Below are 72089 nucleotides of genomic sequence, written 5' to 3' on the forward strand. Positions count from 1 at the left end.
CCTGGAGTGTGAGGACGGCCTCTTTCGACACAGGGTGGCTGCAGTGACCCTTTATACAGGATGTAGCCTCTCAGTGGCAGGATCTCCCTCTCATACCTTTCACCACCCTGGTTCTCTCTGCTGCAGTCCCCGTCCTGAGAGATCCTGCTTCCTGACTCAGGTGTGACACTGGCCAGTGAATGGCTGGGGGAGGGAGGGAGATCCTGCCACCAGGCAGATACAGTCGATGCTGTCAGCTTGGTGGGGTTACCCCAAAACATATCCCCCCCCCCCCCCCCCCCCCCCCGATACTTCTGCTCAGGAAGTCGCAATGTCTCTGTGACTCCATCTCAAGGATCTCTTTATAGTATTGTCCCAACTAGTCAGCATGGACCAAGCTCTGAAAAGGAACTTTGAACTCCAACAGGTTCTGGTTGCTTTACATCTTGCTTCAGATGGAACACTGTGAGGTCACTGTGAAGTCACAGCAGCACACCTGCCTGTCAGGTATATGAGTCTCACACCCAGCATAACGAAAAGCAGACTGGAGACTTTAGTTATCAGCATTGCAGGAGCCAGCTCTGATTAGCAGGCTGTTTATTTTCATCTGCTCTGTTTTGTAGTTAGAAAAACCCTTAATCCCTTCCTGTTTTATAGTTATAGAGTCCCTCAGCATAAAACTGCAGGACAGAAAAAGGTGATACATGATTTTGTTGTGGTCTTGTTACCCATGACTGGTTACTTAAAGTGATGAACTTCCTAATCATTGAGCACTGTGGCCAATAAACCAACATCCTTTTAATTTAAAATGTATGATTCTCTTGTGCTTCTGATAAGGCCACGGAAGCCAGTCCCAGGAAGAATGCTATGCTGCTGGGTTGCAGGCAGCCGGGAGAGGTGAACTGAGCATGACCAAAAAGCACAGGCACAATCCCACAATGCACTGCAGCTGTTGGACACATTAATTTGTCTGAGAGATGTGATTTATTTTTCTGCACAAGAACCCTTGACCTTGATATGGTTACGTGGGATAGACACGAAGACTAGGAACATTTTTCTTCAACTTGAATCATATTTACATAAATTTGTCACACCTAATGCATTGCCATAATTTGAGAGTCTGTAAAAAAATCAGCCCTTTTAAAAGTTTTTTTTACTTAGCGAGAAAATCGTATCTGTCACGCATATTAATGAGACAGGTTAATGGAAATCCTTCACATGGAGAATGTTTAACAAGTTGAACAAGTATGTGTAATTTATGTATGAATTATTCCTAAATATTCAAGAACAATTGCTTGGCTTGCTTACACCAAGAAATATTTACAGTGAGTACAAAGATTAAGTTTTAAAGCTTTATGATTTATGAAGAATATCTGCACTCTGTTATTGATGCCAGAGTAAGTCCAGGGATCCTGTACTTCAGTGAATTTCCAAAAGAGCTATTACAGTTGGAATAAATTAATTGCCTTCGCAGCTAATTACCTGTAAAGATCATGGCTGAGTCTGTCCCGGCTGCAGCAGGGCCTCTGGCCTCACGGGCCAGGCGTCAGGGAAGGACAGCAAAGACGTGCATCGATCCGCCTGTGCCGCAGAAATGATTGTCTGCATCTGGGAGTGATCCAGGAGCTCCAGCCAGATTAAGCAAGTTGTGGGTTGTTATAGATTTCCATCTGATGGGATCACTTCTTTTGTGCCTCTTGTCACCTTCCTGGTGCATGAAGTCAAGCCAGGCGTAGATCCTTTAATTCCCGATCTGGGCTTCCATCACATGCCTGAGCTGCAGCGAGCAGCACACGGCCAGCAGGGCTCACAAACTGCTCTCACTGCAGTGAGACTCGCAGGAAGTTTCCGATGCGCGGTCTCCGCTCGCGTGTGTCCAGGTGCACTTAAACACATCGCGTTTCCTCTTACAGACAGCTGTGGATGCAGTGTGGTTGAAAGGTGGTCACTCCGCATGCATCTGACTGCGTAGCACTCGGGGTCCAGGAAATGAGGACAATACGTTTGGCAGCAATATGTGCGCTTATGTAATCGATGAAGGGGGAAGTCTGCTCGTAAAATGGAAGGCATACATCCAGGCTTCCACCAATAGAGCTGACTTTTGGCGTGAGTGTTTATCTTGTCCACCCAGAGGGATGAAGAGGGACAGCTTTCCTTCGTTATTTAATTCATGCTGGGATTTTTTTATGGCTGCTAGTGACAAGTAAAGGAAAACTGGAGAACATCGGAAATGAGAGCTAACAAACTATCGCACGTTACAGGTAGTTCAGTGGATATGAATTTCGACACCCTCGTCTGCATCCCACAATTCAGTGCAACCAATTTAAAGACCTGGAAGTCCTGAGGGCTGGCCTTCCCCAGGCAGGCACTGAGCGAGGTCAGAGAAAGAGCAGGCCCAAACCAACGGAGCTAGCGAAGCATCCATGGACCATATCCCTGAGATATGAGGGAATACAGCTATGTAATATGGCCCCATTATGCTGAGAGTCAAACAGAAACTAGAAGAAGCAAAGAAGTAATGACAACCTAACAGCCTGGTGGTTGTATGACACCCTGAGCTATTCAGAGAGAGAGAATGTATCTCCCTCTGTCAATAACTCCCTGTCACAGACTGAAAGCAGAGGCACACAGACAGTGTTTGCTCAGCATTAATCCAAAAGAATCCAGCTTTCAAGAAGCTGACTGTCTATATGAGCAATGAGAGACTATCTGTCATTAATGGAGTTAAGCCGGGATCACTTGGCCCAGCGTCTGTTCTTGTCTCTCTTACACCATGCCACTGAGAGGGGGGTGAGGAGGGGGTGTGCTCTGAAAGGCCAGCGCCCGAGACATTACCCATGAGTCTCTGCTCTGTTGCTTAAAGAGAGGCTGCAGTCAGGGCATGAAGAGGTGTCTGACAGCACAGTTTTTAATTAATATGGCTGGGAAGGTATCATGACAGGTATAACCTATAAGGTAGGCAGGTATAACCCGTAACCTTTAGAGCTCTCCGTCCTGCACATGGTGAAACCTGCGAATGTCACTTCATAAATGTACTAATATCACCAAGGTGACAGGGCTATAACAGCAGCACCTCCCCTGGGATTCAAGGCCCAGCATCCAAATTTCTGACCACAAACCAATCAGCTGCCCTGATCCTCACCTCATATAATTCCCCTTCTCAGCCGCACACTGGCAAACGTGCCATACTTCCACCATGCTCTGTGTGCAGGCTAAACCTCCCACTGTAAAGGCTTGTGTTGCTGTATTGTGAGACGTTGTGTCTTGAAGCCAAAATAAAAAAAAAACATGGTATTAACAATATGAGATGTTTTGTCACAATTGTTTATTTTCCCTATCCTCCTATGATGGGGATTTACTATGTTGACCTCACCGCAGGCAACCTTTCTCAGTGAAACTGAAACCGCTAATGAGGAGGACAATTTCTGCACCAAAAAATGCCTTCGTATTTTAATAAGAGAATCTGCTCTCACGTTCCTCTGCTCATACTGGGCTGACTTAATCAAACTGTTTATCCCTGCAGATCCCCCTGACAGGCTGAGAGAGCCGGGATATCAGGTAGCACCACTCAGAAGGCTGAGAGACAGAGATTATGCGATATTTGATATCAGACCTTAAAAGTGTTTGATGTGAGTTAAAAGGAAAGAACAGGAGATTAAACAGGGAGAAAAATCTGTCAAAGGCACTGTCTCCTGGAGGTTTTATTTTCTTCACACTGTCTGTTTTTTTGGGGAGGAAGGATGCTGAATCTCAGACAAGTAGAAGGGACATGGATGCCCTATTTAAGGAGAGGGGAGAGGGGAGCCCCATTTTAGGAGAGGGGAGACGCCTGCTCTATGCATGGGGAGGTGATATGCCCCCCCCCTTCTTAAGGAGGAGGGGTAGGGGCCCCATTTGAGGAGAGGGGAGAGGGGTGTGGGCTAGGGAGGTGGTTGCCCCAGGACAGTTCATGTATTCAGGTGGAAGAAAGGTGGTGCAGGGTAACCCAGCAGACTGTCTGTCTGTATTTCTCTGTACCTCCAGTCAAATTCCACTTCCACTTGGTCAAATGTGGTTTGAATTTACTAGGAAGAGAGTGCAAGCAGCATATCACTGTGTTTCCCAATGCCTGTCTAGCTGTTATTAATTTCCTATTATTTGCATATGGGTGTTTGAAAGAAAGCGACGCCGTTTGATCGTTGGCTAATGACACATTAATGTCCTTTCCTCATTGCATGAGTAATTAACGTGACAGTGGAAGATGAAGAGGACGGCAGATCTCTCCAGGAAGTACCAGTGTCTGACAGTAAAGCGTTTCATTTGCGTAACATGACAGCCCACAATATTGTGTCCAATAAACAGGCGCAAGGAATGTTCTTCTTAAAATAAGCAGCAGCTTCCAACAGTGATGAGGAACTGGGTTTGAAACACGAATGTTCTGATCTGGCCTATGCAGCATGGCTACTCACTTCCTGTGTATATTCGAAAGTTGTATTTTATTAAATCCAATCATTCTGGCAATTCTATTCACATGCAAATAGTTGGTTTGACAATGATGTTTTGCAGGAAAATGTGAGCCTGGAGATTCGGTGAGACTATGAGCCTCACAGTTGATCTCCGCCATCCCAGCTTATGGTTGATAATACCCCATCAACACCGTCCTCCAGCTCCATCAACACCTTTCTGCCCTCATCATATGATTGTATGCTAGAGTGATGTACTGTGAGGTGTAGATTTAACACTGCAGCAGTGTAACAGAGAGAAACGGGCACTCCTCCGCGTTTGCTGTGTGTAGGGACCTCTGTAGAGCCTGGGGTGCACCGCGGAGTGGCTGAGCTGATGGAGGATGTGTGACACAGCCAAACCTACACCACACATCACTCCTCCGCTAATTACCCCTCCGCCTGGCAGCTTCATTGCTGTGACCCGAAACCAACTGAAAGAAGATGCTCGGCTCAGGCTCTCTGTCTCTGTCGGCCTCCTGGCTCCGCGTCAGAGTTATGGGGCGAAGACTCCCTCACTCTTTCAGCTCTCTGTGAAATTCACATTGTTCAGGATCATTCCCTGGAGCGACGGACATTCCTCTGTAATGAGAACAGAGTGAGCAAACCGGGATTTTGGATATTAGTGCCACAGTTAAGTGATTTTACTGTGGCCTTCAGTACACTGGCTGATACGCTGGTATGGGCGTTGCTCTGTGGCACATGACTGTCCGGAACAGAGACCAGATGAAGGAGAGCATTCCGGCTCTCTCACGTCCTACTCAGTGAGAGACTCCTGAAGGATCTATGCTTCACAATCGATGGTGATTTATGCCATGTCTGCTGTTATCTCAGAGGTGGAGACATTAACCCTGACCCCAGTCTCCATTCTCACCGCTGAGAGAGACCACTGTGATCATGAGCTATAAAAGCCAACAGAAGCATAATTTTTATCATACTGTGGCTGTCAGTCCATCAAAAAGTAAACAAATTAGCATAAAGCTACTCATCTTGCAATTTTAATAAAGATCTTCATTGTAATGTGCATTGTTTTATTTCTGAGTGGTAACTTAGCTGTTAATATTCATATTCTACATTGATTTTTGTCATCAGTTTTGCCATTTGCACTGTTCCTTGAATGTACCTAGCCAATTATCTAACATTATTAATTTACAAATAGCTTAAACAAAAGTGTCACCTCAGATCCAGTGCTATGTTTTCTTTGGCATCAGAACACAACTAAAAAAAGAAAAGTCCATGGGAGGGTACCTCTGTTTCCTGAATAACCCCACACTGTACAGGCCATTGTAGGCCAACATGCGCCCTGTATTTCTTCCCCTAAAACTGAGGAGGCGGTGACCGGGACAAACCCCCTGCCCCCGGGAAAGAGGTGCTGTTTTTCAGGACCAGGTTCAGAGGAGGTCGGGGCAGTAGAGTGAACAAGGCGTAATAAATTGCACCCATTAAACGCCTCTATCTGTTTTATTTCGACAGTGTTGACATTGTGCAATCCCAGCTGTGTTCACGAGGACACATAAATTACATCATCTGAGTGGACACGTGGTGTTTTGTGTGGCTCTTGTGTCCGCTGCGCTGGGACAGTGGGTGTTGTTTCTGTTATCCACCTTCCTGTGGCTGCCGTGCTTTCAGCCTGACCACTGATCTCACTTTACCGTCTTGGTTTTACAGATGAGACCTCAGCAGTGCACTCACATTGTGTATGATGACAAAGAGAATGTGCCTCACAAGTTTAAACTTATTTCTGCAGCATACTGCATTGCTGTGTCATTTCTCAGGCAACAGTTCTATTCCTCTTAGTTTTATAACAAAAAAGAATACTGTGAGGCTGCTTGTTATATAGTGATATGCTGAATGTTGCTTGAATATTCTAGTTTGCCATCAAATAAGCAGCGGTAATACAGAGCCACAGGTAGGCTTTGTCAAAGTCTGGTATCAAAATCGGCAACATGTTAGGAGTTTAAAGCAGGTGCGATTGTAAATGGGAGACGTTTGGTTTTACAGGCAGGTGACAGCAGAGGGCACTTGGTCACCCGGTGGAAAGCTCGGGTTGCCATGGCGTCCCGGGACGCCATACTGTCATTAATGTGTTAGCACCTGAGCACCTCTGATCAAAGCGGGGCTCTCTGAGGGGCGGGGCTCTCTGAGGAGCAGGGCTCTCTGAGGGGTGGGGGCGGCTCTCCCCGCCGCGTCTCCGCTGGCCCAGTCAGCTGGCCGCACGGCAGATCATTAGGAGGATTTTTCACCAGAGCCAAGGGGCAACTACAAAGGAGGCAGATGTCTCTGTTCCACGAGAGGGACGCAAGCAGGAGGGAGCTCAGTGAACGCGAGAGAGAGACGCAAGCAGGAGGGAGCTCAGTGAACGCGAGAGAGAGACGTAAGCAGGAGGGAGCTCAGTGAACGCGAGAGAGAGACAAGCAAGAGGGAGCTCAGTGAAAGCACAGGGACTAAAGACACTGGGTCTGGATAAGTAACGGGGGTCCACTTGCTTTCCACAGCTAGAGAGACAGGACAGTAAGAAAAAAGAGAATCCAACAGATATCTTTATTGTTATTTATTATTTTATTTTGCAGTTTTTATGTTGTGCCTCAGTCAGCGTGTGGTGCTAGCTATTGGTCATTGAAATACATGCTCTGCAGGGTGATTTATGCGTATATATATATATATATACACTTGTTTGATGAATGCTGATGGGGAGCTGCATGTGCCCGTGGATAAACATTAGCAGGAGGCCCATTAAAGGAGTAAGCAAGTGCTCAGCTCACATCTCTATTCTATGTATGTAAAACTTTTCTAACTTTTGCAATGCACTTGCACCAGCTAACAAACAAAGTCCCTCCCAACGCATCACGCCCTTGACAATTTGCCTTGATTACAGGTACAGATTACTTTATGTGAATGGCTGTTGTGTTTAGATGGTGATTTATTTTTTGTTACCTGAGAGGCTGCTTTGCTTTGCGCTCCCTTCATGGGATTGGCGGGCTACCTTGATGCCCAAACAGATCCCCTGTAGAGTGCTGGCTGCCTCCACAGAAGGCCCTCCACCTTCAGGCCGAGCCAGAGAGGATGCTGCTTTAAAGTCCTTGCTGATGTGGAGAAACTACAGGAACCTCCTCTGTCTGAGGGCAGGCAAAGACACACATGGCAGCAGGGCCTCCTCACTCTCTCTTCAGCCTGATTTCCCCCGGGGGGAGGAGCCGACTGTATTTTAGGAAAAACTCAGCAGAATCTGTGAAACAGACACTCCAAGCTCACCACAGGCAATCAAATGTGTTTCAGAGCCGAGGAGCTCTCCAGACACACTAATAACAAGGTGTTTTTTAAAATTCACTGAGCTGAGCGCGGAGACTCTGATGGGGGCCTATGAAGAGCAAATGTTGTGTTTTCCAGACCTTATCTTGCGTTTGCGAGAGGAGGAGGGAAGGCGGGAAACGGATGACTTGTCAGGACTGTATTTACCCAGCAGCAAGAGCTCCGCTCGGCCCCAATCAGTCCCAAATATGCAGAGATTGCCCCTGTTTCTGACAGAAAAGCTGGATTTATTTCATTGCCTGTGTTGGTGTAGGAGGCAATGAGCAGTACGTTACATGTCACTTGACTTCCACTGAGTTATGGCAGACCCTGAAGGAGAGAACCGGGCCCCGAGGAGACCCGTCTGGTCCAGCTCTCATTATGGCATTTCACTGCATGTGCACAGAATGTATTTAGCAGATCTCTGGAACTGATTTTAGTCAGCTCTGTGTGGGTGAGAGCATCTTTCATCCTAAATTATAATGAGAGAGGCCCCTGTAAGTATAAGTTCTTCACCCCTCATCTGGGGGCTAACAACAACCATCAATCACTATCAAACCATCATTTTACAGTCATGCTAATAGTGTGCATTTTACATGTTACAGCCATGCTCATACTGTGTATTTTACACATTACAATAATGCAGTAGTGTGTATTTTAAAAGTGATTGTGTTGAACTGTGGCTCGGCAGAATGCAGTTGTCTTCATGATTGGAAACTAGCATAAAAATACCACAGATGAATTAATTATCATGGAAAAATATCTAAATGATATGCTTTACAACGTCCCACAACACGGGGACAGAGAAAGTATGTAATCATAATGCTGTGTTGCATGGGTTCCTGAAGGCGTTTCCTGCACCATCCCTTGGAGTGATGCAATGCATCCATTACATTCACACAGAGGAGTCAGAGAGAAAAGACCTTCCCCAGCCAGATGCAAGCCCCCAAACCAGCAGCGCTAAGGTGAGCATGACGGTGTAGCACAGTGGTAAAGAGCAAGGATGCCGGTTCGATTCCACACTGGGGCACTGCCAGTGTACACTTGGGCAAGGCACTTAACCCATTTCCTGAATAACCCAAAGAGCCTAAATATCCAGTTGTATAAATGGATAACATGTACAAGCTGGCTCTGGATAAGCGCGTCTGCAACATGACAATGATGTAATGTAATGACACTGAGATTACTGCTGTAGGACACTACCACCCCTGCCCTCTGTGAAGGCTGGTAATACAGCTGCCTCTCTCAGCTTTGACACGCCCACTCTGAGGGCGTTCCAGGCCTGTTTCAGCCTCCTGCTGTAGTGGAACAGATTCTGATGTGATGATCCAGGATCAAAGCCGGGCTGGCAGCTGGCTCTCCTCCCACCCCCCACCCCCTCCAGAGGGGCGGGGCTGGGTGTGGCTGTCAGTTGGAGCACCGCGTGGGAGAGGCAGAGAGGGGAGTGGGAAGGGGGGCAGGGAGAGACACCAGCCATAGTGACCCCTCCCACATCCCCTCTCCTGTCCAATCACATCCTCCCACACACCCCACCATCCAGTGTGGAAGCCAGGCCAATGGAGCTAAACCACCCCCACCCCCCAGTGTCATTACTAACATTCATTACATTCATCTCATATTCAGACAGGCAGGTTCCGGCCAACACATGGGGCCTCGCAATGCAGCGGTGTTACAAGGTGGCCACAATGAGAAAAATATGTTTCATGCCTGAAAGCTGAGGTCGATTATATTTCATTGATGTGCTGAAATTTTTGACACCATTATTATATGTTTTATGCTTTTAATTTCTTATTTTGCCATGTGTTTATACCAATAACATTATGAGACCACCGTGTTTGCAGGGTTTCTCCTCAGTGGATCACTAACTTCAGAGAAGATACGTTGTCGGTATTAGTGCATTCTTACTGAGTTATCATTCATTTGGAAAGGAGTTTTTCTGTTGTTGTTATGAGTGAAATATTGAAGCTGCTGTTGCATAAATATGCCCAGGGAGAGTGGGAATCCAGACCTGCCTTCATCTCTCAGTCCTGGCTGGGGGATATCCATATATCCTGTGGCCTTTATCTGAAAATGTTGCAGCAAAGACAACTTCAGAAAAACACAGTCAGAGCTGACACAATTAGAGCTCTTAATAACAGAAAATAACAGTTCGATAATAACGTACGACGTGTGTGGGTGTGTGTTTGTAGCAGGAACAGTCAGCCCTTCCTAGGTCTGTGGTGAACGTTCACACAATGTACCAGAGACACACGACAGACATGGCCAGCCCTGACTCACCTGTTAGTCACTGGAAGCATGACCTCAGGTGGGGATGTGTGAGGTGGTGTTTATGCTCCTCATAGACGTCTGTGGATCTGAAGTGGTACAGTTTGCTAGAAACAGAGTCTATCTGTAAAAAGATACAACATCCACCCATACTCCATGTAGTAAATATTGTTTTATCAAGCTTTTGAGTGTGTATGAGGAATGCCAGTTCAGAGGGGAAGAGTAAAGAATATATTTCTTCATACAATAACTTATCTCATTACCTTGTAATGATGTAGGTGATACATATTACAGGGAATAGGAGAATATTACACGTCAAGTATTATTTTTTCACAAATGTAATACACAGTGTAAGTATAATCTTGTGATGTTTCTCTTACACATTTAGCTGTATTATTAAGAAAGGTCCATGAAGAGCTAAGAGTTTGAAATCATGTTTATGACCAGATAATATGTTGCATACTGAAAAGCAGGGTGTGCACAGAAATTTAGAGTAGCTCTAAAAATGCACACCGTCCTTCTCCCTGTGACATCCATGTTATGTGGAGTTGTGGAACATGTTGTGGCATGTCCAGACATGTGTCATGATGTGTCTGTTCCTGTGCCGGTCGTTGGCTGTATGCCTAGTTCTGCCCAGCTCTATGAATAGCGATTTTATCAGGGCTGTGAGTGTTCAGAGTCAGGCTCACCTTCAACACTGCACTGCCACCTAGTGGAGCTGAGAGGTATTGGCCCAAGGTGAGGACTGCTGGAAGGCCTCCTTAGTCTTGGTCGATATCAGCACCAGCTGTTGCACGGTCAGTTTCACAGACAGGCTGGTAGAATCGGTAGTCCCACAGTTTACCACCCGGACTCCCAAAACAATGCAATAAAAATGACAGGTGACAGGTTTTAGTGACAACTGACAGTGATAATACAATGATAAATCCCCCCCACACACACAGACATGCATCCCAACACAGCTTATGTAAATAGTTTAATCTGTATATAAAAAATTACAATATTATCTTATCCAGAGCGAGTTACACAGGTTACAGTGTTTACATGTGACAGGGGTAAAGCAGTGCTGCTCCCTACGGAGAACTGAACCAGCAGCCTTTTGGTTATGAGCCCTGTTCCCTAATGCTATGCTACACCGCCTTAATTCTCATAAAGACAGGTCGCTCTATTGTTTGCAAGCACCCTTCATCTCTTAGCTGGCTTGCAGTACACCAAAGCACTTCCTGTCCCCATGATTAATCTCACATAGATGCGGTTTTTCCCACATAGCTGATCTGAGACCTGCTTTATGGTGTCCTCACTGATGCACTGGAATCCAGGCGAGGCAGTGTGAGCTGACAGATACACTGCATCAGTGTTTCCGACAGGCCTCAGACAGGGACAGCTAATAAGGCTGTTTCCAGAGGAAACCCAGTGCTGGATTTATAACCACTGCTCTGTTATTGGAGGTCCATAGTGTTGGAGTGAAGGAATAAGTCAAGGCTGGCTCCGAGAAGGATGACCGCTGATCACTCCTGAGCAGCTCCGCCCGGCTGGACCGGCTGACCCGTAGCTCTTTGTTCTGTCCAATCTGTTTGCCGCTCCTGACAGGCCTCCAAAGGCCCGGTCCCTGGCAAGGGAGCACAATCGATGGTGACACCCTCTTTAGGAAGGCCCGGGACAATCCATCACAGAGTTCAAAGGGCAACAGCCGGGTCTGCATGGACCACTGCAGCAATTTCAGCCAGTAGATTAAATAATGTTACCTGCAGGTTTCCAAAAAACAGCTCAATTTAATGTTATGGATCCAAATACAGAGGGGTGCTACTAACATGAATGTGGCTAAACTCCAGGTGGGCTTTTTAACAGAATAGTCCCAAGACATTAAAGCACTGAAAGGCTTTCATGTATGTCTGTCAGCGACACTGTTTTAATAAATATGTTCATGCTGGAAGAATAATCCTTTGTTTCATTTCCATAACAAAATGTTTTGGTAGTTTTTTCTTTAATGATCTTTTGTGAACACGACAAAAGACAATTGAATAATTAAAAATTCATTTTTTCCAATTCAGCTACAGTAAGTCAGTGGTACTTAGCCTTAACAGTTGAGGAACTTCTGAAAAACCTTCAGGATTTATGCACTGCAGGAAGTCATATAACCAATAGAATAGCGTTTTCATTTAATCTTGGGAAATTTGTAGTATAATATTATATATTATTAGGTGGTGAGGGATGACAACATTTTAATTTACAACATTTTTAAATCAAACGATTAAATGAGAAAAGAGACATGAACCGTCTGCTGGAAGTTCTCCCCGATGGAGCAGTACTCCATTTTGACTGCAGGTGGCAGTATTGTTGAGTGTAAAACCATTTGTAATTTATGGGAGACCTCAATTCCTGCCATATGGCAAATAGCAGCAGGTTATAATATACACCATGTATCACACCACTGATAGTATCATTCTACAAAACATAAAAAATGATTGACAGCCACCGTTCACAGATTTGACATTCAGTCTGTTTTATTACGCTGTATTGAAGCTGCAATAATTATAAACTCTATTGATTGAGTAATGATCCAATAATGCCTCCATCAGCAGACAGTCTGTCACGCAAAAGCCAGCTCTGAGTTATTGCATATGAATATGCCTACGCACATTCTCACTACTTTAGGTATTTTTACAGAGCTCTAGTGCTCTGTTGTGGAGTTGTTTTTGTTTTGCTTCTGAGTCTTTTCAGATTAACACAGTTTCATAGCTCACTCTGTGAAAATGTGTATCTTTTTAATCCTTTAATGCCATGGGTAAGCAGCTTGCCACGCAATCCGATGTCACAACTTATTATATTTTTATATGCATGGTAAGCGATATGATTCGGCCCTCGATATATTGACCCTGCAAAGCATACTGAAAATTCACCTGTCCTTGTAACAGACTGCAGGAAACAGTTTCATAGGGCCTTTAGTTAAGATGGGCATCCCCAACCCAAGGCCCTGCATACACAGCTAGATGAGTTACAAGTTGCCCTGGGAGAATAAAATACCCGCAGAACTGAATCCAAAGCACAAACTCCAGAATTGGAGTTTGCAGCGAAGTTGCAGCGACGTTGCGAAGTTGCAGCAGTGTGGCGTAGCAGTAATGAGCAGGACTTGTAGCCCAAAGGTTGCCGGTTCAATTACCCGTTGGGGCACTGCTGTTGTACCCTTGGGCAAGGTGCTTAACCCAAAATTGCCTCAGCAAATGTGCAGTTATATATGGATAACGGATAACACGTGAAATTGTAATCTATGTAAGTCACTCCAGATAAGAGCATTTCCTAAATGAAAACAGTGCAATGGAATTGCTGTCATAATTGCAATACTCAAATTAAAAACATGAAAATCCAAGTTTTGTTTCATTTCATTTTCTCCCAGAAACTTGTCACTGTTGCTGTTACTCCCGCCAGACGAGGTCGGCGTTTGTCCTGCCATCTGTGCGAGACAAACGCCCCTATTAAAAACAGAGCTCCGCTTCAGCTTCTGATGAAGGCTAAAACAATTACGCTAATCAATGTAATTTTCCTGTGCAGCATGAGGCCTGTTCTGCAGCAGCAGCTGTGGAGCCTGTGAGAGAGTGCATGGATGTTATGGTCATTACTGCTGAGAGGAGCAGGCAGCTAATGTTCCCAGTAATTAAAGAGGAGGAGAGAGAATCCTAACATTATAACTAGCTAAGCAGTGTCTTAAGACATGTACAAGGCGTGCACACACACATACCCATCTGCAGGGACACACATACACACACACACACACACATATGCAAGCACACATACAAGCACATACATTCATGTATACACATGTGCACAATGTTAATGTCATAAACAGATATTCCGACGGGATTTTTAAAAATGCTTGAGAACCATGCCATGGTAAATATGTTCCCATTCACACAGTCTCGGAGGCCAGGCTGACTCACGCTCACTGAAGGCCTACCAGCAGGAAACGGTGCTTTGCTGTGCAGTTTTAACACTGCAGCATAAGGCAAACTCTGTGTGGCTGCGCAGTGCACTGTTAGCACCGCACCTTCAGTCTGCTTCAGGCTAAAAAAGAGCTGGTTGTGATAGTAGAGAGAAATATCTACATCAGACCTGAAACCTGAACTAGCTCTCCATTCCCCTGGAGGGTACCCAGATTTCAATTATCACATACAGTAGAACATTGTCCTGAGTTGATTGGTTTTTGATTACTACTTCATTTATTTTATTACAACTTTAATTGCCTATATTTCCAAGAAGCAGGTCATTATTTATTTTATACTAGTGACATCACAAAGACCAATCGTCTGAGGCAGACAGGAGGCGCATATACTTACATGTATCTTTATCTGGTAAATACCTTGCACCAATGTTTTAAGGTTTTAACTGTTAGCATAGGAAACATATCAAATTAAACATTATGATACTGTGATGTTAAAGCATTAGACACACTGGTATATTAAACTGGTGAGCTGGTCAGCCCCTGGCACGCAGACACCCTGCTGTGGGGTTGCACAGAGTTCTCTGTTCTGATAATGTAGATAGTAATATCCCTTTTACGTCAGTGTGTGCTGGTGTAGGTCTGTAAGATGCTGGTAGATCTGGTGAGTTTTTAGCCAATGAGTTTCTCTGTCTGAGGAGAGGAATGGGGAGAGTAAAAGGAAAGAACAGCTGTGCACTGTCTCTCTTCAGAAACAATATCATACAGCTTTAATTATAAATTACTCATTTGCATTTGCATTGAAAGGAAATGCTCGTGATGTTGCGAAGCAGCGGCATTTTACAAAGAGCTTCCTTTCCACCATTCCATGGTGTTTCATTTGAATCTGACGTGAGCACGTGGTCTGATTTGACTCTCAGAATTGTAATTGACCAATTCCCACGTGAATGTTGCTGCAACACTTCATTCACACAAACATTCTACTCAGGTTTTTTTACTATTCCATAGATGCCCTGGACATAATGTCTGCCAAAAAGGGGATATTCTCCACCCCTGAAAAAGACAGCAGTCACCTGACGACCATCACCCTCAGAAAAAGACTCCCTGGGCCACTGATTCTCAATCCTGCTCCTGCCCCCCCCCCCCCCCGCTCCACACGTTTCACATCTCCACATCTTTCCCTGCTCTACCTACCTGACCGAACTAATCAGTGACACTTTTGATTAGCCGAACACACCTGATTTAATAAAGAGCATCTTAATTATTTCAATCAGGTGTGTTTGGAGTAAGGATAGACTGAAGATATGCAGGACAGGGGGGCTCCAGGAGTAGGACTGAGAAACACTGCTCTGGGCAAATGGCACGCATACTGTTTCGTTGAACTGCTTCCTTCAGTAAGACCTGAATGCCAGGCTCGTTGCTGCGTTCATCAGCTCTCGAATAGCATATTGCACCAATGACAGGAACAGCACGTTAGATGTACAGTAACATGTATACGGGGTGATGACGTGGGGGCGAATGTTCAAGGCTGGCAGTGAAAGCAGCGCGTCTCGAAGTTCCGTCCGCAGAGCAGCGACCACCTCGCCACGCTTTCGGATCCTCGTAACTCGACGCAGGGAACGCTGCCAATAACGGCTCTTGACCGACAAGGGGCGCTCAAGGGGCGGTCAGTTTCCCGTCAGCGGAACGACAAGTCGGTGGGTCTATGAAAATCGCTTCCACCGAGATAAACACATACTAATGGCGTCCGTCCTGCGGCTCTCTCCAAACTGCTGATTTTCCTCAGTGCGTGTGGCACTGCATGGGTCAAACTTTTTAAAGGCAGACGCACCGTTTCCGGAGGCAAACGCAAGCGCTTTGGCGCAACATCGTGTGTGAAAAGCTGCAATGGTCGTGGAGCTGTAACACAAGACGTCACCTACTTGTGGAGACCGGAGGCTCATGTGATTGCCTCGGCAAAGTGGCAAGTATATTCAAAGGTAAGGTTGCGCGATGTTGTTTGGTGTCTTGCAGAGTGCTTTCGTTGTATTTCTGCTCTGTGTTCTACTGTCTGAATATCGCATTCTCGTCCGAATTTTTTCTTAATTTTACATACTTAAGGCCTGATTCATAGCTGGGTATGATGGATATGTTCTTTTAGCTGAATATCATGCCAGGTACCACGCTGCGCGATACTTCTGTGTGCGGTGTCTGAGTACTGCTCGTATCATCGGAAGTGAAGACTTGATTAATCCGCTTAAGAAGGTAATTTTGGGAACACTCGCCCGATTCATCAGCCACCCCTGTTTGAGATACAAACACAATATTGAATACAAACGCAACGCACACCTAGCTGGGTAACCACGGCGTGTGGCTGGCTGTTATGTTTACATTGGTGTACCTGCTGTAGTATGATGTTGACCTATAGTTGCCTGTTGCCGCCTGTCTGCGTTAAATTTAAACCAAGGAACCAGGTAATAGTTTACATATTTCCGCAGGGACTCATAAAATGCCTGTTTTTCCTCGCTCCGATTGTCTTCTATTGTCTCCGTTGGTAGTTTGCTTGTGGGGGGGCTTCAGTGTGTACATTAGGCACGGCGCGGGACAAAAACCCTTAAATCTCCGTGCGGGCGCATCTGGAAAATGTTTACCCCCTGAGCATACAGGGCAAATGATGACACACGGGAATAATAACGCGTTATGGCGACTAAGACTGTCCATTCCGTGGCGTGCGTTTTTATCAACTTAAAACAATTTCAGTCAATAATTTAGGAACACTTCTAGGATTAAAGCGACTCATTCCCTTAAGTGCTGGTTCAAACACCTAATCACACCCGTTATATCTGTCTGATTATCGAACGAAAGTTATAGTTGGCTGTAGGACTTAATTTCCTCGAAAGTGTCACGTTAGAGTCTTGGTGGTTTCCGGTTAATTGCAGCGCTTCTTAATGGTGAGTCTGTACCACATTCGTATTAAGAATCTAAGAAATCATTACTGTTTCGGTGTCGTTTTCTCTGTGTTGGAGCCGAATCACTTTTTCAGAACAAAAAACGATATGAGAGAGACATGCGTTTGAAAATGATCCTCTCAGTCACAACATGAACTTTGACCGTCAGCATATCGTGAAAGGACTTCCGCCAGGTAGTGTTTCATGCCGAGCGTGTAACAGCTGACCTCCCTCAAAAATTAACCATTCTAAAAACACGTCTGGATTTCAGTCGCAACTGGATTGTATTTAGGTTCGAGTGTGAGCTTCATCTGTAATGGTAATTTGATTGCGTAGTCACGTGCCAAGACACGGAGCGTCTATCTAGATTGAAACCCAGTAAATGTAAACCTTACATGCTCAATTGTCGTTAATAGTCTTGTGAAAGCCAGTCTTCACCAGTGTCCACAGCAGAGAATCAAACAGCCTTTGGGTAAGGAACCCTTACCACTGCTCCTTAGGTTTGTCCAAGGTTTCGGTGTCGGAAGTCTAACGGTGTGAGGCTGCACCTCTGTGTCTGTCACTGTCCTCAGTCTCCTGTGCTAACGCTGAGGCAACACTGTGGAGTATCCCTGCATAGCCATATCACACCCATACCACACGGGAAACGTTAATGCTGCTGGTTCTCTTCCGCTTCATCACCCTCTAGCTTACACATCAGGAACTCTTTTACCGCTGAGAGAACATCGCTTTGGTTCTTGCAGTTGCGGCAGCTGTGTAAATGAGATGTTCTCCACAGCAGAGCAGGGCTGTGAGCCCAGCACCATCAGCCTTCCCGCAGCCGCATGAATCATTGCAGCACGAACGGCGTCAGAGGCAGAGCAGTGTGTGGAACCAGTGCTCTGCCGAGTGGCTCAGACTTCGATATTTTCCGTGGAGTAAAGTTGTGTGTCGTTTTGCCTCCTTTCTAGTTCTAAGTTGGCACGTTGCATGGTTTGCATGTTTCCTGCGGGTTTGTTTGGTTTTTCCCCCAATGACTGTTCCCTGTGGCATATGGCACCCAAAGTCAAGCACTGGGGCGCGTGTCTACTTCTGTGTCCCGTGTCAGCTGCAGAAGTGGAAATTTCAGTTTCCTAAGGATTCAGAACGAATCTAGAAAAAAAACAAACTAATATGTTAAGCTGAATCTGAAATGAGTCCTAATGTGGTGTAATCTGAACCCAAAGGTGCCCAGGCGGTGTGATGAGCTTCTATTGCTCAGGCACTGTACTTTAGTGAATGTCATTGTACGGGCCTTGCTACAGCAAACTTTTACGAATGTTTTTTTTTTTTGGCCCTCCATCAATGTTTCTGCCAGTCTAGCTCATTAGAGTAGGAAGGTATCCGGGGAATCCAACTGGATGGCGGTCAGAAAACATGGATAGCAACAAGACAGGAAAACTGTGCCAGTGGGGGGGGGGTGAGAAAGACAGGGGCAGCAGGACCATGACCCCCCCCCGCTGGCCTCTTCCTGCCCTGCTGGCTGCTGGTGGGACTGTAGACTAACATGCCATTTGAAATGTCCCTCTTACCCCACATCCCTACTCCAAAAATAACCATTAGCTCACTGTTAAAAGCATGCCCCCCGGGGGGTAGGTAGGGGTTGAGTGTGGAGTTCAGCTGTGAAGGGAGGATTTGTGTACGGGACAGTGGTAGCAGGATGGCAGTGGCTTTTATAAACCTTTCACTCAGCACGGCATTACTCAAATCTACCATCTATTGTGTGCAACTGCAGTATAAATATTGCAGTGCTGCCGTTGAGTCCGTCTCTGTATCACGCTTGAGTCATTGAAATACATTACATTATTCATCCGCTTTGCTGACTGCCTTATTCTGTCTCCCTTTGCAATCTTTCAAGATCTATAACTCCTTTTCTGCGGCAGGGAAATGTATACCAGCTGCTGGGGAAAAGGACCTTGCCAGAGGTATGAGGGGTCAGTCTCAACAGCGGCTGGAACCCACAACCCACAAGTCCAGTGTCCTAATCACTCATCTGCTGTCATCCCTGTACGTGTAGTTATTCCCTGAGTTTCCAAAGCTGCACTGCTGTGGATGAGAATCTTACCCTTTATACAGATTGATGATTGGGAAAAGCACATGATAATCCCTCAGATGCTGACGCTGTCCAGATAAACTGTGTGTTGCAGCTATTTTAGGGAAAGTCCTCAGCACAATGATGTCATTCTGCTGTTTTCTGCTGTTTTTCATGAATCTTTGAGCCCTTGAGTTTTTTCCCTCTTCCCTTACATTACTTTACTCGTTTCCGTTGCAGATAGCCTGACAGAGAGACTTGCAGTACTGCTGTCTGATTTGTGTCTCAGTTTTACGCGGTTGAGTCCATTGCAGAGAAACGCCTTGTTCAAGGGTTTGCCAGACAGCAGTTATTCAGACCTGCAGCCTTAACTGTTAGGAGGCCACTCCCCCAACACCCCCTTGGTTAGGAGGCCACTCCCCTAACCCTGTCCCCTCTGTTAGGAGGCCACTCCCCCAACCCCCCCTCAGGTAGGAGGTCAGTCCCCCAACCCCCCATCTGTTAGGAGACCACTCCCCTACCCCCCCATGCTAAGAGGCCACTCCCCTAACTCTGCCCCTATGCTAAGAGGCCTCTCCCCTAACACCGCCACCTCTGTGCCTCCACAGTCAGTGCAGACATGACACACACAATTGCTAAAACATGGCCATATTGTCAGGACACTGAGTCCCAGGGCATGTCTTGTGCCTGTAAAACTGTAGCACGGTGCTATTATCCTGTGTAAAAGTGAATGTTCACATTTGCACACATCCTGAATGGCTGTGCAGACAGCGTAGTATGTAGTATGACAGCCACTGCGGCATCACCTCCTGAACCATAACTCGATTAGTATTCAGACAAAAGTCTCCCCTATAAAACCTGGTCACCTGGCTCTCACAGAGGAGACCCCCCTCTAGTAGTTGTGTTTCTATGCCCGGTACACAGTGTCCTGTCTGGAGTGTCGACTTTCCCTGTGCAGGTAAATGAATAACCCAGCAGCTGGGTGAGTGGGTTCAATCCTGTCTGCCTCTTGAGTTAAGGCACATGTACAGCTGGTCCCCCCCAAAATGGCACATTCAGCTTTTCAGTAGGAAGATTGTTTATGTTGTTGTCATGACTACATGTGGAAAAACATGTTTTGAGTATGTTTTCGTTAAGGGGTTGGGTTATCTTTCTCTCCTTTTGTTAAAATAGAATAAATAGAACAGTGCACCCGCATTGTGAGACAAGTAGTGATTTTTGGAGTTGATCTTTGGAGGTATTTTGGTTGGAGAATACATCAGTAATCTAGTGTGGCTGAGGTATTTTACGATGAGGTACTTGATGAAGTACTCGTTAATCATTGCTAATGATTTTGTTTTTTGATGCCTTTGTTTGTCCATGTGTGAATGTGTCTGTCGTTTTGAATGAGAATGGAGCCTTGTTCTGGACCTGGCCCACTGAGAGGGAAGCTACTGGAATGTAGCACTTATGATTTCTGCTGGTAAATGTAACCACCATAGTCAGGAGTCTGAACTGTGTAGGCTGTGCACTGCAAATCTACATCATCTCTTTTACAGAAGTGCTTGGCTTTGTAATTACTATCCATTTGCCTTCCTCTTCATTTTACCTAGTAAACCGAGTTCATTTCCTACGGAGAATCACAGTAACTGCACCAGAAGGAAGATCGTGGCCATCTTTTTGGACTGTGTGTTTTCAGATGATCGTGATGAGTGGCAGACAGTCCCTCGTTGCTGGGTGCGCTGTACTGCCTGAATGATGAGCATCACTCCCGTTGCCTGGGACTGTCCCACACAAAGCTCTGTGCATTAGAGGCCTGTGTTTACGCTGAGGGTGGAAGCTGTCAGCGACACACGCCCTCTCCTCGGGGTTTGAGCTTCCTCTAGGGGAGGGGAGGAGTGGGGTGTGTAAGGAGTGGGGTGTGTAGGAAAGCAGTTTCCTGCGCTGTACGCGTTCTCTCGGTACGGCGGGATATCCCGTCCCATTGTCTGCCACGGTTTCACCACGAGGGCACACCCCTGTCCCCCGGCCCCTCTGACACGCAAGCTTTCAGCTCACTGCCTCTTTAGGGCCTCTTGAAAACAGGGTACTCTCAGCAAATGGGATCACAAATTATCAAAAAATCCACTGCTCCTCACTGCCGATCTCATTTGCTGGGTGATCAGGAACGGTCTGATACTTGACAGGCTCATGGCAGTCTGACACTTATTTTTTCTTCCAGTTAAGCAAATCATTCAAATGAAAATGATTCCTTTCATCGCCCCGGGAACAATGTCCGAGTCCTGAAATGCCTGACGATGTTATGAAAGCCATCAGTCATCTTTCCCTGGCAGGCGGTGTCCTTTTCCGTGCTTCCTGTGGGCGGAGCTTCACAGCTGTGCTGGTGCAGCAGCTTTAGGCAGTAGGTCTTTTCCAGATGCACCACAGCACCCAGCCTTCTCCCTTACATCTTAAACAAAGTGACTCTCTACCTCCTGCCTTAGCATGTGGACATACACCTACATTACAGTATGAGCAAAAGCAATACAGTTTCTCCAGGGAAAAGGGTACAGGGCTGATAGGATGAACAGGTCTTTCAAACTCTACAAAAAACGCTGAATGGGTCATTAGGAAGCAAATGTATGTTTTTATGTGGAGGTAGACATTACACAGTGTATCATAAACTTCTGTTTTACAGTTAGGTTGGGGATTTATAAAAATTCTAGTCCAAATACACTAATACAGTAATGAGTGAAGTCTTTGTGTTGATGCTGTGTAAGCTGTTATCACTCATCAGATGTTATGGGATAATTATTACTGCCTGCTCTGAATGACAGGTGGTGACAGACAGTTGCACCTTCCGTTAAAGTGATTCTGATCATTCCCCTGCAATTTGCATGAAGTTTTGAATTGCAGATGAGCAACCGGTCAGACCCACATGCATATGCAAATTTAAAAGCACACCTCTTTGCATAGATGAGGGGGAAAATAGAGCCCTTTCTGGTGAAGAGGAGGTCAGCAGCTACACACCTGGCATTAAGTTTTGTTTTACTGAAAGCATTGCAGTGATGTAGGCTCAGGGGGCTTTGGTGCTCTTACGCAAGCCTTTCCCTCCTCAGTGCTGGTACACGTTATTCCATTGCATTGGTTCCCTAGCACACGCTCCTGTTCAGAGTGACTTACACAGGTTACATTTCTTACATGGTACCCACTTATACTGCTGTTTCCTGAGGCAGTTGGGGTTAAGTACCTTGCTGAAGGGTACAGCAGCAGTTTCCTCCCTCGTACTGCGATTCTGGAAAATCGTAAAGGACTGAATCTGGCACATGAGCAGGGTGCTGCAGAATGGGGAACCGGGCCTGACACATCACACACCCTTCTCTGGGAATGGCACTGCGTCACCACCTCAGGACCTGGCTCTGCCCATCAGTCAGTGATGCAGACCTACTGTGCAAGGAACCTCGCTGAATGGATGCTTTTCGTTGGATGTTGGCGGTCCCTCACTGCTCATGAAACCCAACTCTGCACAGGAATCTGCAAAAACAATGTAAAAACTGGGTGATACCCACCAGCAGCTTGTAAGGCAAAGGGGGAAAAACTGATGTAGGCTATCTAGACGATCTGTCCGATATACTTTACATTACATTACAGCATTTAGCAGACGCTCTTACCCAGAGCGACTTACAAATAAGTGCATCACTATGCTAAGAGTAGACATGAGGTATTACAAGAGGTCCGTAAGATACAAAGTTAAAATGCTAAGCTAGTGTCGAGTTATTTTGTTTTGTCTCTTTTTAACATAACAAACATAACAATCGATAGGATGGAAAGACGTACACTGGGGGAAGGCAGGCTACAGATACAGCATGAACAGAGGAGAAGTTTTTTCTTGAAGGCGATATAGATCCTGAAGCGTTACACACTCAGAGGTTAGGAACGCAATCTGCAGATTTCACCTAGCAAACTCATGGCAAACTCACCAGGGAGCCAAGTCAGGACTAAAAGTGTAACGTGCGTGCCAGGTATCAGGCTGCATGTCTGTACGAGCCGCATGGCTCACTGCTCTGACACACTGTCCCTAGACGCTGTCTAAAGAACAGGCCACTAATGTGCTATTCGTAATGTTGCTGCCGAAAGGTCCTTGAGTCCGCAGATACACTTTTGATGAAAATGAATGCTTAAAAAGTTAGTGTTTCCCATTTTAATTTCCTCAATAACATTCAATCTAGTAACTAAATAGCATTAGCGTGTAGAGTACCCCCTATCACCCACTCCAGCTCTCTGGGGAGTTGTGTGCTTTTCAAAGGAGTGCTTTGTGGCAGCACGACCAGGCCATCTTAAAGAGCTCTTATTCCATTACTGATCGATGTGCTCTCTCTGTCTCTCTCTCCCTCTCTGTGTGTCTCTCTCTTTTTCTCTCTCTCTCACTTCCCCCTCTCTCTCCCTCTCTCCCTGGCTGGTGTATGTTCCCAGCTGTATCTCGGGCATAGCAACAGACGGTTGGCTGTTAGCAGCACCTGGAGGAGGCCAGTGATGTAATGCCTTCGCTGTCAGAAAGCGGGCAGGGTGCAGCCCTGTCCTGCCCACTGTGAGCCCGCTGACTGGCCGTGCCAAAAACCCTCATCGCAGACACACACGAAGGGCCCGTAGCAGAATAGTGGGTGACATGCACTATGAGCTCTATTCCTACAAGACGACTGAAGCCAGACTCAGGATCTGGGTGTTCCCTACAGTACTACAGAGTTCCTTTTTCAAGCTGTTGTTTAACCACAAGTTTCCTGTGGCTCTGAATACGCTGCCAGATTGCTTAACACAAGACGAAATCAATGACAGCAGATGGCTGCTTAATGTTAGTTCCCTACTTGCTTCATAGCATTTTCACAAAACAACCCTCACTAAAGTATCAACAAGTTCAGCATAATTTTGCTATGGTTACTGTAAGTATAAGTACAATTTTTTTTCTGTAGTCTCTGTTCTGAAATTGTGCTTATGGAGAATTTTCAGAAAAGGAGTCCTGGAAGGCTGTTTTTAGATCATATTTGAGAGACGCCTTTTAACGTCTGTTTCACTGCCGCTAACGCTAGAAGGCATTGATTCAGAAGAATCCTCAGTTTGTCTTCTTTTTTCAGACATTTCCCCATTTGCCCTTATGTGAAATGCCAGGGTCTGATATTTCTGTTACATAACTGGGCCAAGAAGTGAATTAATGTTGCATTATTTTACAAAGGGAACTTTCCACTCTGCTTACCTTGAGCTCAAGGTGAACTTCTCTCTGTCACAAAGAATGCAAAGACTGTACCCTGGAGGGTTTGACTTGTGATTCAGTTTACGTGTGAAGATATCTCCATATTAGCGCCCTCAGTCCTAATATGTGTGGAAAATTGTGATTGTGTAGGAAATGAGATCTTCTCTTGTCTAGTGTGGATATGTAGCGATTTTGTGCTTTTACAGCAACATTTATTAGCTAATTTGTCAAGATTCACCAAAAATCACCAAAAGACTGCCAGAATTCCAGCTCAGGGCTAAACCTTTCCTCAGGTGTGAGAGTGGTGTGTCACTGGACTGGCTCTGTGCTGTGAATGACTTACTCCACAAAGCAGTCCTGTTTTGAATAAAAACATTAGCTCCAAAGCTCAGACAGGAAGAGAGCCTTACGTAATGCACGGTTTTTCCTCTCCAGTTTCCTCAGGAATACAGGAGATTCAGGAGCCGAATTCCAAAAGATTCAGCGTCCCGCGGTCCTGTGCTAAAGATGCATGAGACTGTCAGCTGCAGCGTACGTTTTTGGGGGCAGCTTTGATGCCATGTGACGTCTAAGAAGGCTTTACATTAGCTGCATAATAAACATTAAATGCAGAGTGTAATCTCACCGTCTGTCTGATACAGTCAGGGAGGTATTCCCACTGAGGGAGTGTCCCAGCACTCCCCTGACCATGCTTTGACTGACGGCAGACAGGCTGTGGCCTTCCTGTATCTGCGTATTACAGCATGGATGGCGTGGAGTGTTTCCTCGTTTAGACACTGATATGTGAGGAGTGGAAATACCAGCCCTGTGATTAGGGTATTTCGTGAGAATATTGCAGGAACACGTTTCAGACGCTGTGCGGATTTATGCCCGTCAGGCAGCTGAAAGCTACACGTTTCAGAAAGGTATGTGTGTACGTGCATGAACGCACGCATACACTTTCTGCTACAGGTTAATGAGGGGAAAATGGTTTCAGAAATGGGTAGGCAGGGATTTTACAACAAAAAAAAAAAACAGAAAGGGAGTTCTGGATTTCTGTTAAACAAGCAATTTACAAAAGGTGACATAGAAAAACTATAAATAATTTATCCTTATCAGATGCCAAAAACACATTTGCTTGGTCTTCACTTTGTGAATGCAGCACAATACTGCAAGCAGTTTTATTAAAAGGGGGTAGTCATCACTCTCCACTCTACTCTGAACGCTCCGTTCCAGACCGATTGCAAGGTCAACGACCTCCAAACCAGACCCACACATGCACAGGAGCCAGCTGCCTGTCAAAACTGTAAAGAGTTAAATTTATTAAACATATGTTTAATCCAATTTCCTTTAACTACTCTATTCTCAGTCCTCAACAGCTGGATCTTCCCCTAGTGCATTTTCCAGGTTTGCCTGAATTTTAGGATTTTCTGTGCGCATAACGCCACTGTGAGTGAATGGCAGGTCTCTGATGGGTAAAGGGTAAGCGGTGATAAGTGAAAAAACAGGGAAAAATTCTCACAGGAGAGCTTTATCAGGCGCTCACCGCTGCAGTGAGCGGATACGACACGGTTTCCATACCAACGGAAAGGTGAGGGGCTGTTATATCACACCGGATCTGCAGATGTGACCTTTTAAAGAGACAGGCAGATTAGGAGCGGGGCGACTCCGCAGCCAGCCCAGACCCGCCTGCGGTCCTGTGGTCCCAGCCTCGCCAGGCAGCCATTTCCTGCGGCAGACACTGGCTGTTGGGAGAAAGAGACTGTAACAGGGGGGGTTATGAGGTGATCCACAGAGCAGGTGCATGCTCTGACGGGAACGCTACCTGCAGGGTCGGACCGCTCGCTGCCTCCAGGGTCGGACCGCTCGCTGCCTCCAGGGTCGGACCGCTCGGCTGCTGTGATTGGTTCCCCGAGCATTTCGGGGATCATGCTTTGGTGTGGTGACGTGCAGTGACTGGCGTAGCCGCTACAGGCAGAGGGACTGTGGACACAGCGTGTGGCGTTCAGTAAGACTGCAGCGCTCCTAACTGCCCGAGACCAAACGAAAAGCCCACCTCCATTTTTTGTTGCATCTGGTGCAACGTTTCTTAAAGGTAACCAGTCATTTTTTAGTAAGACACTTTGATCCAATCAGATCCCCTTTGGCTGGTTAGATGATTTAAACTGTAGTGTTTTCCTGTTAGCCCTCAGTGCTGTTGGAAGGGCTGGCAGTGTGTGCTGTGTGTGTTAGGCCCTTTAAAAAGCAGCCTGATAATTACACTAAAGCAGAGGAGCAGGCTGCCGTGTTCCCACCTCCCCTCTAATCATTTGTCCTGTTTCACTTGGCTAATTGGTACTGGCTTTGCTCTAATTTGTATCATCACCGCCATCTCTCTGGCCTCGGTTTCCTTGGCAATCTGCTATTTTCTGAGCCGTCTGAGACTGTATGGTTTAACCCAAAATGCCTGTGTCACCTCCCTGTGTGTCTCTCTCCCTGTGTGTCTCTCTCCCTGTGTGTCTCTCTCCCTGTGTGTCTCTCTCCCTGTGTGTCTCTCTCCCTCTCTGTGTCTCTCCCCGCGTCCCTCTCTCCCCGCGTCCCTCTCTCCCCGCGTCTCTCTCCCCGCATCTCTCTCTCCCCGCGTCTCTCTCTCTCTGTGTCCCTCCCAGCCACTGAGCTGTGCACTGCACCTACTCATATTCTTGTTATTGTTTTATAGTGAACACTAGCAAACATGTAAGAGCCCATGTAATCACAGGCAGCTGAAGGGTGGTGCTCTCACTAAATTCCCACATCGTTTTGTCTGTCAGCTGACCTAATTACTCCTTGTTTCTGATTGGCCACATAAAGGGCTAATTAGTCACATACACATGGAGTTTTTGAGTAGCCCACCTTGATCAGTCAGGGAGAATAAAAATGTATAAGATGGATACATGAGCAAAGCTGTCATCGTTTCTGCTGGAGGTAGAATCCTGCAGGTGTCTCCTGTTGGTGGACCGATCAGGGGAATAATGTTTAAATGGCCCATGTGTCCTGATGGCAGTATGCTGTGAAGGTGAGCATTCTGATTTAGCACTGACCCAGATAGACTCAGCATGGCAGTGATTTGATGTGGCACTGTGTAATTATACATGAGTCTGCGTGATGGGTTTCAAATGAAAGCTGTCTGCTTCGGCCAGCCTCCCAACCACTGTCGGCCCCCGACACAGCAAAGATGTGAGCGTGATGCTATCAGGGGTGACGGTGGCGTGGAGCGTTGAACGTTTCAGAGCGTGAGGCCGCTGCTCCGAACGGCAGATGCAGGACAGCACCCTCAGAGGGAAGAGCAAACAGCACCGTGCTCGTGGCTAGCGCTAGATTTAGGGTTTAGGGTTTAGGGAAATCAGCTTGCAATGAAAAAGTTTGCAGGTCTGGATGTCCTTCATAGTATCTACAGCACTTTCCCTGGCATAAATTTTCAAGTCATTAGGGTGAGAGATTGAGTGTGATGAGGATAGTAGCCTGCAGTAAATATATTCTAAATGGGGCTGCAGTGTATTATAGTGGTGAGGAGTGGGGCTCGTGACTGAAAAGTTGCTGGTTCGATTCCCAGCTGGAGTACTGCTGCTGTACCCTTGGGCAAGGTACCCAACCCAGAATTGCCTCAGTAAATAATCAGTATAATCGGTTAACATGTTAAAATTGTAACTCATGTAAGTCGCTTGGGATAAAAGTATCTGCTAAATGACAGTAACGTATATGCAAATATGTGGTAGATATTGAAGTTCATGTCTTGTGTTGAGGGACTGATTGTCACAGTCATATGAGGCTCACTGCTAGTTTGTCCTGCCTGTCCACCGGCTCGGTATTTTCTCCGCTGCTTCTGCCAGCACTACAAACAGAGGTGTCAGAGCAACAGCGTGGTCTCTCTGTCCTGCGGTTTCTCTAAAATGGCCGCACACACTCATCTCTCCCCTGAGCACTGCTCTCATTCTCCAGCTTTAATTGGTGGAAGTAGCAGCAAGTGGCTGTTATGGCGAACTCTATTCACTAATATCCAAGTAAAAAAATAAAAAAAAAAAAACAAATAGTTCTTGTTGTTGCAAATACAGTTATTACAAAACACACAGCTGCTCAGTGCCACTTTATTATAAGCGTACATACTCATATTTATTTGATCATAAACTCTGCACACTTGCATTTCTTGTGTTATATTATCATTTTGTGTCAGCAGTATATGTTATGTTATCAAGCATGTGAATGAATTTGGTGTCTGTTGGATTTCACTGTACATTTATGCTTATGATGTCACAAGCAATGTGTAAGGAAAAAAAACAGAAAACATTTCACACATTTTTTCCTGCTCTCTTATGAGGCTGTTAAGTCTTTCAAAATGGCTCTGAAAGACCAGTTGTGGTCAGTTGTAGCTGCTTTTCACATAAGAATAAATAAGCCCACTGCTCTTTTAACTGTGAGCAACAAAATGAGCACCTATGTACTGTAGCTACATGTTTATATTCACAATAATCAACATAGAAAATCAGATAATCTGAAGGTTAGCACCAAGGAGCCAATCAGACGTGTCCATGTCAGAGTAGGCCTGGGCTGCAGTACTTCGCTTCAGATGAACGTGAGAGTTGAAGCGGTTTTGCATAGTCAGCAAAAGGGAGAGTCCACAGAATGAATGGCACATGTTTTTGCTTTGTGTTGTGCTGTGGATCCAGCAGGGATTCCTAAAGAGGAGGTTTGATTAGCCTGCATCAGGGTCAGCAGTCAGCCCACAGCATTCCAGATAATCTCATTTTACTGGGGTTTCCTGAAACTCAGGTCATGAGTTGTTTTTTGTTGTTCTTAAGATACCAAATTAGGAGTAATGTAATGTTGCCATTAATGTATTAATTATTGTTATCATCAGTGGCTGATTACATTGTTGTCCCTAATATCTGTAAATGTTGAGATTTGTTGTGTGGTTCAGCAGTATGATAGGAATGAGGAAAACACACACTCGACCATGCGCTCATTTGCCACGGTTTTGTAAACCAAGACTTTCTCTGGGCCTGTCACACTGCTTATTGATTAGGTTTATGCAAGATCAATTGTAACTCAAGATTGCATACTATGAGAGTGTGAGTTTACATGAGTGTTTGTGTGTGTGTGTGTGTGTGTGTGTGTGTGTGTGTGTGTGTGTGTGTGTGTGCGCGCAGTCTGCATATTAAAACAATAGCAGTTTTCTTTTCTACAAAATTCATGACCCTCATTTAATTGTATGTTTCCACTTGGAACAGTTTATTCATTCATCTCATTCTAAATTAATTATTTGGCCACAAGATGCATTGCACATCAGAGGTTAAAACTACCCTCTATCAATATGTGCTGTACGACCCTGGATGTAGTATTTTTCATTTGCATGTACTTTGAAAGGTCATGCCAGACGTTTAGCGCAAAATGCGGAAAGCACCAGAAAGACGGAGACAATAAAGATGTGTTTCTGTCAGGCCGATAAAGTGAGTGAATGGGCTAAATTTAGCAACAAGGACAGATGGGGGGAGAGAGAGAGAGCATGGAGGAGAGAGGGAGAGAGACAGGGTGAGTAAGCGACAGAGAGAGAGAGATGGAGAGAGAGACAGGGTGAGTAAGCGACAGAGAGAGAGAGGGAGACTGAGTGGGTGACGAGAGAGAGAGAGAGAGATTGCTTTCACAATACAAATGTAAACTCACTCATGCCAGTAAAGCTGAATTGGACTGAGGTGAGCTGGAGCTCTGAGCAGGCTGTACAAGCCGGGCAGCGCTCTCTCTCTGCTGAGCGGAGCTCCTGGCATGTACCCCCCTCAGCCTGATCCCGGCCTGCTGTCTGCAGCTCCTGTGTCCGCACCACGCCAGGACCCACACGCCTCCGATCAGGAGGCTTCGCCAGTGAGGGGAGCAGCCTGGGAACAGTTACAGATGAGCGGGCTTGCCAGTTCAAATCCAATTTAAACCTTTAAAGCTTTATCTGACCCGTGGCCGGGTTGCCTGGCAATCTGAGGCAGGCAGCACAGACGTTATGCAGAACGGCGTGTCAGCACCACTTCCCATCAGTCCTTGAGCCTGTATGTCTCTGTGGCTGCGGAGGCTGGAAGAGGCAGGCAGCATCTGAATGGCCATAGTCAAAAATAACCCCGTTTTCATGTATCAGCAGCTGAAGATGACGGAAAAGAGTTATTTTTGCTTCGCTGAATGTTCACCCTGGACTGAATAGATGACACAGACAGCTGAGGAAATGAATGAGATTTATCCTCTGCCCACAGACGGGTTTTTATTAGGCTTGAAAATATTGCAGCTGAACTGCAACTCTGGAGGACCAGTGCAGGTGCATTCTGTGATGAACCGGATCACTCACAGATCACTGCTCTGTGAAAGATGCTGAATGTCAGATACACAGCACTTAAACCACGGTAGCGTGTCTGTCCTGAGTCAGACATTTAGAACAGAATTTGCTGTGTGTCAATCAAAACTCGCATCCCACTGACGGCAGCAGATCCCTGCCCCGAGTTACGGTGTGGTACGGTGGATAGCTATAACCCCAGCATGGCCATACATCGTTCCAGGAGAGCTCTGGGTGTTTAAAAAGGTATAATGTGTATGTTAAATTGCCCTGGATGGGGCCAGTATCTGCCGACACGTAACATCATGAGAATAAGAGATGATGACCTGTGACAGCTCTGTTCTGTGATGTCCCTGCTCAGGCAGGAGAGTGGCACACAGTGAAATGGCCCATGTCTGTTTCAGGACCACGCTGGCGGCCCCATGACCACCGCCAGGTATCGCCCCAGCTGGGACCTCGCCCTGGACCCCCTGGTGTCCTGCAAACTGTGCCTTGGAGAGTTTCCCCTGGAGCAGATGACCACCATCACACAGTGCCAGTGTGTCTTCTGTACTATGGTGAGTAATGCCATCATATTACATTCATTTAGGAAACACTTTTATACAAAGCGACTTACAAGTGAGGTACAATACAACACAAGCGAAAAACCATACAGAGTCAACAATATTAGAAGCACTGCATGACAAAGTTCCAAAGGTTGGCCAGGCAAGGTACAGACTAGCAGATAATGCCAATGTTATATCTGTACTATGGTGAGTAATGCCAATGTTATGTCTGTACTATGTTCATGGTCAGTACTGCTAATGTTACATCTGTACTCCAGTCAGTGCTGCCAGTGTCAGTCTGTAGTCTGGTCAGTCAGACTCTGGTCAGGAGTGCTGGTGTGGGTGCTCGGGTCTGGCAAGCACTGCCAGTCAGTGCTGCCAGTGTCAGTCTGTAGTCTGGTCAGTCAGACTCTGGTCAGGAGTGCTGGTGTGGGTGCTCGGGTCTGGCAAGCACTGCCAGTGTCCCACACAGCTGCTCTCTACTGTTCAGCGGCTCCGCTCACAGCCTCTGTCGCTGTTCCTCATAACGAGCAACGTGGCACAGCCGTGAGGGCCCTGGGTCTGCGGTTTAACCGAGGAGAGTCCCGTCCCCAGCAGCCTGGCACTGTCTCTCTCACCCCTGTTCCTCTGCAGTGCCTGAAGCAGTACGTGGAGCTGCTGATCAAAGAGGGCCTTGAAACGGCGATCAGCTGTCCAGACTCCACCTGTCCTAAACGGGGACACCTGCTGGAAAACGAGGTACTTTCATCAGCTTCCCTGCCTCTCCGATATGACACAGGTGTTTCAGGTATACAGGTATATTGGTCCTGTACAGGACCAACACTAATCCCATAAAGACTCACTCCTCAGGAGAAATCGCCTGGAATACTGCTGAGTGTATTCAGCAGGTGCCTCTGCTCTCCTGCCTGCCAGAGAATTTTACATACTGATATTCTTCATAGAATTTACCTCCGATACTCCATGAAGAGTGTATTACTCATGTTCTACTAATAGTATACTACTGATACTCCAGGGAGAGTTCATTACTAATACTCTGTGAATAGTAACTGATGCTGTACAGAGAGTACGCTATTAATATTCCAGAATGAAGGAATTAATACTGAATTGTAGTAGGATCCCCAGAGGATTAGCTTTTGTGTGTGGGCAGATTACTACTCAACAAAGCCTGGAACAGACAAAAGAGAGAGAGCTGAATGTTACTGTACATTCATAAGCACAATGATCAGGGCTGTATTCCCAGAGTTCCTGGGTCTGTGAGTGACATCTCAGCTCGTAGCTTTAAACACGGAGATGGTCAGCACTCTCTCCCACAGCACAGTGACAGCAGCTTGGGTCACTGCAGGAAGGAAGCTGCCTCTTAGCATCGGACAGCTTGTCCCTTCCAGTCGCTTCCTTTAGTGTAAAGCGGTGACCCAGCTTATGCTCTGAATCATGTCAAGCCCCTTGTCTTTGCCCTGACCAACCTGACTCACCAGGCTACTCACAGAGCTTTTAGTTTGACTGGTTTTGGTTAGCAGTAAACTGTGAGTTGTTAGTGAAGCAAAATCAATAGTCACAATTTGAAACAGATTTAATGTATATATTTTTTATTATTTGCTTATTACACTGCCCTATCCAAGGTGACATCCAGTAGGTGGCTGTAATTGCATGGCTCTTTTGAAGTGTTTGAAGGATATTTCCTCAGGAGATTCGGTGCTGGTTGTGTTGATGTTGAAGTGTCTTTTCCCCTCTGTGTCTCTCTGTGGCGTGGCTCTGCTGACTGGCTCTCCTCCCGCAGATCGAGCTCATGGTGGCTGCTGAGATTATGCAGAGATACAGGAAGCTGCAGTTTGAGAAAGGTGAGCGGCCGTGTGTCACTGTGACCGATCAGTGAGACGTCAGAGGGACAGACCTCTGTCCCAGAGCAGCTCCTTAACCGTTCCACCTGACCAGCACCCCTGATAAAGCCAACTGATGATCAATTCTGAGCAGCAGGTACAGGCTTAACCCACACTGTCCTGATTTCAACCTCAATTAAGATGAGGTTATCATAGAAGCTGAGAACCATTGCTGTTCTTTTCCCAAATTAATTTTAATTGAATTTACTGTGTTAAATTAGCTGCACTCATTCATGAAATTAACCAAGGCACTCACTGCTGAATTGTAATAGCATCTCACTGCTGAATTGCGATAGCATCTCACTGCTGAATTGCGATAGCATCTCACTGCTGAATTGCGATAGCATCTCACTGCTGAATTGCGATAGCATCTCACTGCTGAATTGTGATAGCATCTCACTGCTGAATTGTGATAGCATGTGATGGTTGAGCTGGTGACTTTGCCCACATCACTCTTCTTATGAGCAGTTCCCTTTTGGGATGTATAAATCAGTGCAGACCTGCATGCGGTCTGAGGGGCAGCAGGGGCACAGTGGAAGTGTCACTCAGGTGTGGCTCAGGTGCTGCACCCTTTCACCTGTGTGTCGTGTGTCGCAGAGGTGCTGCTGGACCCGTGCCGGACCTGGTGCCCGTCCTCGTCGTGCCAGGCCGTGTGCCAGCTGAGAGAGGCGGAGTCTCAGGGGGCACAGCTGGTGCGGTGCTCTGCCTGCAGCCTGGAGTTCTGCTCCTCCTGCAGGGACAACTGGCACCCCGGCCACACCTGCCCCGAGACCCCGCCCGTCACCTCCTTCCTGTCCCGCGAGAGCAGGTACGCTCCCCTCAGCTCAGTCCGCTCTCATTGGCCCAGACACTCCATGTGACACGTCTCATCCAATCAGAGTCTCGTCATCATTAAATTCCTCACCAGTAGCATTACTACAAACATAGTTATCGTAATCATCACCTGTCATACTCATGTAGGCATCAGGACCTGAGTAACAGGAACGCTGTGCTCTTACCCTGTCTCTGTAGTTATATTTTAGGAGTTACATTTCTAGAGTGTGTGTACAGCTAATCAGCCTTCACAGCCACCCAGCACACGCTTCTGACTGCGAGTTCAGCCCTCTCTGCCAAAATTGCCAATCAGGAGGTTTGCATGAATATACAAATTTATCTGTCAGGTAATGGATGTACACTGAGGTGCGTGTAGGAGAGCCTTCACCCGTCCCCAAAATGAGCAGTCTCCAGGCCCTTCCAGCTGCAGCCTCCCTGATCCAGAGCGTGTCAGTGGGCTTGTGTCAGTGTCATGTCCTCCTCCTGAGAGCCTGTCAGTGTGCGGCCCCTGCATCGTGGCGGAGAGCGCTACCTGCAGCTCTGAGTTACGTAACACAGCTGCCGTTTCAGCGCGGCGAGGAGATCCAGTTTCCTCCCGTTCTCTTACTCACAGCGCGGGATCGGGTTTCCAAGGTCACTGCATTAAACAGGGGCCCTGTGTTCGAGAGCCGCGTGTCTGACACACTCGGAGGGCGTGGGAGCTAACAGAGCGGGTGCAAACCTGTCCTTTTCCATTCAGAATGAGAGACTGACCCCTCCGCTCGGTGTTTCAAAGGAAGCGTAACCGAAAGGCTCAGTTTAGCCGAGTCCCACCGGCTCTACGCTCTGAAGATCACCCGAGGAGCTGAATCTCCTTTCTCGCTCTCTGTGGAGGCTCAGAAAGGACGCTCGAGTGGAGAACAGAACCGCGTCTCTGAGGTCTTTCAGCTCGCAGCATGTGAAAGAGCTGGATTCGGACGGACACAGGCTTTCAGCTCTGAGACCGGAGAGATGAACTAATGCCTTATCCAGAGCCATGCAAGAGACCGAGCACTCAAGGTCATTCAGCATAACTCTTTAAAATGATACCCCACTGAAAAATGCTACATTCACACAGTATTTTCATACCACTAATGTAACTTAGAGAAAAGAGAACCTAAAAAACCCCTCCTGTCATTTTCTAAGGGACTGTCATTCCAAATTATGACTACTGATGGTCTGTGTTGAACCATCCAGTTCCAGGCAAACTTCCTCAAATGTACCCTTTCTAGTAATACAGAATCCTAATCATTCAGCATTACTGCAGTACAAACCCACCAACACTCTTAATTTAAGGATCTAATGTGTTTGGTTATGAAATGTCAGGCTGTTTTTTTTTTCTGGCAGGGAAATTTTTTGACAGAGCTGCTGTAGCACCTAATGATTTTCCTGGGACTTTTACTGGGGTATTTCAGTTTGTCCTCCATTTAAATATGGGATCTAGTCCCACAATAGATGTGGGATAGGAGTAATATCCAGTGGGAGTGTAGTCCTAGAACAGGACTCCTGCTGACTCATTTGTGTGCAAAAAGTGCCACTGATGATTCTTGTGCAGTGAGCTAGTACAGAGACAAACCCAGGGCTGGAGGACACTGACAGCTGCTTAAGACTGAGGGTATAATATCTGTCAATGTAAAAATGTGCAGTGCCTTTTGTACAATAAATCTGTACATATATCTGTATACAGAATAAGTCTGTTTGTAACTACACTTTTAAAAGGACTTCAGGAGAACTGGGCTGGACTGTACACGGTGAAAGAAGAGAGCAGATTCTCATTCTTTCTCTCTCTCGTTCTTCCAGTCTGTTTTACAAGAGTGACGAGGACGAGGGGCCAATCAAGCGCTGTCCCAAGTGCAAGGTGTACATCGAGCGGGACGAGGGCTGCGCGCAGATGATGTGCAAGAACTGCAAGCACGCCTTCTGCTGGTACTGCCTGGAGTCCCTGGACGTGAGTGCGGGGGGGGGGGGGGGGGGGGGGTGTCTCTCCCGTCACCGCACTCTGGCTCTGGCTCTGTCTCTCTGACTGTGTCCATGTGCTCTGCTCTCGGCAGGATGACTTCCTCCTGATCCACTATGACAAAGGGCCGTGCCGAAACAAGCTGGGCCACTCCAGAGCCTCCGTCATCTGGCACAGAACACAGGTACTGCAGCCGACTGCCTGGGTGTTCAGCCCGGCACACTGCAGAATGACACGTCTGAGTGTGTGTGGGTGTGAACGTGAGTGTTTGTGAGTGTGTGAGTGACGGTGTGTGTGAGTGTGAATGTGTGGGTTTGTGGGTGTGTGAGTGAGGGTGTGTGTGAGTGTGAACGTGCGTTGTTTGTGTGTGTGTGCCTTTCCAAAGGCAGAGTGTTTTGACTCATGAACAGTGCAGAGGCAGAAATGTGTCAGAAATAAACCCCCCGTCCCACCTTCTGCAGAGCCCTCATCAGCTGTCAGATTCACTCCGAGACACAATGTCATGTTCCCGAACACACTGGGCTCCTGGGGCGTGTTATATGGCACACACTCAGCACACACACCCTCTGCCTCAACATTAACCCTTAAGTCTCCCCTCCCAGCCCCACGTAAGTAAAACCACAGTAAATGTACACTGGCATACACATGGCATCATAATCATACAGTATGCTGCCATTTGAGTTGATGTACTGTTGAGGTTCAGCTTCATTTGTAATGTAATGGGAATAAATCCAATATTTTTGAAAGAATATGACTTTGATTAAATAAACTGCTGGGTAGACTGTTGCAATGCATTGTAAATTCATACATCACATATTGTATGCTAGTCTAGTGCTAATGCAATGCTAGCCCTATTTTTAATCATGGTTTTTTTGTCAATCTTTACTGCCCCCTAATGGATCCTGTCTGCATTGCAACAGAGGGTCTTTAAGTGTACATTTGCATTGGGATGGCAGGTGAACCGATTCTGAGAGTTAGCCCTTCTCAGAGTTCCCTCACAAATAACAGACATATACGCTGTTCCGATTTAAACTCCTTTAATCAACAGAAACTGTCTTCCAGCATTCAGTAACACAAAGGGACAAATAACATCTTCTCATACATTACAGTACACACACTTAGGGTTTGCCATACCAAGTACTGATGTCAACATGATGGCAATTTATAAATAACAACATAGTCTGCATTGCCTCACAGAAACTACAGAGGTACTATTCCAAATGATAAATAACCAGTGTTTCCTCCATTATTTTACTGTGAAAGGCCTTGTGTTTTACCATTGTACCACCTGAAGAGTACCTGGTGCTACAGTACACAGCAGGCCTGCAGGCAGATGTACCTGGCCGGCCTCTGACGGACAGGTGCCCAGGTGTGCTGACCCCGGCCTCCTCTCTCACCGCAGGTGGTGGGAATCTTTGCCGGGTTCGGCCTGCTGCTCCTGGTTGCCTCTCCCTTCCTCCTGCTGGCCACGCCCTTCGTCCTGTGCTGCAAGTGTAAGTGCAGCAAAGGGGACGACGACCCCCTCCCTTCCTAACCGAGAAAAGAAAAGGCTCTCCGCTCAGCCGCGGGCCAGCTTCCCTCATTGTCCTCGTTTCTCTGCCTCCCTCGGGCCGGAGGGCTCGGTTTCATGGCCTGTGTGGGTTCACTGTGTCCTTCAGTGTGGGCCTGTGGGGGAGGGGCAGTGGGCGGAGACCTTCTGGTTGGTATGGGGTGTGTCCAAAGGGGAGGCGGAGCTACAGGGCCTCTAGTGAGGTGCAGCTCCAATTGGCTGCCGCTCTCAGCAGAAGGTGTGGTGTCCATTGTGGTGTCATTGGAGTTTTACATAGGGTTTTTGGGAACGTCTCACATCAGTGTTTTAAATCACATGAAGCGGTGAGGTATATTTCCTTCCCATTGTGGGCATATATATGGTGTCTGATAACTTTATTATGATAACAGCACTCTGGTGAGATGACCTAGTGGTGTCTGCTGGTGAGTGCAAGCAGATCTCATTCTGTACCATGTTCTGGAGAGGTTCAGGAAAGCCATGTTTCTGATCATTGTGCATCTGCCCTTTACTCTAAAGCTTAATGGAGCTGTTCATTCCTTTGAGAATGTCTTGTTCTAGACTTTTCCTGAAGGACATCTATCAAGGATTTCATTCTTTGTTATTTCTCATCTTGATTCACTTTGTCATGGTGGATTGTGTAAAGGTCATTTTGTAATGTTTCATAAATCACACGTTCCTTCAATGTGAAGTAAACCTGAAAGTTATGTAGTGGTTCATTGCGATACTGAGAGACAGCTCGGAGGAAAGGGATTATAAACTAACTGCTCTTTGTACATTTTAAACTTGTGGTTGTAGGAATAATTTATCGTTAAAATCACACAAATATTTAGTTCTAAACACCACTGCACCTGTGCATAACTGTTCATGTTGTCATTTTTTCCAGGTTGAACATATAATATTGCATGTTTAATTATTCCTCTGCATCCAAGATATTTAAGGGCTTAGTGGTTGTGAATAGACTCATTTACACAGGGATACTGTAAGCAGTTTTAACCCTTTGGAAGTTGGTGGATGCTTTTAAAATAATACATAGATCCTAAGAGCACAGATTACACTAATTGTAATTACATTTAAATGTAAAAAGTTATTCATCCTGGACCTTTGGTTTGGAATATAGTTTCTGAAAATTTAAGTGATTTAAAATGGGGACTAAGATGAGTAAAATTCTCAGTGTGAGGTTAGGGTTAGAGTTAAATGAAAGCTGTGTTGATTGGTTGGAACGAAATGTCAAAGGTGCTGATCTCCTCAAATCCCCGACTTTAAAAATCTCCAAGAACAAACAGTTGACAGAGTACTTGAAAGAACTGCATCACAGTATCTATGCAAGTCTGTAAAGCTTTCAAAAGCAATGCAACATTGAAGCCAGTGCTTAGGCCATCTTATCCTTTAATAAATGCCATATCAAAAGGCCTTGTGCCATCTGAACAGGTAATGTAGTCTTAAATGCAGTGCTTATGATATCAGGGGCATATGAACAGACTTTCTGTTGCAGTACATTAATCAGGTAAACCCAGGTAATAATTCTCTCTGCTGCTTTGATCTAGCATCATACTGTGACATTAGCCTCATGCCAGGAGTATTTTGTGTCGAGACTGTTCCCTTTGAAGGGTCCAAAGAACCGCACAAGACTAATGTAAGTGTATACCACACATTTTTCTGTCCAATCAGTGAACCCATAGCAATCAGACCCTTTTCCTCACCGATCAGCACAGCTGTAGCATTTAATCCCTTTTCTCCCCAGCGAGCACAGCAGTTAAAGTCAGACTCTCCTGTCCAATCAACACAAATCTCTCTGAAAACGACCTGTCAGTCATAAGTTCTATCACCCTGTGGTCCTGTCAGCCAGGTGCAAATTCTTAGGACAGAATTGCACTCTCAGGTAACACAGGTCCATAGCAGTGTGTCAATCAAATTTGTAGTGTGTCACACTTTAGTTCAGTTTTGGCATTTTAAACATGTAAAAGTCATTGTTTTCCTAATTCTGAATATTACTCTTATTGCCATATTTCCAATAGTTACACAACAGTGCCAGTGTTTACCATTTTCCCCTTTACCTCCTAACTTACAGGAAGGGGTGTGTTGGTCTGAACACAAAACGATTCAAAAAGAAAGGGAAAAAGGAACCATTGTGTAGGAGTTTGAGAGGGAATTGCTTGTATATAAACTGGTGTAATGTGATTTCTCAGGCTGAAAGCATTTGTGATCCTTCTTACAACCAGAAAGTAGCATTATGGGCTGATACCTCGGAAACTGCTTCTTGACCTAATGCCACCACACATTCACTCAGAGCCGTCTGATTGTGGCCGAAGTTTGACCTGTGTCTCTAACGGTCACAGTGCTGTTTCTAACCCCTTCGCTGGTTCCTCTGGTGTGAGTGCTAAGTGAACGTGAGTATGCCAAACCGGTGTGACCATGACATGTTTGCAATGCCTTTGATCCCAAGTTTTGCCTGTCCACAGTTATTTTGCTATTAATGTTCACCATATTTTTATGTGTTTGTTTTGCACAATTTAAAGAAATCTTAAGCATTGAGTTTAATTTGTATTGACTGTATATGTAAAATGAATTCTACCTGTAAAATGGTAACCTTGTATATTGCCACAAAAATAGTGACAATAAAAGTGTGAAAATATTTGGTCATCTTCAAACAAACACACAATCTGAATAAATTGCAGCCCCTGTTTAATGCACATCTGTTATGAATATTATCAAACCACAACCACTCAAGATAGTTAACTCTGCCCTCTAGTATTCAGAATAACTAATCAAAACCTGTTCAGACTTCAGACAATCAATATTTATTAGGAGGTCTATACAGAGAGATTATGAAATGAATATGGTTGTTAGCTATGGAGTCTCTAGAGGTCTGAAACGGCTAATCTCACCTGGATGCTATGCAGCCCACTCTCCACATTTCCACACCTGGGTTAGGGTGAAGCTCACGGTGGTGTACAGCTGGGGACTGAAACAGCTTACGGATGTCAGCAACTTTGTTCCTAAAGAACACAGCAAAGTCATCAGCACTGAGGGGGGCTGGTGGAGAGCAGTTTAAGTGGGTTAGTAGCTGCACAATCTTTGTATAATTGTCATTCCCGCAAGGGGAACATCAGAGGAGACATACAACCTTATTTTTGCACCTGCTGTTAGATTAAATTTAAGGCAGCACAGCCCTCCCTGCTGGTGGTATGCTGTACAGGTCAATGTATTACCTCAGCTCTGGTTTAAGGCCGATTCCAGTAGTGCTTCTTCTGAAGGATGTCAATTCATGCTCAACCAGAACAGTGATGACAAACTATCACATATCTGAAGACCACATGAATCCCAAGGGTAAAAACTGTGAAAAGGGTTTCTTAGAAATTGTGAACTGCAGGTAGTTTATATTGTTCAAAGAATAATCAATTACACGGTATAAAAGGCAAATACCCATACACTAATTTCAGGAGATATTCTGTGTTTTCAAAGAATAATCAAAGCATGTTGGTTCAGCTCAATTTCAGTTTTTGAAGGATACATCCATTGGAAATCAAGGTAGACACAGAAAGACAGACCGTCCATGTTTAGGGGTAAAATATGGTTATTGGTTTGAATCTGGGGCTTTATATTATGCTAAAACTGCTGGTATACTAATGAGCAAAGTCCTGCTGTTCACATAAGTAACCAAACATGTAAAATGTTAAAAAAGGGAGATAAAACCAGGAGCTCTGCCTGGAGTTCAGCTGAATAAAGTCCTGCAGCCCCACATGTTTAGAAGCAGCTGGATCTTCCAGAGTTCCTGCCAGTGAGTAGGTGTAGTGCACAGCTCAGTGGCTGGGAGGGACACGGGGAGAGATGCAGGAAGAGAGAGGGACACAGAGAGAGAGAGACGGGGAGAGAGAGACACAGGGAGGGAGAGAGACACAGGGAGAGACAGGGAGAGAGAGACACACAGGGAGAGAGGGACACGGGCGCAGGCCGCGGCTCCCAGTGGGGTCGGTGTCTCAGGCCATTCATAATAGATGATGCTGATTTGGCAGCCGCTCTGTCCTCATGGCCCATTCCTCCCCACACAGCTGCCCGTTCCCCGAGCTCACTGGCTCTGCACACACACACACACACACACACACACACACACGCACACACACGCACACACACGCACGCGCACACACACACACACACGCGCGTCACACACCGCGCGCGCACAAACACACACACGCCCAGTAGCCTCCATCCATCACTCACTGTGTCAATCACAATATCATCATTCAAAATGTCAAACGGAAATATCAACAAATCAGTCTGACAGTTCCATCATTCAGAAAGTCAAATCAAGACAACGGATATTCAAGATGTCAAATACGATCTGATGAGTCTAATATGAGTGTTCAGAGTCTCTTGCATTCATATCAAATAATGAATATGTCAATGGGAATTCAACTAACATGATCATTCAGTGTGTCAAATATTAACAGTAAAGACCTGAAGGGCTGTACATAGTATCATTTATTGCTGTTTATCAAATACTTGTCCTACTTTCTTTCCCATTAATGGTTGGAGCCTCAGTGTTTAATGGCTGCGTATGAAGTAGCTTGATCGCTCCTCCCGTGTGACATGGCTGTTGCATTATGGGACAGCTGGTACGAGCGCAGCGTCTGGCATGCAGCACGGGCACAGTAAAGCACAGCTGTCGGTGACGGGCTGAGAGTGAGCGGGGCGCGGATTCTGCACATTCTGCTACCTGTGGAGGAAGGGAAGTGCTGGCAGGAGTAGTGCACGCACTCACCTCCAGCGGAACTCCTCTCTGGAGGAGGAGGAGGACGAGGAGGACGAGGAGGAAGACAGTGGGAGAGGAGCAGAGGAGCCAAGGGGTCCGGGTCTATATTCATGAAATGGCCTGCCAGAGGTACCTATAGGTAATGCAATTCACGCATATAAACCTCACCGCATGGAAAAACATGTACAAGCCCGAAAACTATTCACATTCTCCAAAATATAGCTTTCACTGGCACAGTACTGCACAGCATATTCCTAGGGGATTTTCTGCTGGTCTTCCTCTGATATTCTGGACATCCTGCTTTGGCAAGGAGCAGGCGTTGGCCCTGGTTAACATTAGATCCCTCTTCTTTGTCTATCAGCTTTCCAGTTTATTTTGAGAGATGTGTAGCGCGTGATAATGGCTGAAAGCACTCAAAGTAAGGTACTAAAAACCCCAGATGTGGTCAAAATAATTTCATCAGCTATCCGCGAGCTAAAATATTAGCGAAAGCTAAAAAACGACAGCGGCAAAAAGAGAAACACTGAGACTGAAAGCACTTTTCTTTCACCACCTACAGGGGGCACTGTGACATAATTGATGACCTGGTAAAAGTGAGTAGAAGGCACACTAGCATATGTGCAGTAAGAAGCAGCAGCAGAAATACCACACCACTGCCTGGGTGCTTACCATTAGCATGTAGCTGATTAACACCTTCCGAACACATGGGCGTTCAGCACCTGTTTCCATTATTACAGATGGTTATCTTCATTTTTCTAAAATTGCTTTTCAGCCTGCTGTTCATACTGATAAGGGAAACTAGCTTTAATCCATGAAACAGATGTCTGTTTCCCATAAACCAGCTCTCAGAACCTCCTCTCCCTGTCCCATGACCTATAATACAGATTTTGCAAAAAAATTACTGCACATTTAGTGGGCTAAAGCTTTATTTGTACACATTCACTCTCTTTGTGTCTTTTAAATAAATATACCAATGTTTTAGAGTTCCCTCTACCTATTGATCTTGCTATAGGCTTAATATAGATGGTACCGAATACTTTCTGTTGACCAGCCAACATTACACAGCCTGCATGTAGTAATGATTGCCTCACTCAAACCCTAGACTTGACTTATATAAACACAATAAACTTTAAGCAGTGGATCTATCAGAGACATCTGGGTTTGACTGCCCTTTGGCATAATGAATATTACACTAATATGACTGAGTGTATTATCCCTCAGATACACCTATATGTGTGCCAGGTAAACGAACACCAGTCACAATGGCCAACACCATTATAAAAACGGCACTCTGCTTTCTGCACTGTGACAGCTAAGGGAGTTTACTGGGCTTCAGCACAAGACTGAAATCAACAGAAGGCGGGGGCTTATGGGACAGCTTCAGAGGGACAGCACTGCCTTATTTTCTGACCAAATATATAACGAACAGCTTCTGCACATAGGGTCAAAAAAATATCCTACAAAAGCAAGAACAAAAGATAGACATCTGCCAATGCTGCACTTTGGCCCTCATTATTTTGTGATTTCCCAACCAAGACAGCATATCCCAAGGACCTCCGTCTACAAAATATGGACAGCTGGTGTAGCTCTGCCGCAAAGCCTGCTGGGACCTGTAGTTCTTTGCGGCAGCATGTGGAAATCCCAGCTGTCCCTTGCTCCAGACTCAGTAGCTGGCATGGAGGCTGTCACCCTGCCCAAACCATGCTCCTGCATGTACCCTCTCAAGACACCCCAGAATCCTGCAGGCCCCCTGGCACAGAGGGTCACAGACTGCGGACTTTGCTGGTGGGGTGAGATGCCTTTACTCAAGTGGGATGTAAATCCAACACGCCCATCTGCTGAGCAGATTTCCGCTGCCGCTAAAAGGCTTGGCAAGAACCACTTTTTATCTGGTAAAAACCTCATATGAGGTAGCGGGTCCAAGACAGAGCCTTCACACTTTCACTAACTCCAGGCCTGAACTGTACTGTGTAAGCTTGTTAGTGAAGCAGACCTCTATGAGAATCACATTCACATAGATTTAACAAACTCATCTTAGGTCTCATTTATTTAAAGTATCCCAGGGATGTAGTTATTCCAAATAGCATCTACGCAAACCTACAAGCATGAAATCTGGAAGCGAGTGTAATTTAGCCGATCTGATGACATGGGAGCTCTTCTGCTTACTGCTCATATCAGAGGTGCACATTCACAGTGTTAAATGTCAGACTGACATGCCACACTATCAGAAGCAACTAGCTAGCATCTCGCATTGTGCAAAAGAATAAAGGAGGAAATGCTCAAGTACAGACAGTTCTTATCTGTTAAAAAAAAAAAAAAAAGATTTATGTCAAAAACAGAAGCCCTGTTTTGCTTTCAGTATTTTACCCAAACTGTCAGCATGCACTGCAAAATTTAACTCCTCATCAGGCCAGAGACCACAATATTTACGGTATGGCACATGCTCCACCATTTTCTTATTCAGACACTACAATCACTTTGAATTTTGGAACCTGAGCATGAGAAAGTTATTAGTTTGGTATTATCATCATTTAGCACAGGCGTTTGGATACACAGTATAACTGTGAAGTTTTAAAAGCAGACAGCCTGTTCCGCAGAGCTGGATCAAGGACACTGGCACAACAGTGCTGCATGTCATCAGCAGCCAAGTGGAGGCTGGCATCCAGCACCAGAATTAAGATAATTCCGGTAAATATAATATCTATACACAAAAAAAAAGGCATGTGGGTTTTTTTTCTCCTCAGAGCTGAAGCTTTCATGTGGCAATCAGCATTCACTGCATGGTGGCTGCAGGGTTTTCTGTGAGAATGAGGCGTGACAGCGGCAGGCTCTTCCTGTGTGGTGAGAGAGACACCCTGCTACCCCACCCTCCGCTCCACGCCTGACCCCCCCCCACAGACACCTGCCAGTACGCTGTCACATTAAACAAAAACCTGCCACACATCCGCCGATTCATACATCAACTGATGTTTTTCCTATCCCCACTTTTGATGTTCTTATAGCTGAAAACTGGAGTAGAAAGCCTGTTTTCTCCTGTCTTTTTGGTTGGTGGGGTAGATGCCAGGCAGTTGTATTTCAGTGCAGTGTGTGAGTGAGTTTCACTTCATTCTCATTTGGCAGATGATCTGTACAGAGGGACTTACACAAAATGCATCCAAAACTGTGAGGCATGTAGCCGTACAGACAGTGAATCAGTGTCATACTTATAATTTACCAGTTCATTTTCATCTGAGTTTCCCTTAGTCTGGAGTTCAAACACACTCACACACACACTCACTCTCTCACACTCTCACACACACGCTCACACACACTCACTACAACGTATGTGATCCTTGTTTGACACGATATGTTCTCCTAACACTGTTTCCAGGATCAGGCTTAAAGGCTCAACAGATCAGAATACAGGTGCAGAAACCAGAGATGTCCATCCCTCCCCAGACACCACAAAAGCAGGTACCAGTTTATATCTGGAAAATTATGTCTCACATAGAAACTGAAGTTCATATTTCACAAACTTTGAACTTGTGTATTTTGATACATATTAATTTTAAAGAAACGATGTATTTTACATATACACATACTGTTTATTTCTCAAATGTACTATCTAGCATTTCCACATGTAGCTCATTGTAAGGGTCTCTCTTCACTGTAACTGTGTATTGTACAGTTCATAACCCCATCAGACTCCAGCAGCAGATATACATTTTCCTCTGTCCTGTATTTGAATATGATTATGCATATATATTTGATATGCTTGCATGCAGTGCTTTCTCCCCTGCCGTATGCAAAGTGAACAGGGAGTGCGGTTTCATCGGACTGCACCTCTGCACACTCACCCTGCACTTTAAGCGTGGTCGCGGTTTACTTCAGTGGTGTGAGACACAATAACAAACAGGAAAGATCTTGGTAACGACAAGGAAGCTCGTTTAAGTTAAATGTTGCTCATTGGATGGATGCACTTCTGTTTGTGCTGGAAGCTGCCCTGGATGTCGGCTAAATGAATGTAATGCATCAGAGTTAGCTCAGCACTGAAGTATGTGAAGTCTTACATTTTTCACGTTATTTGCTAAAGGGATTCCCACATCCAGCCTGGCGGACACAGCTTTCCTTATAACCTGCATCCCATGCACCTGGATATTTATTGTCGCAATTCAGCTCATGTACAGTGCCTTGCTGAAGGGCACCGCAGCAGTGACCCAGCTAAGATTTGAAGCTACAACCTCCTGGTTGCCAATCAAGATTCCCGCTGTTACCCTGCTCTCCCTAAACTCTCTCTCTCAGCTTATGCATAATATTTTATGGAGGTTTTAACTTAAGGTGGTGATAATAACCGTAATAATAACAGAAACAGCAGATTATCAGGTATTACAAACCAGGGAGGGCTTCAAACTCCAACTCTCCATTTTTCTACAGGTATTTTTCTCCTGTATGTGGATACTGTTACAAATAAAAAAAGTAAAGGAAAATTGGTTCTTTCATTAGAGTGTTCATTTGCACTGGAGGGAGACACAATCTTATTTGGACAATGAAGTCATTAACAGTTATTTATGCTTAATGTGTATGTAAGCTGACCCTGTGAAAGGCCAGAGATTCTGCCTTTTCGCAGGTACATGGTTCCATGAGAATCCTGATGCATGTTCAAACTGTGTAATCTGCTGCAGTTCTGACACCCCCCCCCCCCCCCCATCCACACTGCAGACAAACCTTTCTGACTCTCCCCAGACACATGCAAATCATCATCTTTCACAATGAAGGTCGTCTCATCTAAGTGGGTTAGCCAGAGCTATGAAAACAACATAATTCAATTTCAAAATGGGAGCTTTGAAAAGACTGTGACCTTGTACAAAGGGATGATGTACTAGAAGACAATAATGCAGCATACGAGCCTTTCTGCACCTTTTCACCCATAACAATATTCTGCAGGCCCATAATAAACTATAAAATTATTCTAGGCTGTGTTTATAAATAAAGAAAATTCTTCTGTAACTTAAACATGTATTTAAGACATTTAAGTATATTTATATTTAAGTATTTAAAAAACACACACACACACACACACACACACACACACACACACACACAAGGATACAAGGCTGTTTCACACAGTCGGAGGTTTACTCTGGGGATTTCCACAAAGCAAAAAAATGCGGTATTCAATTGTGTGCCTACAGAGGACACAAGTACTATCTGATGAGGGAACATTTTTTCACAGAATTACAGAAATATATTACCACAACCGGAGTCTCCAAACAGGCGAAAGGCGGGGAGGCTCAGCCAGGCTTCTCTCACAGGCCTCACACCTGGCCTGCTCCTTAGGCCAGTGAGATTTATGGCAGAAAGCCCTGGTGAGAAGTCAGAGGAGCAGGATACTGTACACAGTTACTGCGGAGTCCATTTCAGCTGGGTAAGGAGGCGTTTGGCACCTGGGTGGTGAATTCCGAGGTGAGGGTAAGCTCTCAGGGGCAGGCTGACGGTGCTGAAGAGGAGCTAGAATTTATTTTACTGCAGCAGACGCTCTCGTCCACTCAGATATTTAACATCCACCAGAAACCCACGGAAACGCAGCCTGACTGGAACTCCATCCCCTCCAAAGGAGCAGACTTCCTGTGAATTTCAGAAAGTCTCTGGGCTGCACATTGCCCAGATGGAGAGGTTGAAAAGCTGTGCTCAGTGACCCCACACGCCTTCCCAGCCTGCTGTGGGGTGCAACCCGCCACCCTGCGCTGACCACCAAAATGTGTCTGGCCTCCAGATTCTCTCTAACTCCAATGCATGCAGTCTCTGATTAACAGAGTTAAAACAATGGTTTACAATTACTCAATGAAAGTAATATTACACTATGCATCACCTCTGATTTTAGCGTTGTCAAAGATGCCCGAAAGCACTAACATGCTAAGATGTTTCATCCTGACAAAAACTTAGGGGTTTCACATGAGTACAAAAGTTATAAGGTAGTTATGAGCACATTATAGAGCATACCTTTGTTAATTGACTTGTTATTGATAATTTTCAAAGCTCAGGACAAGGGCAGTATTAACAGGTTATACACACTTCCATCATTTTTTCCATTAACAACGTGTTCAGCATTAATGATCACTGCATAATGAAGAAGCCCTCTTCAGAGACATTTCAGAAATATTTTGATATCATGACACTGACACCCAGAACCCCCTGGGAAACCTCACACATCAGCCACACCTCTCCTCTCTGAAAGCCCAACATCTCTGTCAGTCCCTGTGTCTCAGACCTGCCCTCTGTCTGTCTGGGACCCTAAATTGGTTCGGAAAGTGGAATCAGGGGCCATTTCCTGACTATCTACTAATGTACACTTAAATCTTGCCTTTTCTTGTCCTTTATGTTGCTGTCAGTTATTCACATCATTCACTATCATTGTACCTATCTCATATTCAGTAAGGAGCTAGTTATCATAGCACTGTGTCAGATCGACGCCGGCTCAGACACGGTCTGTCTGTCCTGTAGGTACAGCTGCTCATATGACGGGTAGATGCACCACTGTAGATGATCTGCTTCTTTGCAAGTTGCTGTTAAGAAACCTAAATGTATACAAATGAAAGTGAAGTATAAAAAAGGATGTGGGTTTTTGAGGAAAAAAATGTTTTGCTTCAGTGAGATCACAGTGCACACCCACGTTAATTCAGTACTTCTCATGTTATTGTTTGGAATGTTTTTGTAAAGTTGTTGTTTTAAAATTTAAGAATTATATAGGTCACGGTATGAGTAATAAAACAGATAGCAGATGTACTGATATCATCAGAGAGACTCAGTGTCCCCTCTGTCACCTGTAACCAGGCTATAACTCAGTTTTTGATAGATTGAGATTCTCCAGTTCAATGATTACATTGCAAATAACTAGAGAAATAACAGCCAAAGTGTACGCTATATTTCTGTAAAAAAGTTATACTTGAATTTCAATAGTATTTCAATAGTATTTAGATGACTTATTTCTGTAACAAGATGACATCACATCAACACAAACACACAAACACACACACACACACACACACACACACACACACACACACACACACACACAATGGAAAGAGAAAGTTGAGATTACATCTCAGTGCTGACACTAAAATGAAAAACAGGACACAGAGACACAGCTGGTGGATCAGCTGGAGGACATAAATCAGCACTCAGAGAAACTCAGAGAAACGCAGAGAAATTCGGAGAAACACAAAGAGATGCACCTGGACACAGAGGGACAGGTCGGCAGAAACACTTGATTTTCTGACAAAAGTGCGTCTGTGCGCACGCGTGTGTGTGTGTGTGTGTAGGGACTGTGCAGACCTCAGCCTGCGCATTGGAAGCTGACACACACATCTGTCACATCTGAAGTGAACACTTTGGATTTCATCATTTCCTGCCCTGTCTGAAGGGATGGCAGCACCTGCTCCACACAGCTGCACCTCATTTGGAGAGCAGATTAAAGAGCGGGAGGGAGGGAGGGGAACGAGAGAACGGATTAGAGAGAGAGAGGGAGGGAGGGAAGAGAGGGAGAGAGAAGGAGGGAAGAGAGGAGTACAGCCCCTGAGTCCCTGCTTTGTCATCAGGATCTGCAAAGACACTTTCACTTCTGAGACACACAGCGCCATGTTGGTCACTGGCAGAGAGGACAGTCATTACTGACGCTTTTTCATCATGAACAACGAACATTCCAAAGCTGAAGAAATATCCTGTTTATTAAAAATCCAAAAAAAAAAAAATCATTTCAGAGGGCTTGCTAAATAAAACTGTACACTTCTCTTCTTCCTATAGATACAGCAGTGTATGTGTAAATGTTAGTGCTTCACTGATATGGCTGTTACTGCATCTCACCTCCAGTCTGAGGGCAGAGGGGAGGGCGCTCTCTGTGCTGCCAGGGGAGCCAGGTGAGTCAGAGATGCGGCTCTGAGGTTGACTTATTGATTCTGACAGGTGCACACATGGGGAAAAGCCAAAGTGGACAGCGATCAAAGGGGGGCAGGTTCTAGCCCCTCCAGAGAGGTGCACACCCCCCCCAGCCCAGCATTGTGTATTCTGCCAATCTGTTGAGGCCGCTGGTAAAGTCCTGTGATGGACAGACGTTCCGCATACAGCAGGCATGCGACCCAGGAAGCTGACACGCAAAACAGGCACTCATAAAAACAGACCCCCCCCTCTGAGTGTGTGTGGAGAAGGGACAGTACTGTGGCAGGAAGCACGGGGTACTACCTCCACCTCAAAATTCCTACTCACACACGCATCTCCAATTCCAGTTAGAGAGCTACATGGGAAGAAAATGTATTTATGAGAGGTTTAGAGTTTAACTGTTTCTCAGTTTCTCTGTCACCATATTTTTTTCCTTCAAATGCAGGGATGTCACATCTATTCAGACTCCTATGAATGTTGGGTGACGTTCACGTAATACAGCCAAGCTGAAGTGACTTTCTGCAATAAAAGTACAGTATGCTGTCGTAACACAGCATCTCTGAGAGAATGTAACGCATTCAGGTGCGGGGTGGGGGTGGGTGGGGGTGCTCCTGTGTTAATAGCCCAGGTGTGCCCCGTGCAGCTGCAGCTCTCAGGTGAGCTCCTGCATCTGTAGTGAGACGGAGCGCATCGGCTCCCTGCAGCCCCGCACCTCACCTGCTCCGTCTAACGCAACCCTCACCCTCATTAATACAGCGCTGCAGCAGCCCAGACGCCTCCTTCAGCTCCGGCCTGCTGACGGAGCGCTCAACACACAGAGACACAGATCAGCCAGGCTCACAGTCACCGTGTGGGAAACTTCAGCTCCGGCCTGCTGACGGAGCGCTCAAACTCCAACACACAGAGACACAGATCAGCCAGGCTCACGGTCACCGTGCGGGAAACTTCAGCTCCGGCCTGCTGATGGAGCGCTCAACACACCGACACACAGATCAGCCAGGCTCACGGTCACCGTGCGGGAAACTTCAGCTCCGGCCTGCTGACGGAGCACTCAAACTCCAACACACAGAGACACAGATCAGCCAGGCTCACGGTCACCGTGCGGGAAACTTCAGCTCCGGCCTGCTGACGGAGCACTCAAACTCCAACACACAGAGACACAGATCAGCCAGGCTCACGGTCACCGTGCGGGAAACTTCAGCGAGTGTTCCGCTGGGGGCGGTCAGACTGTGCCAGGGGCAGGGCTACCTGCTTCCCCGTCCCCCGTCACCGGCCTCTCGCTGGTCTCAGATCAGTTGGCCCAGCGGCAGGCCCTGCCGAGCCCCGGCCCGCACAGCGATGCCCCCCTGGCAGATGGTGCGAGGCTGCGGGGCGCTGCTCTCCCCATAATTACCAGCCCGCGCCACAGATGGAGGCGTGAGCCGGTCTCGGGAGCCCCGGTCTCCTCCGCCGCCTCCGGCCCGCGCCCCCCCCCAACGCCACGCTGCCAGCTCACCATGTGCTCCCCGCCGCTGACTGGGCAGCCGACCAGAGAGAAAGCTCCTCATGAATATTCACGCTTTGACACCGGGCGCAGAGAGTGTCTGCCTCGCTCCTCTGTTCAGCCTGCTCTTCCACGCACACCCCCCCCCCCCTCCGCTACCCCCCGCCACAGCTGACGAGCAAGGTCAAATCTCTCGTCCTTGCGCTCATTTGAGAAGTTTTACAAACGGCATGTTTTTGGACATCTGGTATGCAGAAAATTGAAATGAAAATCTTGGGAGAATCTTGACTGCAAAAAAGAAAATATTTTACCCAAAGCCAGTGCTGACCCAACACTCAGCTGTAGAGAGGTCATGCACGTGTGCCAAAGCCATGCTCAGTTATCACTCCAGAGGAGCGGTTTCAGGAGAAAGTCCATTCGGCATTCAGGCATAATATACCACAGCAAAGAAAGAATTCATAGGTTTGCCTGTCTATTCCTTTGTCCGGGTGTAATCTCGAATGACACCGTCTCCTGTGCATAAAAGCCCTGCATTGATGAAACTGAGGAGGTTAACGGAGTTCCTCCGTAAGGCAGGTGAAGCCTCAGGTTTCATTCATTCCACACTGTAGCACTGCTGATCCCAGCAGCCCCCAACAGGGGGCAGAAAGACTCGAACAACACACCAGAGTTTCTTCTGAGGAGTCTCCTGTACTGGCTGCATGTAAAGTAATAATGTCTTATGGCCTATATCCAGTATGGCATCTGTTAGCCCAAACTGCAGTAAAACAAGAATAAGAAAAGAATCCAATAATCATTACCATAGTGCGTTAACAACCCATGCACAAAAGCTGTTCAGTACTAAATAACACAAGCCGTGTAACTGCTGCATGTCTGGTATATTATTCTACTGTGAGGGTGCCCTCAGGAAAGAAGTGAATTCTCATTGTTGCTGCTGTCTGTGTTGATTCTGAACTCTGAAATCCGTTCCTTGTGAAGTTATTCAGAGGTATATAGTCATATAGCATCTTTTCAGCTGTGTGTCGATAGAGGAAAACTCTGTATCCGTTCATCTTAATCAGAAAGCAGTGCGGTCCATCACTGTAATCAGCTCTGGAATCTACGGCACTGACGGCGCATTCGGAAACAGATCAGCGATGAGGAGCAGGTCCGAAAGGGCAGGCGTGGTGTCGGTAAGTGGTGCAGACTGCGACTCCTTCTTTGCAGGTTGCAAACGTGCGGCCATGTTCAACCACAGGCTCCAGCGTGCAGACGCAGTCATGGGCACGCCACTGCAGTGCAATAGGTGATGCAGCGTGGAGATTACTGCCAGAATGCACCCACAGCATGTGTGCTCCGCAAGGCAGGGACTGAGCACAAGGCCGGGCTCTCACACTCAGGCTCAGCTGTGTGGAGCACAGCACAAATCAAAAGTAAAAATGGAAAATCCTTTCTTTTTTTTAAACAATGTCTTGAGAATTTTTTTATTTTTATTTTTTACTTTAGGGGAGTTGCTTGGTCTGATATAGCAGAGCCGAAGTGCTAACCATACCCTCACAGTGCACAGTAGCGCAGACAGACTGGGAAAGAATTATTCTTCCCCTTAGTGTGTCAGAAATTCAATGTTTTATTGTATAAACTGGTTTGTTTATTCGGCAAATTATTTTCATACTTCCAATTTGCATACACTGATGTTCACACTGATATGAAACTCTCAGGATCACCCACTGCAAACATCAATCAAACAGTATCACAACAGCAAAGCTCCTCAATATCACCCCACCAAATTCTTTGATGTATGATTATTTTAAAAATGATATTTCTATGAGATACATTTTTTAAAAATGTTTCTTACATCTTAACATATTTAAGATTTAAAATAAACATTTTTGAACTATATATTTATTTCTGAAATACAGATTTAAGGTTGTAAGTTACATTAGTTAAAATATGTGGTTTAATCTAAAGCCCTGACATTGATCCAAAATCTAGCCCAAAAATGATGGATTTAACCTTAATCAAAAGCAAAATATTACATGGCTTAGAGATTTATAAGATATAGATATACCTTAAATATTTATAAAGTATATGATTTTGGAAGTTTTTAAATTGAACGAATCACCATGATTCAAAGTAACCCTTTGCTACTGTAAGCTTGTCGTGCCCTCTCCCTTCCAAATTCCACTTGAATAGAATTTTTGAGCAACTAGAAAGTCTCCATTTCCCATTTCATTTTAACCATTTTAATGACGTTCAAGGCATTTGGAAAATTCTATAGCAAAAAAGCCTTTTCTTCTGAAAGGCAGTGGCTGACAGTGTTAAGTACTGGACACAGTATGGCCGTTTTCCGCGTTTCGCTGGGCGGACTGGCCCGGCTGCAGGACTAGGCCTGTGTGGGGCTTAAACCATCTGTTTAAAATGAAGGCCCAGGTGCCTCGTCCCTGAAAGAGAGCTGCGATGTCTCCTGAGAGGCAGCGAGTCCGTTCCGCACCTGATTTAATCGGTCCTGTTTATTCTCAGCCAAACGGATCACGCTGCAGCCGCACACTGCTGAAGCAGCCGGACACAAACGAGTCTGCGGTCGCTGAGCTCCTGCGCTCCCTCCATCTTCCTGAGGAGGATATCCACTGCATGCCATGTGACACAGCAATACAAACACTCGTGCATTTGATTCCTGCTGAAGCACCAGTGGAGCAGCAGCAGGGAAAACAACCCTGCATAACACTAGAAGGACTGCATTTTCAACAGGATAAACTACACTGAATAAGGAGGCCTGGTGCTCTGTCTGTGATATGCACCGTCTACTGTAGACAGACATTCCTGTGCCTCCTTGTCATCTGCCATCAAACCTGATCATGTTGTGGATCATGGTGGGGATTCTCATGCTTCCCTAATGGATTCACCATGTTACACACTCTCTGTTTTTATCCAGGTGCACAACACTAACGCACAATATAACACACAGGGAAGAGTGATCTCCAGGAGAGCATAAAGTACCAGAGAGAGAGGGGGAGAGGGGGAGAGAGAGGGAGAGAGAGAGAGAGGGAGGGAGGGGGAAAGAGAGAGGGAGGGAGAGAGAGAGAGGGAGAGGGAGAGGGAGAGAGAGAGAGAGAGAGGAAGGGAGGGAGAGGGAGAGAGAGAGGGAAAGAGAGAGAGAGAGAGAGGGAGAGATGGGGGTGACCTTGTTACCAGCCCAGTTTGAGTTGGACAGGCTGACAGGAGGTTGCTGTCTGTGGGGAAGGGCAAACGGAGGCTCCTCCCCTCTCCTCTGGGCGAGGGATCGCCCCCGGCCTGGTGCAGGCAGCAGAACATCTGGACCCCAGCATCTGTGACCCTAATTACCACCGGTGGCGCCGCACCCGGCTGACCTGGCCTTCTTAGGCCTCCTCCTCCTCTCTGACCTACAAAGCAAACTGCACTCTGAAAAAGCACCTCCAGTCGGGTCTTTGTCCTGGGCCTACAGTGAGACACGGCAGACACCAAACCGCAACCCACGCTCGACGGCAGAGCGTAGCTTCGCCTTTCCTTCCGGCTCCCAGTGTTGCCCTGCAGTGCTCCTGCTTCAGAGCTGCTCCTGCCCCAGAGCTGCTCCTGCCCCAGAGCTGCTCCTGCCCCAGAGCTGCTCCTGCCCCAGAGCTGCTCCTGCCCCAGAGCTGCTCCTGCCTCCGCTGATCAAACCATTCACGCATTAGCCCATCTCAGGGACTGAGGATCGTCTGCCTAAAGCTCCAACCGCCTTGTAACAGAATTATACAATTACAGCATCTTAACAACATTAGAGAAAATGTTGGAGAGAAGATGATGTGCACGCAGGGCACTGGGGCCAAATTTGAGTCCTAACCTCTTTTTAACCCCTGTGGCTAAAAAGATCCCGTGTTTATAAGACAAATTTTAGCTCACGCAGTCTAATATGATTATAATGCTTTACTTAAGGAATTACTTGTTTGGATCTAGTTAGGTTACGTTTAAGAAGCATACCTGTTTGCTGTCTGTGTATTTTGATTAATCTCCATTTTTTCCCTACTGTTGTATGCAAGTAGATTTCTGAGATACTCATTTCACACATGCTTTAAGCTGAAATCTGACCTACTGTGTGCTTGATAAAATTGATTAAAATCAAAATCAAAATCATTCTGAAAAGCATTGACATTATTCTCCAAGTGTTCATGACTTTCAACAGGGGGCGCTAGTTATCTTGTGAACACTTATCCTGTCAGGCTTGGAGCTGACCGAGACCTGCTTCTCGTTGAATGGATCTCTGCCTCATTCCAGAAACACAGCAACCAGCCCTACACAGCACTGCACACTAAATACACCTCTAACAGCTGCGGTAAACATTTCACCAGCCGTTCCTCGTGTCAGTCTTAAATGCATGCTGTATGGCTGTATGCTTGGCTCTACAGTAAACGCAATAACCTGTTTCACGTTGTACCTTCTTACCTGGTTTATCAATTTTATTTATCAATTACCAAAAATAACAAAACTTTCAGTTGCCACATGTCTTCAAAATCAAAAGATCCCCTTTGAGCTTCTAGTCATCTCTACACTGGCACATTAAAACCCAGACATTAATTGCAGCTTGTTTTAAAAAATAAACGAACTGATTACAACACTCACACCCTGTTTCCTTCCTCATACTTCATAAAAACCCACGCTCTACTATTCCTCCTTGATCCAACCTGATCTCTATTCAGTGCTCAGCAGATTATACCGAGAGGGCTCTCCATCACCCCTGATCCAGGATCAGTCTCTATCAAAGGATTAGGGACAGAGGGTAGCAGTCTGAGTCAACATACTTCACTGGTCCTCTCCTAGGCGTGACATGTAAGAGAATGAAACACGGCCAAAGAGCAATCCCTGCCCTCTTTGTCAATATCTATAGGATGACATCACTGAAGCTGGGGTCATGGCCTTGCGTTCATTGGGCGAGGAGGCCTAACAGATCAGACAGGACGTGATGATCTTTGCAAAGAGAGGAATGGGTTCCTTCTCCTGCTCAGCAGACACGGTGCTCCTCCTCTTCCCTCCCTGAACCCCTGACCTTTCAGTAAGATCCTGCCAAGCCAGGGGCTGGGTCCAAAATGGAGTCAAACCCACAGACCTATCTGTCGTAATGAAAAGCAATCATGTCCAATTGCCTGAGCATGTGAGCAAATCGCATGGGTCCAGGCATAAGCACGCAGTTCTGCTAGAGCAAAAATATTAACAATGAAAATCAAGTCAAGATCTTGTTTTCCTTTAAAAAATTACAATTTGCAGTCTAGACGAAGAGCCAGAAAACTGGAAACCAACCCACCCGCCCATCAAAAACCCACAACAAAAAGCGATCTGTGCATTGAGTCATTCCTTAAATATCAAAATTTTACAGGAAAAATATTCATAGTATCGAGTTTATGATTCAAAGTTTGAATCTTACACGGCCACCAAATATTAAAAAGCTTTGTTTTCAGCGGCATAAAACGCATGTCGTAATGCCAACCTTGGTGCAAGTTTTAATATAGTTCTCCTCCATGAGTTTGGAATAAAATTCCAAACATGAGAAGCAGACTTAACTGCATCAGGAGGATCTCAGCAGAGAAGTCAAGCCAGCACATCAGTGTGTTTGAGTCAGCCTCATTGTGAATAATGAGGGTTACTGGGGGACTAATTGAGAATTAATACCCTCTTTTCCTTCTGCTTCCTTGGGTTGTCTGTATGAAATGGGAAAATTAGTTATGTGATGACAATCTTTCACTGGAAAAAAAGGTTCCTTTGGTTCTATATTACAGATTCATTACCTTTTTTAATCATTTAATCACTGCATTAGATTTTGCTTTATGCACCACTAAAATAATACAATAATTGTAATTAGTCTGAAGGTTCCTAACAGGATGTCTCCCCATTGTTAGTTTAAAGCCCTTCACCTTTGACCTCTGAAAACCTCAACAGACAGACAGACAAATTGACAAGAGCTTCACTTTGGCCAGATGGCGCAGTAAGATTCATAATAATCTTTAATACAGGCATACAGAGACAAAAGCACGTTTCTGTTCTCCAGAGATAATGAGCTGGTTGAACAGTTGGAAATAGGCAGAGACACGGGGTGAATCTGAACGGGAGAAATTCTGCTTTCTCACTTAAACCAAATTCTCTATAGCATCACCGCGTTCCTTAACCCAAACACGTGTGCCTCTATCCAGCTGTGGAGTACAAAGTGGTGCGTTAACTGCATGGCAATTGAACGTCAGTCGTTCGCACTCTATTTTCAGTAAGAGTAACGTAAAATATCCATCTGACTGCATTAAGGCTTAGATTTATAGCTATCTAGCGGGTAGCGACTATTCATAAATGATTCTCCAAGCCAACTTATCAGCGACTATTAAATGACCAAACTGTCCTTATGGAGGGTTGAGAGCTTACATCGTACCCATTTCCACAGCTGTATATTTACTCAAGAACCTCAAGCTAGGCACCAGTTTACCCAAGCACACAAGGGCAGCATTACACAGTGTTACACCTCCAGGTTACAGGCCCCGTTACCTCCCCATAGCAACACAAACTCCATTGTGCTAGCGGGGCTGTATCCGCTCCCCGCACCTGGGGTTTACAGAGAGCACGGTGACCGAAACGAGATCCGTTTATTTCTTCCCTTTTATATTTCATATATTGAACTGCTGGGACTAACCTTCCCTAGCTCTAAAATGATGATCACGGCTTGAAAATGGAAAGTTTTGTGTGTTGTGAGTGCGGAAAACAAACTAACAAACTCGACATGACGCAGCCTTCCCAGTCTAAAGTAGCAAAGGTTTACTTACCGACAATGGGGGATCTCCTCTCGGGCCAGATCGGTCCTGTGGGCTCCACAGCCCCCGGTGCCAAAGCGGTGCGTTTACGTTTAGGGTAGTATTTGCTTTTAACAACGGTACAAAGGTGATAGATTCAGAAAACTGACGAGCGACGATGCTCTAAAATTCAGGTTTTGGGTCCAGGCGAGTACAAACAGCTGTACAAAACGAGCTAGCGTTTACGGCCGTCCTGGCCCCAAACAAACACTATCTACCGGCGTCCCGGAGAAAAGAAACAATGCAATCAAAACGGCTCAAAATCGTTCTAAGCCCCAGCCAAATGCTGTCTGCCTGTCTCAGGAATAAAAGAGCAATTTGCTCGCTCCAAATCGAACAAAAACCAACTGCACCAAAACTCTATAAACAAAGTCTAAAAAAATTCAAGTTCGCCGCCATGGTTTTTCACTCCTCCTCTTCCGGTCAGCAGTTCACCTGTATACCTACAAATCTGTATAACCTACAGGTCCTTCTCAAAAAATTAGCATATAGTGATAAAGTTCACTATTTTCCATAATGTAATGATAAAAATTAAACTTTCATATATTTTAGATTCATTGCACACCAACTGAAATATTTCAGGTGTTTTATTGTTTTAATACTGATGATTTTGGTATACAGCTCATGAAAACCCAAAATTCCTATCTCAGAAAATTAGCATATCATGAAAAGGTACTCTAAACACGCTATTAACCTAATCATCTCAATCAACGAATTAACTCTAAACACCTGCAAAAGATTCCTGAGGCTTTTAAAGACTCCCAGCCTGATTCATTACTCAAAACCGCAATCATGGGTAAGACTGCCGACCTGACTGCTGTCCAGAAGGCCATCATTGACACCCTCAAGCAAGAGGGTAAGACACAGAAAGAAATCTCTGATCGAATAGGCTGTTCCCAGAGTGCTGTATCAAGGCACCTCAGTGGGACGTCTGTGGGAAGGAAAAAGTGTGGCAGAAAACGCTGCACAACCAGAAGAGGTGACCGGACCCTGAGGAAGATTGTGGAGAAGGGCCGATTCCAGACCTTGGGGGAGCTGTGGAAGCAGTGGACTGAGTCTGGAGTAGAAACATCCAGAGCCACCGTGCACAGGCGTGTGCAGGAAATGGGCTACAGGTGCCACATTCCCCAGGTCAAGCCACTTTTGAACCAGAAACAGCGGCAGAAGCGCCTGACCTGGGCTACAGAGAAGCAGCACTGGACTGTTGCTCAGTGGTCCAAAGTACTTTTTTCGGATGAAAGCAAATTTTGCATGTCATTCGGAAATCAAGGTGCCAGAGTCTGGAGGAAGACTGGTGAGAAGGAAATGCCAAAATGCCTGAAGTCCAGTGTCAAGTACCCACAGTCAGTGATGCTCTGGGGTGCCATGTCAGCTGCTGGTGTTGGTCCACTGTGTTTTATCAAGGGCAGGGTCAATGCAGCTAGTTATCAGGAGATTTTGGAGCACTTCATGCTTCCATCTGCTGAAAAGCTTTATGGAGATGAAGATTTCATTTTTCAGCACGACCTGGCACCTGCTCACAGTGCCAAAACCACTGGTAAATGGTTTACTGACCATGGTATTACTGTGCTCAACTGGCCTGCCAACTCTCCTGACCTGAACCCCATCGAGAATCTGTGGGATATTGTGAAGAGGAAGTTGAGACACCAGACCCAACACTGTGGATGAGCTTAAGGCCGCTATCGAAGCATCCTGGGCCTCCATAACACCTCAGCAGTGCCACCGGCTGATTGCCTCCATGCCACGCCGCATTGAAGCAGTCATTTCTGCAAAAGGATTCCCGACCAAGTATTGAGTGCATAACTGAACATAATTATTTGAAGGTTGACTTTTTTTGTATTAAAAACACTTTTTTTTTTTTATTGGTCGGATGACATATGCTAATTTTTTGAGATAGGGATTTTTGGTTTTTCTTTACTTTTTTGCCAAAATCATCAATATTAAAACAATAAAAGGCTTGAACTACTTCAGTTGTGTGTAATGAATCTAAAATATATGAAAGTCTAATGTTTATCATTACATAACAGAAAATAGTGAACTTTATCACAATATGCTAATTTTTTGAGAAGGACCTGTATATAGCAACTCCATCCTAACATTGATACTGTGCACCTATTCTGTTACAATCATGAGTGAGTCGAGGGGAGCAAAATATAACAAAAATGATATATAATCATATAATTCTTACATAGTAGAATGTGCATCGATGGATTCTGGAATCATGGCTCACAACATTGTATTTTGTATGTGTGTCATTAAAAAATTCACTGAACATAATGCTGACTCTTTACTCTGAGAGAGTTTTCTTTGGGACAATATCTTAAAAATATAAACGTAAGATTTCTGTATCGAAGCGATTCTCATACTCCAACCTAGAGAGATCCTCATAATGTATTTGGACAGGACTGAAAAAGCATTATTGTCATTTATTGTCATTGTGTAAACAAATACTGTGATGGTGCTAAAAAAAAACATTGTTTAAAAATATACTCTAATGCAGGTCATCGTAGAGATGAACACAGCCGCACCACCCTCCTACAGGGGCCCAGATTGCGGAGGTATGCAGGGTCCAGCTTCAGCTCAGGGGGCCCCAGCAGGGCTGACCCAGCACACAGGCTCAGGCAGCAGAGAGCTGCTCTCCTCAGCACCACACTGCCAGCCGGCGGCCTCCGAGCACAGAGCCATCCTTTAGGAACCTCTCTGCCAAACAACTGGGGCCGCAGCGCTGGCGGGGGGGGCGACAGCGGGCCGCACCAGCTGCCGAATATGCCCCTTTCTGGCGGGGGCTGCTGAACCCCAACGGGGGACATCTGTGCGATAGCCTTTCATCCTGTCCCAGATCAAACCGCTGAATACCTGCACTGCAGCGCCACCGGGGGGCTGGCAGCAGGTGCCAGCGGCAGCGCCGTCCAAACCGGCCTGTCACAGCTGCGACGTCCCTGCGGCTGGTCTGTGCAAGGGCTGGGGCCACATCCGGGGGCAGTATCACTGTGGACGAAGCTGCCGTTCGGAACATACCCACCTGTCTACCCCCCCCCCCCCCCCCCCCTCAGTAAGGCAGGAGAGAGGGCCAGCCAGCCGGACTCACCCGGTTCCTCTCCCAGCCGAGCTTCCCTATGCCTGGGGGCAGAATGCCCCCGGAGCACCACACCAACACACAGGGCGTGTTACAGCCAGGACAGTACTGAGGAGGGAGGCCAGGTGAGACACTGACCAGACCCCTGCTGGCCACGCTCTTCCTCAACGGTGAATTCAAATGACACAGTGTGGAGCAGCGGCGTTGCTGGCGAGACTGGCGTTGCACACTTCATAGCAGAATGACACCTCCATAGATCCTGAAACAATGAATCATCTGCTTTTAATAATTCTGTTCAGTTTCACCCAAACCTGTAAAAACAGAGCGGTGTGTTTGTGTTGTGAATAAATCTCTTCTGTGTAGCATGTTAGCCGGGTCTCAGTGGATAAAGGAGAAGCGCAGGAGGGAGTGAATATCGTGTGCTGAGGATATATTTGTTTTATGTCACACAAAGCCTATTATGAAGAACTGTAGGGCATCAGCTGCCATTTAAGCTGAGGGATTTGGAGTTGTGTTTATTTCTATTTGTATATAATGTATATAAACTCTGTATATTTATATGGGGCTGCACAAGTTGTGCCTAATCTTTTAATCTGTTTAATATATATGACATATATTGCTGGGTGTATCCCTCAAATATGGATGGGAAATAAGCTGAAATGATTTTTTTGTTGTTGTGCAAATAAACTCAAACTTAAGGAGAAGCTTTATATGGGAATGAACACAGTGATTCACATGTTTTTAAATTCTCATATTTCCCAGGAATTGTCACAGGATCACTGATAAATAATATCAGTAATATGAGGTGTTGAGTGTGGCACAGAACACATTTATTTGAACACACACTTTCCAGTTTAAGTTAAACATTATTTAATGCTACATTTAATAAAATAAAGTTGACCATTTAGGGCAAAATAAATATTTCAAACACTTCACCTATTTAACAAATATTTTATACACTTTGTAAATGTTTAATTCCTTAAACATTTCATGCATTTCACAAATACTTTATATCACTCATGAACATTTAATTACTTCAATTTTTCATAAATTTATTAAATGTGAGGTTCCTGGAGCTCTCTGCACATCCGACATCAGTGATAGGCCAGGGGAGAATGTGGGCGGGGCAGTGGCCGCTCTCCTGATGCTCTGGTGGTTCAGTGTGATATTAAGATGAGAGATGTTAAAACTTTCACAGCATGTTTTCAAACATTTACAGAAATGTGTAGAACACTGAGTACATATATGTAACGCATTTAGTAAATAAATGTATTTAATAAATACATTTCATCTGTGAAAACAATGTCACATGAAAATGTCTGTTCCTCCCAAAAAAAGATTTAAAAGCACTAAAAAGAACATGATGGCCATGTACATGTAATCCAGTCATCATGCTAACTGTATTCAGCGCAGGTTGTTGAGTTACAGTAGCAACGATAAACTGAAAGAAGTCTCTGAGATTCAGTGCAAGATACGTGGGTAGCATATGAGCTGTCCCTTTAGAGAGAGAGAAGGATCCCTTCAGCAGGTCTGCACTCTGAAAGCTTGCAGGGTATTGATTCTGTAACCTGATCAATATGGCAGTCACAGTCCCAGCTGGCCGTTAGATGGATTTAGGACACAGCGGTCTCTGAGTGGGATGAAAAGTGCCTGTGCCCTTTCAGTATAGGTGCTGTGAGCAGAGCTGTGATAGGACGGAGCTGCAGAGACACCGCATCAAACCCACCCCCTTTCCTCAGCTTCACCAGGCTGAAGCTCAGCACACATTTAGCCTGCTGAAGCTCTCTGCTGTTGTTTAGAACAGTCCGGAGCTTCTGCAGTGCTTCTTCAGCTCCTGCATAAATAAAGTGCTCAACAGGCCAAGTGAAACTAATCCTCTTTGAGATAATGTCAAGATGTTGCGTGTGGGCATTGATTCTCCTCTTGGATGTAGCTGAATCTGTTCATCTGCATTGATTGACTCTCATTTCAGACTTTCACTGTGTGGTTATAGTCACCACCCCCAGGGAAATAGCACTGTGTCTATCTAGAGGAAAACCTGGCTACAGTTTACAGAAAGTAAAACTGTTCTGAGGCATATCAGCACACTCCCCACACATACAACACATACCTCCCCACACCACCTTTCTTTCTGTGTGTTTCTGTCACACGCACAAATGCACATACGCTGTCTGTCATGCCCACATAAAATCTTCCATCAGGCCTTAATTTTTTAACAATGTTATTAAAACATCAGGATTTAAATGGAAAGCAGCCATTAACATTCCGTATTCACCTCAGTGGAATCTTTACAGTATCTTGCATTTTCAGCGATTGATAACTTCCCTAAACTGAAAGAAAACAAACCAAAAAGGTGCTGTTATCCCTGTGCGTCAGGTCCTCACCGGGAGACAGTGTCTGAAGAGCTGCTCTGTCCAGCCCTGGACACACCCCCCTGTGGACTACGCACTGTGGTGTGTGGAAGCCACAGGCATCTCCTCAGCCACGCGTTTGAGTGTGCAGAGGGAGGCGCGTGGGAGGCGCACGCCATGCGCGTTAGCCGCAGTGGTGTTGTGATAAAGGCTGGAGAGACTCCAGGCCTGGCAGTGGAGAATGGCGATGAGTCCGACTCAACACGCTTTCACTTTAGGGGTAAACAGAAACAGACTGCACTGAGGTAAGGCCTCATACAAGCACACTGACCATGAAGGGAAGGGAAGAAGAATACATGCACACACTTTAAAGACACACACTTTAATCTGGTAGAGACCGCGAAATCAGAGATAAGCAAATGCTGCAGCGATCTGCACTCAGATTTGTTAACGCTCCGTCTATTCTTCAATAAATTCATTTGTGTGGGAAAGAAGAGGTTTCAGACACATGCAATAAATTGTCATTGCAAACATATAAAACAATAAGTCATCTCCAACAAATATCCCAAAGGTCTCTATTAGCCTGCTCCAATACTAAGTTCAGCTTCCTTCAAATTCACTCCAGTCAGAGAGGATTTATGGATAGAAAGATGGGCAAAATCAGCCATTTCAACCAGAAGCAGCTCATGGCCTAAGAAGCTGTCACATTCCAATAACCTAAACACCTTTTTGTTTTATTGTTTCTTTCTGTGACTGTTTTTCACTGATTAATCATGTTGGTATTATTACGAACCCCTTTTCAAACAGCCTCAGTGTGTCTGGATTTGGTTTTGTTCTCCTCCAGCACGTAAGAGTTTTACTGTGCTGTTAAACCACAATCAACACCTCCCAAAAAGTGTAATACATCACAAGGAATAAAGGAAGTAAGGAGTCAGTGCCATTAAGATGTAAAACCTGACTGTGAAAAAGGCTCTCTGGGCCAACAAGATTTACGTGAAAAGACTGATTTTTTTTCACAGGCACAGAAACAGACTGAAGCATGCAGCAGGAAAAAGGCACTTCAGAAGTCAGGCTACTGTTTTCTTTCTATTTTCTTTCCTCTGTACTCCTTTTCTCCTAATGCCACACTGACCTGAAACTGACCAGCATTTAAATATGTCAGCTTCAATATTCTTTACAGCCAGGCTGCCCAAGATTACATTACAGCAATAACAACTGGACTGTCACGGTCTAAATCACTCGCAGACTGTGAACAATTTGCATGTGCCTTGTGTATGGACACGCTATGGAGTTCTGGGAGACGGGAGTGGGGGGCGGGGGGACAAACTATGGACTCTAAGTTCTCTGGCGTCGCCTCTGAGTGCCAGTCCCCGAGCAGGAGGTGCTGACAGGCGGCAGCTTGCTGTGGGGGGGGGGGGGCACCGGGTGCGTGGGTGGGCTGGGCCCGCCTGGGGGAGCCGGTGTCACACGCAGGCTGGTCTGTTTGGATTAGAGCCTGCGGTCGGAGCCCACGGAGGAATCAGCGTGAAGCATTGCACCTGGAGGGGGAAACAGGGCTGAATCCGGCTCCCGGTACCAGCAGGCTGGCTCCACCGTGTCTGGCCAACATCTGGAGGGGATGCAGCCCTCACAGACACACTCTGCCGGGGCTCTGTCCTTTCTCAGGGAGAGCTGAAGCCCTCACAGACACACTCTGCCGGGGCTCTGTCCTTTCTCAGGGAGAGCTGAAGCACCAAGCAGAGACCCACAGTCTGTTTACGCATCTGCTTTACTGAAACACTCAAAAGCCTCTTCATCTGTGTCAAATCCCCCCTTATTGCATTCATCACAAGTGTGAAACCTTTTTATGTTTATGAAATACTGAGAAATTTCTCGATGATGATGATGATGATGATGATGATGATGATGACAATGAGAAGCATGAAGGCCAGAGAAGGCAGCTAGCTCGGCCCGGTGTGGTGATTGGATCTCACAGTGGGAGAGCTGCTACAGCAGGTCTGTGGACGCCTTCGGTGGGCTGCTGCACAGCACGCTTTCACACGAGCATTATACAGGAATACAGTATGGCGGCAACATCAATCATGTCAGTTATATGAACATACCAATATCAATGACAGTTTATGAGCTTCACACAGAAGCACCTGCCATCCTGATATTTACAATAATATTAAAAATCACAAATGCTCAGAATAGCTCAGTTAATTATATGAATGAGAGATCTTTCTGGCATTGCCCAGTAATCAGATGGAAGGCGGAGCTGAGTCAACCTCAGCTGATTGAAGAGGACCCCATCGATCGACCCTGAAAGCCTCCAGCTGATCAATCCCTGTTCCCAGGCAAGAGAGGCCTCCAGCCGCCCTCACAGGCGGAGGGGATCGATGCTCAGGACTGGGTGATGTGCGCATACACACACACACACACACACACACACACACACACAACCATACACACACACACACCATACACACACACACACACACACACACACACCATACACACATACACACACATATATATACAGTCAATGCTCAGGACATTTGTCATTACTGACAGAGCAATGTGTGTTAACCTTTTGGTACTATGTACCTGAATGCCCAAAACCTTCTTCATTCTGAGGCACCTCATGGATATAGCATGGAGCACTGCGAAAATAAAACAGCTGCAAAGCAAGGACAGACTGGCATCTTCCCACTGCATACTGTCTGCTAGTGACGGGTGTGGTGAGGGCCTGTCTTTCTCTGCAAAGCATGATGAAATCTCTAACAGTAGTATGTGCAAACACGCCATGCCCAGTGATTACAGTTCCCTTTTGGGAATCTGGCACTTTTCATGCCATTGAAAGAAAGAGTAAAAGAGTATCAACTGAATCAAAAGCAGAGGTAGATACGACGTTCTCTCTGCATCACAGATTGGAATTACTCCCAGGTTTCCATATTTCTTCTCCATCTGCTCCCCATCACTGCAAAGGATGCTGGGAATTTCAGCCACTCCTCAATGAAAACACTTGATTCAAAGCATTCAACTCAGGGACAGCAATTCTGAGTACTTTCCTTTCGGTAAATGAAAGTTTTTTTTGTGGGGTGGGGGGGGAATTTTTCTAACACACAGTGATTTCTGTCTCTTTACTTCAGTTTATTTCCTCGTGCTCCTGTGGGGTCTCAGATCCGGTGCCACGGCTGGTGGGGTTCTGGGGAGGCAGGTTTGGCACCCGTGTCCCAGCTAATGAGGAGCCCGTGCAGGAAGGTTCATTAGCAGCGCTAGAGTTGGCTCAGCACACAGCTGATAATGAGTGAGACTGCAGAGCTGAATCACAGTTAAAGGGGGCCGAGGAACGCCCCTGCCTCCCTGCTCAAAGGAGGCGGCGGCTGCAGCATTTGCAGTATTTCATGCTCTGAGAGGCTGTTATCCCACCTCTGGCAGGTGTGCAGCAGGAGATAACGCAGCCTGAAGGCTAGCTCTGACTCCATCAGTCACTAAATCTTATTCCATTCTAAATGTGATTCCATTAACGGCACAGTGCTTTACCTCACCGTGCAGTTAGGCAACATCAGCTCCCCTGCCACATAAATGTCAACTGATATCAATCTAATGGCATTCATTTCCCTAAAAGATGCCAGCATCCTGGACAATGAGTAATTTTTCATCTTACATATTCAGTAATCTGAGCTCATTCCCTCCCAACACCTCACCATACCGTATTTGTGTAGCACACAACCTTATCAAGGGTCCATGCTCCAGTCTTTATATTTTGTCCATTTACACTGTTAGATGCTTCCTGAAGCATTTCAGTGGCACAGTAGCAGTGCTGCATGACGTTTCAGTTAAAAGTCCAGTTCCTCAACTACCGCACCAGATCACCAGTGATGGGAGATTGGAAACTGGTTAGTGATTGGCTCATATTCCAGTGATTGACAGCACATGAGCCCCACTCATGATGAGCTTCACAAAGCATTATTTTCCCGTAGCTGTCGTCCCCCACCCCCCCCCCGCACCCCCAGCAGTCTCTCCATCCTCAGACTGCTCCTGTGCCCACACTCACTGCACTGCTAAAGAAACACAATACAATCTGAGGAGTGTAATCCCATCCCAATCAATACAATGGGGACAGTCAGAAATGAAGGCATAGCTGCTGCAATTAACTGTGCTGGAAGAGAAGGGGGGGGGGTTGACTGAGGTGCCCCTGCGGTGCTCACTGGGGCCTGAAATGAGAAACCCACCTGGGCCCACACCACCAGACCTACCTGAACAGCACCTGCACAATGCTGCGCATTCAGCTACCCAGTTAGGAAAGACGGCTCAGCCAATTACAGCAGGAGGAGGCACCACAAAAGCCAAGATCCTCCTGAAAATAACACCCTCAATGACGTGCACTGCAGTGCCAGCTTCCACACAGACACCCCAGCATTCATAAAATTGGAGATTTTTTTTTCCCAAAGAAATACATGTGTAGCATATTGTACAATGTAGACACAGTCCATGGAATACCTACGAGGGAGACAAAAACCTACTAAATCACTTTGCAAAACCTCTGAATCACAACCAAAGATGCAAAAAGAATACTAATATAGAATTTTTGTATTCCTGCCAGCTGAAAAGCTGAGAAAGTAGGACGCACAAACCGTTGTACGGTTGAACGCTGCCCACAACTTACAGTAGTAACGCTATCTTCAGCTGCGACCTCACCAAAAGGAGACACAAAGAGGAAGAAACAGCACTTCTGTTTTTTCATGTTCTGACCGACTGTGGCATAGGAGAATTACCGGAAAGTCATGCACACACCTGCGGGGTGACGTTGGCCAGCTGGTCTCCTGTCACCCCCGTGTCACAGGGTTAGCACTGGCGCTCACGTAGTGGACACTTGCAGTCATGTTTTATTCACGGGGTTCGGGAGGATCACCTTTCACCGGGAACGATCGCGTGGCAGGCGGCGTGACGATCGCTTCTCTCACCTGAAAAAAGCAATCGAACTATGAAACCCGAGACGAGCGTAATCAAACCATGCAAAGTCTACATTCAAATGCCAATCGTTCCGATAAAATATCCGTTGAACTTAATAGATTTCCTCTTAGTTATTAAGTCTGCAGTGGAGAGGAATGTGTGAATTAACAGAAGAAGGAAACTCGCGTAGCAGGAAAGTTCTCATGCTGAAGCCGGGGCTGCGTTCACAGCTGAAGCAGAAGGTGTTTTTAGCGGAAACGTCACGGAGAGTGGCACGCATTAGCGAACCCCGCGCTTCCGCTGCCATGGTAACAATGCCGCAGCTGGGGGTCTTTCACAAACAGCCTGCTAAATAGTATGAAGTGTGTTGGAGGCCCAGATGACGTGAACCAACACTGTGCCATATTCTTTGCTGTTCCTGGTATTACTGATTAACTACAAAGTATAATTGGCTGACGATTCTGAGAGCCAGTACCCTGCAGCCGTCAGCAGTATTAGCGGTTGCTGGTGGCATGAAGGGCTAAAATGTCCATATCTAAGTATGCTGGTAAACTGGGTAATACATGCTGGGTAATTAATGCTGTCTAAATGCAAAGGATAAGCGTGTATGAGCATCCACACAGCATGCTGTCTCATTTTCTGAGTAGCAAAGGCAGTCTATTATGTGATTTAGCTGGATGATTGGAATGTTTCAAAAGGTGTATTACACTGTTCTGAAGAATCGCATGTGTCTTAAATCTGGAAACTGGTTCCAGAATATCAAATTCCAATGCCCATTATAAAATCTAGCTTTGGGGCCAATGATGATAGTAACCATTTTTCCTTCATTCTGGTTAGATTGGGAGTGCATGCGTTTATTTAAACCTGGCACGGCAATGAAAGGAATAGGCCCTCATGGCGTCTGTCAATAAGCGCTTTCATCGCTGACTTTGAGATGTGTGCAGATAATCTACACTAAGGAATGGTATCAATGAAATGTCAAGCCAATTTCCTCCTTTCTTGTCAACATTCTGCATAAAAATTGTGGTAGAGTTTGTCAGAGGATCAGCATGGCCTAAAAAAAAAGTTACATCTGTTCAGACCTCGTCCTGAGGTTAATAAGGTCTCCTGATGCTGCCAAGCGCAGAGAGCTTCTCCGTCTCTCTGTTCTGATGAAGCAGACACCTCTGCAGAGCTCACAAGCGCTCCCTCCTGCTGCACAGACTGATGCTGGTATAAAAAGCCTGAGCGCCAACTGCGCCAATTAGTCTTCCCGCCGCCGAATGGCTTCCTCCTCTCAGCGGGATGTCGCCCGGCTCCTCGGGTTTGTGTGCATAACACTTCCGTCTGTTGACGCATCCCTGCCTCTCGTCTCTCCACGTGCTAATTAGCGTATACAGTAAGCAGCGCAAAAGGGACGACGCGCTAATGCTAAAAAAATACCATCAATGCCAATGGCAAATGCCCATTAAAAGATATTTATTAAAAACTGTGTCGTCATGAAATAACCCATAAAAATTCACATGAGGATTTCAGCAGCTATGTCAAGAACATTCAAAAGTGCACATTTGTTGCCACCTTCTGAACTGTTGAACTAGCATCTTGATTGTGGAGTTTTTCTACCCTTGACTTTGCTATCAGTACTTTCTTAGGTGGCTCTTTTTGTTTTTGCTCTAACTGGCTCAGTTCTCGCAGCGGCAGGCAGCAGGTTAGTGCTGGCGAGAGGATGATATCTCTCTCACCGTTAATTTGCACGTAGGCAGCACTGCGGCGAACCCCCGCAGGTAGGAGCCAGACACCACCTGTCTCTCAGGTACAGGCTTCAGGTGAGCGCATGGCCTGGGGCGTGTGAGGGGAGCACAGGTGTCCCTGCCTTCACCGCCGTAGTCAAAAGAGCTGTTCCCCCTGCACCTGCCGGAGGCTGGGACGTCGGTGCCAGGCGCGCTCAGGTGCGCTCAGGTGTGCTCATTTGAGAGTGAGTTTGCATCTTATCCCTGTTAGTATCTGCCCTTTCTAACTGTGGGTTCTGTGTTAACAGCTTGCACGCACACATGCAAAACACCCCTCTCTCCGCTCGGACAGGGTCCTCGCTGGTCTGTGTACCTCTGCCCAGTCCGCAGAGCATTCAAATACCACACAGGTGTCATACAGTGCAGTGAGGCTTTTTACAGTTACCTGCCACTGAACTGTCTCACTCTAACAGCAACAAAAGAGCCGCAGACACTCCTGGCTCCCCTCACCCCTTTGTTTAGACCCGTGTTTTGCAAATGAAGCTGCTTTATTAATTTGCAACTCAAAGTGAGCCGGTAACACATGCCAGACAGAAACACGCGACACATCACAGCAACGAGACGACAGGCCCAAAATGCTGACCCCGAAATAAAGACAACCAGATATAAAGCATCGTATAAATGTCATTCCCAGCACAACACTGACACAAGTCTCATTATAGTGCACCTACCTGGTATTTGCTTATCAATGATCATATTTTAAAGATGAATGCAGTCTAAATATACTAATGATATCGTGGAATACAATAATTATCAATTCAGACCAAAGACGTAGTCATCTAAATAATAGACAATGGACATGGCCATGCACACTGTGATAAAACAGAACTTTCATAAATAATAAAATGACAAGCCTCACAACTGTGTTCCAATGAAAAATCCATCTCCATTGTTTATGCTCAAAAGAGTCCAAAACTTTGTGTATGAAATCTTATTTTAAATGTGGAACAAATGACTCACTCTTACATAGAGAAACCAGATGCTTCTCCAAATAAAAACTTGTATATTAATGGAAACAAATATCATAAAAATACATATACTAATAAACAGTAATAATAATAGAAAGTGAGTTCAGTGATCAGCTGACTGAGCTGAGGAGTGTGTGTGTGTTTTAAACCAGCGTGACCCTGCCCTTACTAATGGCTTTATAATTCTCACAGGCACGAGGAGCTGCCTCTGCCATGACTCTCATAATGAGATCCTTACGTTCGGGAATCCTGGAGCCAGGCACAGGGATGTCTCACAGTTTGGACCTAATAAATAATGACCTAACCCCCCCACCCCACAAAATGAGTGCAAACCCTGCTCCCTCCCCCTCTCCTTCTGTTTTTGTTTCAGGCAACAGCTTGGGCACCCCAGTGGGGACCTTGTGCGTGTCATGTCATTGGTAGACATTGGCTGCACATGAAGCTCAGGTCCTTAGGGCTGTCACAGCAGCTATGACTACAGTGTGATTGATGACTACCACAGACAATGCCCCCTTAGGAAATGTGCCATAAATGATCACTTTATTTGTACACTGAGTCCAAATGTTTTTGTGCTTTTTTGTGGTTAAATGTGTTATTACACACACTCTGTCACCTTGGTTCTTTACTGACATGTCAGAGTGTATTTCATCATAGTGAAACATAATTGTGTAATTTAACCAAACAAAATTCCAATTTCAACTAACCAGCTGTAACAAAACAGCTAACCCTAACCTTACAAAGCAAAACAATTCTGAATTTTAAAAATGCATTTTATATCTAAAACTTTTTTATCCAGATTTTACTCACTAGAATTACCTTTTGCTCTGTTGTAGCATCCACAGAAACTGTATCCCAC

The 72089-nt window shown here is 45.9% G+C and overlaps 1 protein-coding gene across 1 annotated transcript; it reads left to right on the top strand.

Moving 5' to 3' along the window:
* The first annotated feature begins 15533 nt into the window (after positions 1-15533).
* Positions 15534-39860, top strand: rnf144ab (ring finger protein 144ab). The gene is made up of 8 exons (XM_036550604.1): positions 15534-15926; positions 30833-30985; positions 31607-31711; positions 32751-32811; positions 33448-33658; positions 35482-35629; positions 35733-35822; positions 37041-39860. Exons 2-8 carry the CDS (start codon positions 30851-30853, stop codon positions 37170-37172), a joined length of 882 nt encoding a protein of 293 aa, XP_036406497.1. The 5' UTR covers positions 15534-15926; positions 30833-30850; the 3' UTR covers positions 37173-39860.
* Positions 39861-72089: the final 32229 nt, after the last annotated feature.

The sequence above is a fragment of the Megalops cyprinoides genome, chromosome 17, assembly GCF_013368585.1.
Source record: "Megalops cyprinoides isolate fMegCyp1 chromosome 17, fMegCyp1.pri, whole genome shotgun sequence".
NCBI lineage: Eukaryota > Metazoa > Chordata > Actinopteri > Elopiformes > Megalopidae > Megalops > Megalops cyprinoides.

Coding starts and splice junctions, on each gene's coding strand:
- rnf144ab (XM_036550604.1), top strand. CDS start 30,851: ATGACCACCGCCAGGTATCGCCCCAGCTGGGACCTCGCCCTGGACCCC. Junction 30,986..31,606: donor AGTGTGTCTTCTGTACTATG/GTGAGTAATGCC, acceptor GTTCCTCTGCAG/TGCCTGAAGCAGTACGTGGA. Junction 35,630..35,732: donor ACTGCCTGGAGTCCCTGGAC/GTGAGTGCGGGG, acceptor TGCTCTCGGCAG/GATGACTTCCTCCTGATCCA.